General features: G+C 36.4%; 1 protein-coding gene across 3 annotated transcripts; it reads right to left on the reverse strand.

The window, feature by feature from the left end:
* Positions 1-8,606: 8,606 nt before the first annotated feature.
* Positions 8,607-46,436, reverse strand: NUP58 (nucleoporin 58). Of its 3 annotated transcripts, XM_003796710.3 has the most exons (16): positions 46,110-46,436; positions 40,384-40,523; positions 39,299-39,334; positions 36,880-37,029; positions 36,042-36,179; positions 33,946-34,056; positions 30,552-30,576; positions 28,589-28,654; positions 28,114-28,288; positions 24,890-24,969; positions 23,433-23,551; positions 22,948-23,030; positions 19,343-19,544; positions 13,962-14,060; positions 11,984-12,079; positions 8,607-10,736 (listed from the first exon to the last, which is right to left on the reverse strand). In XM_003796710.3, exons 1-16 carry the CDS (start codon positions 46,214-46,216, stop codon positions 10,567-10,569), a joined length of 1,797 nt encoding a protein of 598 aa, XP_003796758.1. In that variant the 5' UTR covers positions 46,217-46,436; the 3' UTR covers positions 8,607-10,566. The 3 variants fall into 3 exon arrangements, with proteins under 3 accessions (XP_003796758.1, XP_023373002.1, XP_003796759.1); XM_023517234.1 differs by lacking the exon at positions 13,962-14,060; XM_003796711.3 differs by lacking the exon at positions 39,299-39,334 and having other exon boundaries at positions 46,110-46,405.
* Positions 46,437-55,877: the final 9,441 nt, after the last annotated feature.

Genomic DNA, 55,877 nt, shown 5'->3' on the forward strand with positions numbered 1-55,877 from the left:
TTTTTTTTGAGACAGAGCCTCAAGCTGTCGCCCTGGGTAGAGTGCTGTGGCATCACAGCTCACAGCAACCTCCAACTCCTGGGCTCAAGGAATTCCCCTGCCTCCGCCTTCCTAGTAGCTGGGATTACAGGTGCCCGCCACAATGCCCGGCTATTTTGGGGTTGCAGCCATCATTATTGTTTGGTGGGCCCGGGCTGGATGCCAATCTGCCAGCTCAGGTGTATATGGCTGGCGCTTTAGCCGCTTGAGCCACAGACACAGAGTCAGCAATATCGCTCTTAACAGCCAAAAAGTAGAAACAATGCAGATATAGGTTCATCAGCTGATAAATGGATAAATGTGTTATATCCACACAATCAAGCATTATTCAGCAGTAGAAAGGAATGAATTCCTGACATATGTGTATACTACAAAGTGGAGGACCTTTGAAAGCAGTATGATAGGTGAAAGAAGCCCAGGCATGTTTCTATGAAATACCCAGAATGGACAAATACATAGAAGCAGAGAGATTACTGGCTCCCGGGGAGGTGGGGTGCTGGTGCGAGGCAGCAGGAAGTGACTGTTAACGTGTATGGGGCTTCTTGTTTGGGGTGACAAAAGTGTTCTAAATCTGGACTGTGATAATATTGTACAATTGTGTGAATACTCTATGAACCATTTAATTTTATATTTCAGATGAATTAATTATATACTATGTGAATTATCTTAATAAAGCTGTTTTTAAAAACTAGTAACTTGTAAAATTAGAATTAACAAATATTTAATTCACTATACTTGGTCAATTTTATTTTGTATTAATTTCTCCTACGCCATCTATGATTTTCCACACTCCCTTATGTAGATTGAATTAGGGGCCAACTTCCTAATTCCTTTAAACACTTCCAGGATCTCGTATATGAACCATTAGGCTGTCCTTAAACATCAAGGTCAAGTTTTCTTAATTCTAAACATCTTGATTTACTAACCACTAAGCCTTACAGAATTGTTCATAAGTAATAAGATTCACAAGAATCAAAAGTTCCTGGAAAAGTAAGTTTTTGTTGATTTCAATGACTGCTCAGAAATGGATTTTTCTTCCTACTTCATTGGTTTCTGTAACACTGGGTTTTCGAAATCCAGTTAAAACCTGTGATTTATTGCCTGAGGGAAAGAGAAAAAACAGTTTAGACTGTATTAGGACAACAGTTAATATTTATTGCATGCTTAGTTTACACCAGGTGCATATTTAAACACTTTACACACGCCAATTAATTTTCATCTTCACAATCCACCTATCAGATCAATTATCTCCATTTTACTAAAGAGGCACAAAGACGTTGAATAACTTGCGTAAGGTCACACAGCTAGCAAGTGGTGAAGCTGAGACTCTAACCTTAGCAGCCCACTTTCAAAGGCCTAGATGGAGAAAGATCAGCAGAGGCTCATGGAACACTTTCCCCATGGTATTAATTATTCAATTAGTAAATTCATGAAATCCAACTACAGTCAGCATTGAGGATACAAAAACAAACCAAAAACTAAAACAAGGGCTCCTGTCCTGGAATCACAGTTTAATATGGAAGACAGATACCCCAACAGTAAAAACTATAACTAGGTGAGCCTGTACCATAATGGCCAAAGTCCACTCAGAGTGAAGAGGTACAGACCAACTTTGCTCAGGGAGGGAAAGGATGAGGAAAGATGGCATTGAAAGGCTAACGCTTATTCCAGACAAAAGAAATAGCTGTGCAATGAAAGAGCATATTGTTCTGGAATGGCCTTGGTGTGCAAAAGTGTTGGAAGAGTCAGTAAAAGAATTATTATTATTATTTGGAAAAGAATTAGAGGCCAGACTATGAGACGCCTTGTAAGTTATGCTAAGGAATTTGGAATAAAGAGCACCAATGAGGGTGGGCTTGACATGATCCTATCTGCATTTTGAGAGAGAACCATTTAGGAACTCTGAGGATGAACAAGGATGGAGATAAGGAAAGCAGGAATACCAGGTAGGAGGCTGTGTGAAATGGTGCAGAGGGATGAGGCCCAATGGAAAGAAAGAACACCCAAACACCATGTTTAAAAGAAGAAGGGCTTTATTCCAGCCAGCGGAGTGATGGCAGAGTAGACTCCAAAATGGCCATGCTCTCTGATTGGCACAGTCTTCTACATTTTCTCACTAGTCAAAAATTCTGGCCCATGGGTACAGAATTGGTCAGTTTGAATTAAGCTGGAGAAGCGAGCTCAAGCTTTTACAGAAGTGGAAGCAATTGTTAGTTTCTAGGTCCCAGGAAGTTAAGTTACTATAAATCCCTAAGAATTGAGTCCCCACAGGGAGACCTTGCTGGTGTGTCCTTCGGGCCACTTTGAGAAGACCTCTGTTCTCTTAAACCTCACTTTTGCTCGGTATTCTCTCTCATAACAAGTGACATAAAAGAAAAAAAGAAGCAAATTAAGTATTTGTCATTTATTTCTCTTTTAGGCGTGTAAGCCATCTTTGGTCCTGGGACCATGGTTAGCTCCATCTAACCCAGGACTGTCCACAGAAATACAATGTGAGCCATACATCTACTTTGAATTTTATACTAACCACATTCAAACAAGTAAAAGAAACACATGAAACTAATTTTAAAAATATTTTCTTTAACTCAGTATTTCAACGCATCAGTATAAAAATATTAACAAAATGTTTCGTTACTAAGTTGAAATCCAGTGTGAATCTTGTAACTAAACCATTTTCATTTTGGATGCTAAATTTCCTTGAAACTAATTACTCAATTTGCATTTTGATTTCATAAAATCTACGACTGAAAGGGTAGACTCCTATACCTAAGTTATTCCAAACACATATAAATAAGACCCAGGATCTAGTTAGTTTTTAAATTTAAATGGTTGTAGTTAAAAGTTCAGTATATCAGTCACACTTGCCATATTTCAAGTTCTCAGTAGCCACACAAAGATAGTGCCTACCATTTTTGTTTGGAGACAAGAATCTCACTTTGTTGTCCTCAGTAGAGTGCTGTGTAGTCATAGCTCACAGCAACCTCAAACTCTTGGGCTGAAGAATTCTCTTGCCCAGGCTCCCTAGTAGCTAGGACTACAGGTGCCTGCCACAGCCCCCAGCTATTTTTAGAGATGAGGTCTTTGCTCTTGCTCAGGCTGGTCTTGAACCTTTGAGGTCAGGCAATCCACCTGCCTCAGCCTCCCAAGTGCTGGGATTAGAAGGATGAACCACTGCACCTGACCTGTGGCTACCATTATTGACTGTGCAAATATCACTGCCTCTCCACCATGCCAGAACAACTTGCCAAGTGCTGCTGGTTGGTTTCTTATCATCAGATGGCACAGGATTTATAAAGTAGAGCATCCCTAATTCTAAACCAACTGGAAATAAAACAAAATATAGGAGCAGAAGAAATTCTTCTTATACCAGAAAAATTAACCACACTATTGTTTATTCCAGGCTCAACCCATTATTAGTTTTGGCTAATTTATTTAAAAGAAAATCATCATTCTTTCAATCAATTCCTGTTTAGCTAATAGGGAAGATGTAAACAATGATTTGAAAAAAAAACTTTATTAATGCACTTATAAAAACACAAAAACAAGACCCATTGTCAACTTTAAGTCATAAATAGGGCCTTCTGTTTAAAGCTGTATTTGCAGTAGACTCTTAAAAAGAGGTCCCACTATAAAACACCAAAATGGTGAGTGTAATTTTCAAAACACAGAGCTGAGTTAGTAAAAAAGAAGGTGAGATCTTGGTAGCCAAAATGAAATAAGTGTGAGGAAGGTAGGGCACTGGCCTTGGTGGCTGTCAATAATCACAGCCTTGAATGGGACTGCCTCTGTTCAGGAGATGAGCCAAGGCCCAGCAGCTTGTGGCACACAGTTGTCCCTCTGGTAAATTCTCCCCTTTCTTTCCCAGTAGAGTTTAGCTGAGTCTGAGTGCCCGACACCTACCAAAAGACATGCCCAGCCCTACTTGCAGCTACCAGAGTAGGTTTTGGCCAATGTGATGTGAACAAAAGTGAAAAATGTAACTTCTGGAGCATACTCTTAAAAGGCGAGGGTTCTTCTCTTCCCTCTGTCCTCGTTCCCATGAGCTAGAATGCAACACAGGTTGAGAATCCCTAATTCGAAATGCTCCAAAGTCCAAAACTTGACCACTGACATGAAATCACAAGTGGAAAATTCCACATCTGATCTCATGTGCTAGGTCTTAGTCAATACACAGTTTCATGCACAAAAATCATTTAAAATATTGTATATAATTACCTTCAGGCTATGTGTGTGAGGTATATAAACAAACGAATTTCACACTGGGATTTGGGTCCCATCCCCAGGATGTGTTTATGCAAATATTCTAAAATCCCCAAAAGTCCAAACTCTGAAACACACTACAGATAAGAGACACGCAACCTGTATGTCACCAGGATTAAAAGAAACTTAACAGGAACCTTCTCCAGAGAGCGAAGTATTATTTGCTTTTTATTTTGAAACTCTTCTCCAATTTAAGATTATTTTTAATATGTGATTCTTTAAAATTGTAAATATAATTTCTGATATTTTACTCTCAGAAAAAGATAAAATTGTAAATACTTCACAAAATATAAATCATATTCATTGCTCAAAGCTACCTGTTTGATTCCCCTAAGCCAGTGGTTCTCAACCTTCCTAATGCCTCCTAATGCTGCTACCCTTTAATACAGTTCCTCATGTTGTGGTGACCCCCAACCATAAAATTATCTTCGTTGCTACTTCCTAACTATAATTTTGCTACTGTCATGAATCTTAATATAAATATCTGAGATGCAGGATGTATTTTCATTGTTACAAAGGGGTCACAACCCACAGGTTAAGAACCACTGCCCTAAGCTAATATTTTCTCATGCATTCACAAATTTTCCTTTTATCTTGAGTATATCACTTAATGAGAAAGCCCATTTTATATTGTAATTGCATACAGTAAAAGTTAAAAGCCTGGAATCCGATTTCTGGCCCATCCACCTACTAGTTGAGTGACTATTAAAAGATACTTAACTTCTGTAAAAAAGGAATAATTGTTCCCAGTTCATAGCATTGAGGGTTAAAGGAGTTAATACAAGGAAAGCTCATAAGAGTAGGTCTTTTTGTCTACTTAGAAGTCAGAGTTAGCTAACGTTATTGAACACAGACTATATCCTACCTATATTTGTATCCTCCCAAGTTGCCAGCAGCAGCTCACACACAAGAAATGCTTAAGGAACATTTGCCAAATTAAACTGATTTGCTACCAGGAGACTAAAAGAAAGGTGAGGAATGACAAGAATGGAGTTCTATGCAAGTTAAATTTGTAGCAGACTCTTCAGCACAGCAAACTTTGTGAGCCTAGTAGGTTTTTTATTTTTATTGACAAACAGAACAAATAGAAGAGAAAAAAAATGCATTAGATTCAATGAATGGAAAAAGGCAAAATACAATCTGGGCCACGACCAATTTCTTCAGTAATCCCCACTTTTCCCCATCTGTTGCTCTTTCTTGTTCTTGCTCATGTTCTTGGCTCTCTTAGGCTTTTCAAGGACCAGTTAAGTTTCCCTCTCTGTACCAGCAAGAGAAAGATCTTGTTTCACGTGGTCTGAGCATACAGTGCTTTGACGTTAGAGGAGAAATTCAAACCTTCCTGGAAAGCCTTTCTTGTTAAACTTCTCTTTGCCAGTTCCTAAGACTGAAATGGTTAAAACTGCTGTTACCTTTTCCATGGTGGGCAGGCCCTCCCACCCCCACTTGGTGGGAATACTGGCTTTTCTCCATAAGCCTCGTCATAGGGAAATGGTAGGAAAGGGGAAAATGGGCTGCACAAGTACAATCCTAACTTCTTCATAATCCCCTTAAACTCTAGACATTATTCTTCCTCTTTTTAAATCCCATAGCCCTTGGTACTTACCTCACCTGGCTGTGATCTATAGTCTTATTATATACTTGCAATTTCCTTCATATAAATTGTTTGACACATTATCTTCAGTTCCTTTGTAGGGCACTTTCATTTTCAGTGTGCTATTCCTGTATCATAGACAGGCACTTATGACATCATGCTTTGAATTAAACAGATCTGAGTCCAAACCCCAGCAGGATGACTTAGCCAGGGTCATGTTATCTAAGAAGCCTGTGTTGGTGTGTGCAGGACAGCTGGGCTTGTTCACAGTCAGAGGCGAGGGCATGTGATACAGGAAAGGGAATGTCAAAGCCCAATACCTTCTAATAGATCGTTCAAACCCGACTATTTCACAAAACAAACATCCCATTACAATACTTCTGAAGATACTATTCAAATTCCCACCTTACAAAAACTATTTGAGATTAGTAGGGGGCTTTAACTTGGGCTTACTATATTATCTAAAAGGACAGTTAATTTGCATTTATAATAATGCAAACAACAGGGTACGAACCTGTACTCAGAAATAAAATCAAGATGCTGTTAAGAAAAACAAGCAAACAAGAATCTAACAAATACCTTGCTAAAGGAATAACAGACCTAACAAATGCATATCCCATGCGGTACACATTAAGATGTCTAGTCTCCCCAGTACATAACATTAGTATGTTCCACTGGTGTAAAGCCACTAAAATCCAAATAGGTTTTTTAAAACTTGATAAAATTTGTACTAAAGTTCATCTTAAATACTAGAATAACCAGCCAGGCTCAGTGGCTCATGCCTGTAATCCTAACACTCTGAGAAGCTGAGGTAGGATTGCTTGAGTTTAGGAGTTCCAGACCAGCTTAAGCAAGAGTAAGCCTGTCTCCACTTTAAAAAAAAAAAAAGAAGGCGGCTGGGCGCAGTGGCTCATGCCTGTAATCCTTGCACTCTTGGAGGCCAAGGTGGGTGTATAGCCTGAACTAGAGCAAGACCCCATCTCTACTAAAGAAAAACTAGCTGGGCGTTGTGTTGGGTGCCTAAGTCCCAGCTTGGGACTGGGAGGCTGAGGCAAGATGATCACTTGGGCCCAAAAGTTTGAGGTTGCTGTGATCTGTGACACCATGGCACTCTAGCCTGGGAAACAGAGTAAGACTGTCTCAAAACCAAATAGCTAGAACAACCACACAAAACAAATTAAAAAAAGAAGATATGGCAGCTTCAGATATGGCAGATATCAGGTACCAAAATAAAACATCTTTCTACAATGATTAATTCAGTGGAGTATTGGTGCAAAAACAGTTAATGCTGTAAAGTATCATGGGTTATGATATCCAAGTGCTTTAAGTTAGAATATATTGTTAAAGGTAAGTTAAGTGACTTGCCCAAGATCACACAGGGTCAAGACAAGGTTCTAAACTCAGCTGATTTTACAGACATACCTCCTAGGAAAAATATTAATATACATTCTCTATAGAGCTCCTACAAAGTAAGGAAAAAACCCTAAATAACCTGGTATAAAGGTGGACAAAGGTATATCATGCAATTACTTTAGAATGCAAGCAGGCAATATGGTAAGCTTGACCTCACAAAGATTTACTATTAGGAATGTTAACAGCAAGGAAGGATTGCAGAGAATGCCAGGAAATGAGGATTCAGACACTGGTAGGAATGTATATTTGTATAGCATTTTGGGAAGGCAATCTTATATTAAAACACACAAATTTTATGACTTTTCAGCAATTCCTCTTACAGAATCAACCCCAAAGAAACTTTAAACAAAAGCACAAAAATGTACAAAGATGCTGCGACTTTTTCTGTCAAAGTGAAATAGTGAAAAGAATCTAAACATCCATCAATAGAGAATAGTTGGGGAACAGATCATAATACATCCATTCTATAAGACAGTAAGTAAGAAGTGAGTCTATATGGACTGACACAGAAAGATGGTGATGATATACCATAAGGGGAAAAACATCAAGGCACAGAACACAGACGTTTAAACTAATTTGTTAAAAAGGAAAAAAGATCTAGGAGAGAATAAGATGTCAGAGAATGAGAGAAAATGTAAAAGAAAAAGAGACATTAGAAAACATGCATTTATACACATACATTGAAAAAGCCGTTTCTTAAAAGGCTCTGCAAATACACACACCAAACCATTAGAGGTGATGTTGGGATTAGGAACCACGAGTTAAAAGGAACGTTTGCTTTTTACTTTTCTTCTATATAACAAAAAATGTTTAATGCTTTGTAAATTTGAGATGATAAATGCAAGTAACATAAATCAGATACGTTGGCTCTTGCCTGTAATCATAGCTATTCAGGACGCAGAGGTGGGAAGATCACTTGAGTTCGAGATCAGCCTGGGCAACCAAGTGAGACCTCCCCCATCTCTAAAAAACTGAACAAACAAAACTATCTGGGCACAGTGGTATGTGCCTAAGTCCCAACTACTTGGAAGGCTGAGTAGGAGACAGATCGTTTGAGCCCAGGAATTGAAGCCTGCAGTGGTGATGATTGTACCACTTAATCCAATCCAGGCAAAAGAGTGAGACCCCATCTCCTCAAAAAAGAAAAAATGACAATGAATTTACAATTTGTATTCAGTCTTTTGTTTCAAAAAAGAACAACACGTATAAATCAGTGAAAACACTAAAAACCAACCAAAGAAAATAAAAGAGCAATAAGAACATTATGTATAAAGAACTACTGACAACTATAAAGATTCAAAGCAAATGACACAATAAATTTTATTGTTTCTGTAATAATAGGCTCCGGACAAAGTGAAGACAATGGAGACAATGACAACACATTTAAACTTTTGTCACAAAAGTAATCCATTACAAATTTCCAGTGGTTCAACATATTAAAATGTAAAATATATAAAAAAAAAAACAAATATAAATATTCAGATTTTTGCAGCACAATGCAATGTCCTTTTTAAAAAAGTTTGTTATAATTACGTATGTAATTCTGACAGTAATTCAAAACACAGAATCATACCTTTTTCCTAACTTCCCCCACAATCTGGAGCTGAAGTATTAGAGAAATATGCAAAAGTAAAGACAAGTTTAGTGCTCAGAGACAAATAATGTTCCTATTTTAATGCATCAAGGCGCAAAAACTTCAATTCAAAGAAGCCAATCATTATATGCAGATAAATAAAACAGATTTGGTAATACTTTTATAATCAAACGCAAATAACATTACACTAAAAACATATGGGCGTGTGTATGTATGCAACATCTATTTTAGAAAAAAGGTGTCTTGGTGAAAATGATCCTGAAAATCTTCACTAATGCACATTATGTACAAAATCTTTTATATAAAAAATTAAACTATTTTCAATGAAAGTCCATGTTCACATCCCATTTGAAAACTGTACTTGAAAGATAAATAGTACTACCTAATGGTTTCTCTCTTAAGTCATACATAGCTAAGGCAGTTCTCTTTCCAAGGGTTTTCCTTTTGATCCACTCAGTGTCACTAATACTAATATAGACAAATATACAGATGCGACCTGACATGCCTATGCATTATTACCTGGAGCTCTGTTCACTGATACAACACGGGAGAGTTTATAGTTGCTACAAACAATATTTTTCTTTCTTAAAATATATTGTTTCTCTATTCCAAATTAAGCACTTACTTAAGACGTTGAGAGGCTGAGAAGCCACTCCATTTGGTGTCAATATCTAATAGCCCTAATAAGAAAGAATGCTGTATTGGAATAGCTAGAAAAGTTCTCACTCAAGTACATCCTTGACCTGCATAGAACCAATTTGGCTTAATAGCTCTTTGCCCCCAGGTGCAAAAATGCTCCTGAAGGTCCATCTCAGATAAGAAAAAACTTTCATAGAAGCAAATGAGGATATTATAGAGGATAATAAAAGTCATTAAAATTTGTTTGATTAGTAAAGCATTCCTCATTTCAAGTAGCTGTGAATGGTATGGTAGAAGCAAAAATGGAAAAGAATGGGGGCAATGTAATTTAGTTGGTCAAATATGTAAGCCAGTAACCATTTCAATAAGTCTTTAAGCAAACAACTGCAATAACCTGGTACCTGTAGCTCATCATTCTACAAGCATTGAGGATATGAAGCTTAAAAGGTGAAAAATTGAATACCCTTAGAAAAGGGGAACAGTCTGAGGCAAAAGTTGTAGGTCCGTAAATATATATTTTATATGTACACACAAGTGTGTGTGTTATTCTGTATATATTTACACACATATTCACAAGATGCCCTGCAGTGTAATTCAAAAGGCCTTTATCAAGGAACAAAATGATTCTAGTATAGGCCCTAGAGTTCACAACCAGCTGTATAAGAAACACATGTGCATATATTCACATAATGTAAACCTTATCAACAAAAACATTGATGTTAACACTAGGTCAGATAGAAGGTTTTAGGCTAATGGTTTCTTACCATTATCAATCAGCGATATAATCAGAACATTTCTTACAATGAGACCAATTTAACAACAACAACAAAAAACACAACTAAGTTTTAAATTCACAAGAAAAAAGATGTTCCGTATGGCAAAAATGAACAAAGTTCAAATTCCAGAGTAGGGAAAAATATCAAAACTTTAGAAATCTCCTGGGATGCAATTAATTACTGCATCATTAGAAAAATAGACTCATAGAATGAACGTGCTGCTATGGATTCTCGCAACATATCACCCCATATGTTTATCTTTTTCCTCTTTTGTTTCCAGCTGGAGGTTTCTTCAACTGAAGGAGTTGTCCTCCTGTTCCAAAACCTGCAGAGGCAGGATTGGACACCCCAAATGTCAAACCAGCTGATGCCGTGATGCCAGGATTGCTGAAGTTAAACCCAGATGTACTTGAGCTGCCAAAGCCTTATGTTTAGGGAAGAAAATATTTATATCAGAAGTTAAATCACAGAAACAAATATTAAAAAAATGGGGAAAAGTGGTAAATTTCTATCTGAAAGAAACATAATCTATAAGACTAGCAAATAGCTTGAGGCCTTATATTTCTAATATGAAATGTTACAAGAAAATAATTTATTTAACAACTACATGGCACCATGAAAGACATGTTTCAAAATGCAGGCCAAAAGAGAAATCTTAGCACAAATAAGTGAAATAAATCTACAGAAAACTTCAAGTTGCCAGAAATTTTTCTGTTAATTAAGTATGCCAAGGTGTCTTCCTCCTTCAGCCCCACCAGAAACATTTTATCAATATGTGTAAGAGACTTTCACAACATCTGGACCCCTCTCACAATCTCAAGTCCTCTAAGAAAGCCTCAACGTACAACGTCCAGGGCAATGTTTGCACCAACGAGCAATACTTAAACTGCTTTGATTTTATAAGAGTCCTTGCAAAACTGAGATCACGGACTACTACTGCCCCGTTAACTAATACAACATTTAGATTATAATCCTGAAACCAGTGAATTCTACTATCTTACTCTGCTAGAAGTGCTGATTTTCAATACTCTTAAGTGGAACTTCCTTTCACTTCCCCAGATTTAAACTCATCTTTCACAGTACTGTCATTATTTTAGACATACTACTTATCCCTAAGGATTACACATTAAAACAAGCCACTATTTATAGTGTTAATGCAAAAGTAGATGGAACTTGAAATTTCCTACAAGAGTGAAAAGATTATACCTATTTCAGAAATGAATAAGGAGTCAAATTAGTCATCACTTGAAAGATTCTTAAAATCAGAGGGACTTATAACTGAAGAACATCTCTGGAATAGAAATCATTCTCCTGATGAATAATGATAAAAATCTGGGTTAAACTTTCACAATGATAGGATCATTTTTGTAATAATGAAAAAAACTGTTTAACCATGAAGTCAGTCACAAGGAATCTAATGAATGTCTACTTAGTTAAGAAAGGATACAATGATTTTTTAAATCAGACTAAGAAGTCTTATCAGAAAATATTTTATAAGCCTGCCCTTTAATTTATAAGACAGATAAAGGTGAATGATTAGTTAGGCACACATGTTTCATTCAGGAGGTAGGAACTGATTCAGGAATCCTTTGGGTTATTGGAAATAACAGTATACTTTTAAATTATCTGCACCTTTAAATTTGCCTGAAATTCAGGTAGAAACACACAAACCTGCACTAAGACTTCCTGAGGGTTTATTTGTTGTTCCAAATCCAAATGTGGAGGCCCCTGTGGTGCTGCATCCAAAACCAGAGCTAGTTCCAAATCCTAGTGGAAGGGTAATAGAGAAATATACAATGGTACATAAAACACAGGTTAAAGGATACTGGCAAATAAAACTGAAAACTATCAAAGGTCTAATAAATATAGTGTTGAAAACCATGGCCCTTCTAACAAGGATACAAGTGAGTTTTTCTAGAACTAGAGTATAAATGTTTTAACACAATAAGTAAATGACACAAAGTCTATATTAACCAGTTTGATGAAAATATTTCAAATTGTATATGAAAACACTTCACTGTACCCCATGTTTGCATTATTTAAATAAAATTGCATTATTAAAATAATCATTTTATTAAATAATGCAAACATGGTATCATCAAATAAAAAAAAGCAAAAAAAAAAAAAAAAAGAAAGAAAACCATGGCCTTATTAAGAAAATCTATTTACTCTTTTGTATAAGACTTTTAGAATAATCAGATTAATTCTGAAAATAAAATATCTGTGTCTATTTAGATATTTATAATCCACCAATAATTTTTAAAAAACAGGGCCATAAAAAAATAAGATATTAGTATTTTCCTTCCCAAATGCGCTAGAAATTTTATTGACCATTCAAGAATGATCTTAGTCAAACACTTATAAAACATTTCTACTGTAGGAGTATTTTGCTTTATAAAAAACCAAAAACCAAAAAAATACCAAATTCATAAAGTAAGCATGACAAACACAACCATGTAAACACTAAGTACCACAAGGTAATCTTCCTCTGCTACTAACCAAGGCATTTTTGATTAAGAATCTGTATCACTGAAAAACTTTGCAAAGTACGTCATAGTCAACCTCTTTAAATCTACTCCATACTACTAGCCAGTGCGACAGTGAGAAGCCGGGGCTGGGAAGATCTTGTTTTCCTCTTAAGTATTTTCACAATTTAAAAAAAGAAATATTTTTCATTATACAAAGGTCATGAAGAGTAAGTACTTGAAGACTAATTTCCACCCTCCTAAAAGTGCTCTATAAATGAAGAAATGCTCAACTTCTTTTTAGGTTACTTTGCAATAGGTTATTTATCTATAATATTGAATTTAATAGTATCACTGCCTGTAACTCTTAAGAAATATGATAGCAAATTGGATTCTAGATCTTTGGAATTATGTTGTTTCCCATGATTCTGGAAATTGCTAAAATAGAACAGACTCTATATAAACAATACGTGTTAAATAAATAATAAAAACAGTTTATAGACATCCCACCTTACATTTTAGTGGAAATAAAGGAACTAATTTTTTATATTATAATGTGCTTGTCTAAATACAATCAGCTTTCAATTACAGATCCCAAAGATTGTGAATGGATTTGTTATTTAGCATAATGATTTTGCAAAGGACTTACCTTACTAGAATTACCTTGCGAAACTATTAAAATAAGCTTAATTGCTTATGTACACAAGTACATATATATATGCAAATATTCCCAAAGTGCCTAGAAATGGAGAGAAGTTGAGCTGTTTGATTTATAATAATTTCCCCACGTAAGAACTCTTTCAGAAAAAAGATGATTAGAATGTATGTCATCTAGAAGTAGTCTGAACTTCAAACTAATATGAAGACTACCAATTTTTACAATTTTAATTAAAAACAAATTTCCTAGCTAAGTAACTCTCAAGTTCCTATTTCAGTATATTGGTTGGAAAATATATATATCCCTAGCCCTTGATTTTAATACCTTCTTATATTTATTATTCACAAAATATGAATTGCTTCTATATCTAACACTAGAAAGCAATGGCTATGCTTAGAGAATCGTTTTTGCCAGATGGAGCCTTAACTTCCAAAACAGCAGCAGATCCTCGTAGAAACTTTTAACAGGCTAGTATCAAGTCAATTATATAATAGTTCAATGAAATATGAGAAAAGTTAAAGTGTACCTCCAAGGTTTGAAGAACCTAAGCCACTTGATTGCAAGCCAGTGCCAATACCTGAGCCGAATGGCGTTCCAAAACTAACTCCCAGAGATGGCTGTGGCCCTGGTATAAAAAAAAAAAATGGGGGGGAAAAAAACAAATTTGCCTTACTCTTTCAAGATTAAAGGTTTTTTAGATTATTTAAAAAATGAACAGTGATCACTTTTAACTAATTCCATTTCTTAAAACTTAATTTTCAGGATGTCTCTTCAGGCTAACTAAAAAAAATTTTTTTAAATTAACCTGTTCAGAACTAGACAATTCAGTTTACCACAACGAAAGATGAATATTAGTTTGATCTACTAAATAATTTGAAATCTTTAATGTATCACAAATTAAAGCTCTTATAGATTTACTTCTGGAACTATTTTAGATCTCTATTTTCTGATAAAACTAGTTGGTATAATCAATAAAGGTTTTTACCTTTCTTTAAAAAAAAGCTCCTTAGTGTTAGAGTCATGTCTCAATTGATCAAAAGAGACTGACACTAACATGGCAAAAATATCATGTTACTTAATAAGAGTAAGCACCGAAAAAACTAGGCATGATTTCTTATATGAAATATAAGTGATATAAATAATAAATAGATAAAAAACAAGACAATGTTTTATTTTATTAAATTTATTGTTCATTTTAAAGCAAATCAATTACACAGTAACATGACAATTCCAACTTGTTCACAAAAAGTGATAATTGAGTTCTATTCTTAAGCTCTGCTACATCACACCACTTATCACCTGATTAAATAAGATAGATAATGAACATTTACAAAGGCACCGCTGTGTACCTTGACAGATTCAATACAGTCAAGATTTCAATTCAGAAGTTTCTTTCTGACATATTGGAAAATGTACTCAGATGCAGAACGATTAGTTATCCTTTTCCCATTTGTTACTTTAAAGATTTTGGCTGAGTTTGTTTGGCAAGAATAGCATCAAACTTACTAGCCTCTCTTTTTAGCTACCTTTTTTTAACTAAGCAGAATACAAAAATCTAAAAATCTCTCATTTGATAAATAATTTATGAAAATTATTCAGTAAATTTCATAGTACAATCTTCAGTATTGTCTTTTTCAAGCACAGTGATAAGTGCATCTCAAAGTTGAGGGAACTGCCAAAGTAATGTATACATTAAAATTTAAACTTTTAAAGAAATCAGAGCCTTCAAGTTGTCCAATGAAGAATGAGGTTTATATATTCAAAAGGTAGTATGAAATTATAAAACATTTAAAGAAAAACAACCGAGGAACTACATTTTGCTACACTGGGACAGAAACTGGACTTTTCAAATAGCTTCTACCCAGAAAATAAAGAATAACAACTAATAGCAGCCAGAATTCTTACACTACTATTAAAAAAATAAATTCAAAAAGGATTTAAATTTTTACATCCAGTTTGAGATCAATTTGAGAATAAAATACCTGCCTGGAAGCTCTTTTGTAAAATGTTACTATAGGAAAAAGAAACTAAGCATACTACTTTCTGATTTCTAATAAAAATAATACGTAGAAAACACATGTCCAGTTTCTTTAACATTGAGAGACTTCAAAGTTTCACATGTTAATAGGAGGCACTGCTGGTGGAAGACCCTAAAGAAAAATGCACACCACAGCCCTCAGCCTTAAGAGTGACTCAAATAGCATTCTTTTTGTTGTGTGTGGGTCTCTTTTTAAGAGCAACAGAATACAGTTTCTCTAATCATCAGTATTCAGAATATAGGTAATCACGAACTCGTATCTAATGATGACAAGACTTTCATTGCACAACAGATACATGATATTTTGAGTTTTATACCTTCACACAAATTCTGAAGGCAACATCATTTATAAAACTAGTAGGCAAATGTATAACATTTTTTAATAGTAAAAACTCATGATAAATATCTCCCATGCCAAAGTATTAGCATATATTACACTCTGGCCACCATATATATTAGTTTCACTATTAGAAAGCAGAACTTAAATCTTTCAGGCAAAAGTTACGTAAACAATTCAAGAAGTTTGTCTGCTTTGAAATCTGAATAGTCATTCAATGAGAGGTTCTTAGTTCCATAAATAAAATCAAGTTAGTAGTTATATATACCATGATTGCCCAAAGTGATATCTTCATGTAGAATAACATTTTACAAAAGTTACCACATAGTATATTCACACACAACAAAATCAGGTTTAGCACTGTAAATTATATTTTCCAGAATAAATTCTACTTTCTTATGAGTAAAACTGCATTCACAGAAAAGGACTAAAGTGCTAAAATTTTTTATAATTTTCCATGATCACTCAAAATGCTTAATGTAATTAGTATGGTTATTCCTAAGTCATATTTTAAAGTAATAGCTTTTCTTTAAAAAAAAAAAAATCTTTCCCCCAGTTTGAAAAACTTTACTATTACTGATTTAATGGGGAATGTTCCTTTGGTTATTAAATACAACAAAATCACAAAACCACAACAAACTAAGATGAAATACTTAAAGTTTCCTATTTAACACTACAGCTTAAATCTCTGAATCTATGCTAAAAGCTAAAAAGTAGGAATTCCTAACAAAATGTCTTGGCTCTCCTTTAAAACAGCAGCTAACTCACATAAGAAAAATCTTATTATGTAAACATCAAGAACTTTAAAAGTGTCAAAACACAATAGCAAAACTCAATGCAGGTTCATTGCTTTAAAAAACTATCCTACATTAAAATTACACTGAAAAGCTTAATGTAAATGTCTTACTTTTTTTAGGAGGCTTGGGAAGTACTTGTAGACAAGTGTCTAGATCTACCAGTGTGTAACTAACTTATCCAGGTACTGATGTTCAATTCATACATCAACAGCCTGTTGGTTCTTTGTTAATTCTCTTTAGCCTTCAGAAAACATAACCATAAACCATACATGCCTAAGCCCAATTATGTATTTTTTTCATTAAAAAAGATCTGAAGGATCAGTAAGTCATTTAAGTCCATTCCTTCACCTCCAAGAAAGTTACCACAGAAATTGCCCTCGGAAGGTGACAGTCTAAAAACCTATCTGCCCTGTACCCATTATTAACATTAATGAAGTCAAGAACCAATGTGCAAATAAAAGCAAAATGTCTCTGATAAATCTTATAGAGATCAACAGTGATGTATAATAACAGCACCCAAACTCTATCTAGCTTTAACTCTAAACGGTCTAAACTTTGTTATTGGCACTTAAAAACCATTTCATAAAAGTCATAGGGCAAAAGGAATAACTCACTGGGCACAAAACATAATGCAACATATCAGGACACTTCTAAACAGGCTGTAACTCATAAAACCATCACATACATCTCTTAACAGAGCTCAATAATCTTGCAATCATGATGCCATGATTAAAATAACTAACATCCCGATTGGGAAGATAGAAAGAAATGGACCACAGAGCCTAGGAGACCTTTAGACAAAAGGGAAAAGGGAAGACTATGCAAAATGGTTAATCACTATTGCTTAGTTTCTCAGTTCTAAGAATTCATACGACTCAGACTGAAAATACTTTAAGACTATTCAGGTTGATAAATTACAATTCCTGCCATCTGATTAGAAAGCCCTTATGTGGACTTCAAAATTGCAGGGAACACAGAAAGTAATCAGTTTCCCTAATGCCTGACAAAAGTTGTAGACAAAATTAAAGCATATAAGTAAAAGGCTCCTCAAGATGATTACGCCAAATTAAGCTGATATTCTCTACCACCAGAGGGCAAAGACCACATCTATACTGTCTATCTTTGTATTCCCAACCCTAGCACATGGCAGGCACCCAGAGTTACTACTGGACCTACACCTATATTTATAGCATGAACACCTATGACTGTTTCAAGGTAAGTCTACATAGGAAAGTTTAAAAACAAAACAAAAAACCCTGACAGAATGCTTCAAGTTTAGGTATTTTCCATAAAATATATTCACTTACAACATTTTATTTAAGTGACTGTCAAGTTCTATTAGAATGGAAATCCACTACATGTAAAGAACACTTAATCAAACCTATAATTATGTAATCTACTTCAGGATTAATATTGGCCTAAAAAGTAAACTGGTGCTATGGTTGGTTTGATTATGGGATAGAATCTTTGAAGGAAGCAATCCCATAATGACTCTTTCCCTCCATAACTTCAGATTGCAGTCCTACACTCCAGCCAGCTAGAGCTACTAACTAGTGCTCATGCGAGCCACTATTCACATGGGTCCAGCCATGGAATATGAAGGATTTGGCATAAATCCATTGTCATCCCTTCACTAACAGCAAGTCCACTCGTCATCTCCAAATGTGAAGAACAATTTTTTAAACTGCCAATAGTGAAAACCAGAGAATGCTTCCCTAGTACAGGCAGCCTGAATGCAATCGAAATATATTTACTTTTTTTTTTTTTGTATTATAATTTACTGGATTACATGGAATTCAGACAGACACATGCTTTAAAGTAAAGATTACTCAAAAATTTATAGATAATTAAAGAAAAAGGGATCAATATCCATTAAGACTGTATTTTTCTATGTCAAGCTTCAAACATGACAGGGACCTCAGGAGAGTAAGACAAGTAATAACCTCCAAAGACATAGGACCAGACACTCAAGAACTAGACCACAGAAATGTTTTTCTGATTAGAAGCAAAACTGAACCAAAGACTAAAATGATCTGCTGTCCAGTATCTCACCAATTATTTTCATCTACTCAACTTCCCAGTTCCTCCTTAATATGCAATCCATATCTCAAAACACCTTTTTCCTGTTCTTGCTACTGTTCTGTTCACTTTGAAAAAGTTCAGATATAATAATTCTAGCATGTACCTTCTTCAAAGTTTGGTTTAGAGGGTCTGAATTAGGCTTCCAGGAAACATATTATAAACAAACTTACAGATTCTCAACACACTCTCAGTTAATAAAAACAAACTTCGTCCTGAATGTGGGTACTTTGTAATCACTTAAGTAGGAAGAAAATGAGAACGCACCATCCATCAGCATCATGAAAAATGCAACGTATGGATGGATTATCTCTGACTTTAAAACAAATGACACAATCACGATTTTAGAAGCTAATGTTATTTTTAAGTGTAATTCAGTAGTGAAACACGGTGTTCTAAAGGGCATTTATAGCAATACAGCAAGTAACATTAAATTCACAATTTTCCATGTCTAATTGATATATAATTATTGCTAAGACTACCCTGCATTTCTATCAGGTATGTTTATAATTGTGTCCATCACAATTTTTAGACTGTATTGGAACAGTTATTCATAGAAATTTCTTCAGTGCTCACACAAAAGGAAGACTTATGAAAATGCACATAAATGTTCTGCATTTGAACAGAAAGAAGCTATAACTTGAATGCATTCAGACCTGTAGCAGGCTGTTGCTGCTGTGTAAGTGTTGCAGCCATGGCAACGGCTGCCGCGTTTGGCATGGTGCTGAAAGGTGTGGGTCCAGTAGTAACTCTGGGTGCATTCTGCCACTTCTTAGCTTCCGCTCGCCTGGCTTCAAACACATCTACAGCATCTCCCAGGAACATTTTCCTATAGCCAAGGTACTGTTCTTTGAGCACCTAAAGAATAAAAAACATTAAAAAGCTAATTAATTCTGCATGGACATCAGCAACATATGAATGTAACCATGAAGTAAGTTTCCAAAGTAAGATCAAAGACACTGCCAAGATTATACATTTCACTAAAGAGTAAGCTGGAGTGCTAGTAATGCACATTGGTGTAGGAAGTGATGAGTATGAAAACTCGATCACTTTTTGAATAGTTTATTTCCTGTTTTTGTCACATATCTTCACAATACGTTGCCTAAAATATTCTTGTTTCATGAAGCCATTTAAAATGAGCCAGCTAAGCTTTCGAACAGGCAGAGAATTAAATAAATATTCTAGTTTTCATGAATTTATCCCCTCAAATGTCCAATCTTTTCATAGCCTTTAGATTAAAACAGTTTTAGAAAGCCAGCCCTATATATTACTTTTTTTTTAAAGGCATGGGTGACACATGCTAAAATTAGCTGGCCTATCTCAGCAGAGAGCACTTGGAGGATATAATCAGGGCTTCTACTTTATTGATATTGTTTAACTAGTGTACTATGAGAATGATTCATGTTGAGTTTACGAACCCAAACTGAAAAATTTTTTTAAATTATTTTATAACTCTAGAGCAGTGATTTTCAACTTGTGTGCTGTGAAAATTTGTAAAGATCATTAAATTATATTAGAAGGAAGTTCAGAGTACAGTTAAGTATATTCTTTTCTTTACTCTTTTTTTTTTTGATCAACATAAAGTTAGTGTGCCATGAAAGTTTGACTATGGGTTCAAGAATGCTTTGAGATAAAAAACATTGAAAAACACTTTGGTAGAGTAAGAAAAATTCCTAAGTTCACAAACTGGGCTGTTTTACTAAATGCAACATGTGCTTTGATTAAGGCCCATTAACAGGAAAGATTCTGTTTCACTTTAGACTGATTTAGTACTTTCATTAAAGATTTAGCCTAATTTAGGTAGGCTCTATAACTTGTTGAAGAGATGTAGAATTTCTGTATTTCTTACCTCTCTTAGCAGAAATTAATAAATATTAGGCTCTTTGATTACAACAGGTATAGCACTTAGAAATCTTATTGTTATAATATTTACAAGCTATCATCATCTTTGTGTGAATGTCAGTTTTTGATATTCCAGTTCCAAACTTTGCTACCTTTACAATGCACTAAAGTGAACTGAAAATTGAGGAAAATATAAAGTCAGAATCAGGGCATGTGATGGAAGAAAACAAACCTTATTACCAATGACCCCAAATCCACCCTTTCTTTTTCTGTGCAGTTCCATGTACATACCTATATAATATTTGGCATCAATATCTCATATGTTTAAGTTCTAACTCAGATAATGAGAAACAATGGCCCGTCCTAGAAGCCTGTAAAGGCTATTCATTAAAAAAATAAAAAATACCCCCAAACCCTAATGTCAGCCATGATTTGCATACATAGTGCCTAATCGCTAAAACTTCCAAATTTGTTAATGTCACTGAGGCCTGGCTTGATAAAGTAGTGTAAGCTTATTTACACAGATTATCTAATGAAAAACAAAAGGAACAAAAAAACACCTCTTGTGAGATTTCAATAAATAATGAAGAGTCTAGAACTTACAGGTAATTTGCTCACTAAAGTAAGCTGAAAATAAATGGCAGCACACCAAATCTGACTATAGAATATCTTTTAATTCTTGAGGATGTATTTAAAAAAAAGAGTAGGTCAAAATTTCATGTTAAGTTTATTCAATTTGACCTGGGGATGTTTTAAGTAAATCTCAGTCTCCTTGTTTTATGATCACGTTGCTAAAAGGGTATATTTTTCAAACCAGACAGGAGAAAGTGCCATTGAAAAAACATGTATATTTGGCTCAGCACCTGTAACTCAAGCGGCTAAGGCGCCAACCACATACACCACAGCTGGTGGGTTCAAATCCAGCCTGAGCCTGCCAAACAACAATGATAAGTACAAATAAAAAATCCGGGCGTTATGGTGGGCACCCGTAGTCCCAGCTATGTGGGAGGCTGAGGCAAGAAAATTACTTAAGCCCAGGACTTGGAGGTTGCTGTGAGCTGTGATGCTACAGCACTCTATCCAACACAACAGCTTGAGGCTCTATCTCAAAAAAAAAAAAAAGTCTTTATGAGAAAGATCCCCCTGGCAATTGCAGCAACACCAAAAATAAATGTGATCTGATGAAGCTGAAAAAAAAAAAGAAAGAAAGCAAGAAAGCAAAAACATGTATATTTACATATCTTTATCTGGGATTTACTTTAATATACTGGTGGGGGGCTTGGAGGGGTGGTGTAGGAAGCTTCCCTGTGTGGAGAATTGATAAACAAGCCCATCAGGATTTTCACAATGTGTAAATTAGGTGGTGGTATCTATGCACTTGTAACAGTATTCTACTTATCCATATATCAAGCTTTCATAATAAAAAATTTAACACAGGCTTCAAAGTGAAAATGTGAAATCTTTAACAGTTAAAAAAAATTAAATTACCACGTATTACAGACTAATAAAATTTTCAAAAAAATCTGATAAAAACTAATCCTTTAGAATAAAATTATCTTAAAGATTTGGTCTGGAGCTTTAAATTTACTAAAGCAAAAAGCCTAAAGTGTGCTATCATTTTAAAAATGGGTTATTTAAATTAACTTCCAAAAAAATTCTGTTACCATGTATCAGATTAAAACAAAAATACTGGTAATTCAGTTGAATTCTATACAGTTAATTATTTAGAGTTGAGTTTGGCTACTTTCAATTTTAAAGGGTTTCTCTGGACCATACATAGTCAAAAATTTAAGTACATTTGCTTGGTTAATTGAAAAAAAGTGCATTTACATTTAACATTTCACTTAAATAAATTTTGAAAACATTACATCAGGGTCAAAATATTCAGTGGCAGGTAAGTTTATTTATGTTATTTAATAAATACAAATATTTAGAAGGGAGAAATGCTATAAGCAAGTTTTTTATGTAGTGGACAGTAAACATCTAAAATACATATAATGCACAATCAAGGCAGTGCAAAATGATTTTGCTACTAAGAATGTATATCTTCTGTAGCACTATTTATAGTGGTAAAGAGAGGGACACAATCTACTAGGTCAAATGAATTATACAAACATACAATGAACTCTTTCTTAACTATTAAAAGTGATAATGTGTAAACATGTATTAACATGGGAAGTTATTCCTGCTATACTGCTGAAAAAAAGTTAAAATAATAGAATATGTAGGGTTCTGAATCTCTTTTAAAAGAATACATACCATGAATGGTTGTGTCTGGCTATGATTAGACTATAGTACTTCTTGTGTTTTCACTTATATGTAATCCTAGGTATTTCTGTACTAAGCATGAACACAGCTGTCCCCAAATAAGTATGTAGGTCTAGATATTCAGACAGATGAACTGGCAATGAAAACTTACCTTTACATTTTCATGAATAGACTGAAGTTGTGCAGCTAAAGCTACAAATGTTTGATAAATTTTCTGCATAGCCATTGACAAATCTATAAAAGAAAATTATATTATCACCCAAATATATATACTGCACAATTTTATTTTTCTATTATTTGAGTCTAATTTTTGGCATAGGGAATGTGTAGGAGAAAAGTGTTCCATCAATCTTCCATGGCTACAGAAGACACAGACTGAGCAGACTGAGAGGAAGATGTCTACATCACCGATCTGGGGAGGAAGAAGGTGCAAAGATTTCTGCCTTTGTTACCACAGTAACAATTCATAATAAAGCGTCTTATATTTACCAGGGATAAAAATCTGATCAAGGACTTTTAAGGAAATTTTCTTAAGGCAGCTACTAACAGTTATCTAGAATACCTATTATACAATCACAGTTTAATTTCTCTCCTACCAATAAAATATCAAAAAAATCACCACAATAAGCATGTTACCTTGTGGGGTTATATGTGAATTATTTGCTTGAGTGGCAAGATGATTTTCTAGTTCTTCAATCTGTTGTCTGTACTGCTGAAGCTGTACCTCAAATTGTTGAACCAAGATTCTGAAGTAGCTATAAAGAACATTTTAAAAGATCAAACTTTTAAAAATATTTTATTTTCAAAATACTAAATAAATATCCCCATTTTAGGGGCTTTGAATTTGTTTGAAGATATAATGTATCTTTTAAGTCACACAGATAATTCACTAAACCAAAAACCTAAATGTTGTAAATTTTCAAGGTATTACTCTAATCATGAGTGACAAATTAAAGGACATTTTATAAGATAATCGTAGTTTTTGAAAGTATCAAGATTACCCAAGACAAGAAAACACTGAATAAATGTCACAGATTGGAAGAAATTACGGAGAAATCACAAATAAATGCAATGTGAACCCCAGATAGGATCCTGGAGCAGAAAAAGTACATTAGTGGAAAAATTAGTTAAATTTCAGTAAGTTTCATATGTCTGTGAAAAATAATGAGGCATGTACAGTGCTAAGCACACTGCTTGGCAAACAGTAAGCACCTGGTAAATATTAGCTATTATCATCTTTATTAACATGGAAGGATTGTTTTTTTTTTTTTGAGACGGAGTCTCACTCTGTCACCCCACTTAAATGCCATGGCACCACAGCTCACAGCAACCTCAAACTCCTGGGCTCAAGAGATTCTTTTGCCTCAGCCTCTGGTAAAGTTGGGACCACAGGTGTCCACCACAACACCTGGTTAATTTTTCTGTGTTTAGTAAAGACAGGGTCTTGCTCTTGCTTAGGCTGGTCTCCAACTCCTCAGCTGAAGCAATCTACCTGCCTCAGCCTCCCAGAATGCTGGGATCACAGGCGGGAGCCACTGTGCCCTGTCACATGGAAGGATATTAAAATAGAGAAAAGATATAGATCTCATGTATGAAAACCAGATGAATGTATAAGCTGAATGATGTAATTACAGGTGGATTTTTTTCCTTTAACTACATTTTCTAATTTTTCTTCCTAAAGATAGATTACCTGTATAAATAAAAAGCTATGCAAATAAGTAAATGGGTTAAACTACATTTAGTACACACTGTTTAAGAATAGACTACCACAAAATTATTTTTAATTTAAAGGCCCTAATGGGTAAAAATTATGTTTCCACTACCTGCAAAGTTAATAAAATATAAATAACAGACTCTGTGAGTAACATTTACATTAAGTGTAACTGTGTTATAGTGGTGAAAAGCTCAGATCTTAGCTTTCACTTACCTTTCAATTACATGGAGATAATAACGGGGATAAATCCTCTTAGCATTATACGAGAAATTTAAAAACCCAGTCTTTCCATATAGTGAACTATAACATGTATATTATTACCATTCTGTTTTCTTAAACTGAGAAACATTTCTTAAAAAAGCAAAATCCAGTAACTTACTCCGCAGGAGCTGTATTTTCATGTTGAAGTCCAGGTGGTGTTTTCTGGGTTCTTAAAGCTATTTCAGCGTTCTTTAATTCCTAATATACCAGACATTTAAAAGAATAAGAAAAAAGCTAGTTAAGAGTTAGACTAAAAATACCAGCTATTTCTAAATTGAAGCTTCAAACAATGTCATTGTTGAGGGGTCATGCAATAAGGACGTATTAAGGATTAAGCTGTTCTTCAAGTTGCAAAAGATATTAAAAATTACATTTTCTCCTTTTTTAAAGAAATGGAGGTCTCACTACTGCTTAGGTTTGATTTGAACTCCTAGGCTCAAGAGACCCTCACTGCTTCAGTCTCCTACGTAGCAGGACTAACTGTGTGTACTGCCATGCCTGGGTCTCAAACTACATTTTTTTTTAAATTATTAAATCATAGTTGTGTACATTAATCCAATCATGGGGTACAATGTGCTGGTTTTATATACAATTTGAAATATTTTCATCAAACTGGTTAACACAGCCTTCACGGCATTTTCTTAGTTATTGTGCTAAGACATTTATAGTCTACATTTAGTAAATTTCACATGTACCCCTGTAAGGTAATAAAGTTTATGTATTTTTTTAAACTGTGGATTTCTGTAGGATTCACGAAGCAAATTTCATCCACAGTGAAAAGATTATGCTACTATTCAAAAGTCTTCAATATGTAAATGCAGAAAATACTTGTTTTTTGGTGACCAAGTCTTACTCTGTTGCCCTAGGCTAGAATGCAGTTAGCATCATTGTAGCTCACTATAACCTCAAAGGCCTGGCTCAAGCAATCCTGTCTCAGCCTCCGAGTAGCTGAGGTGTCAGGCACATCATAACACCTGGCTCTTTCTTCCTATTTTTAGTAGAGATGGGTCTTACTCTTGCTCAGGCTGGTCTCCAACTCTTAAGTCAAGAAATCTTCCCATCTTAGCTTCCCAAAGTGCTAGGATTGCAGGTGTGAGCCACCTCGCCTGACTGAAAAACACCATACGTATTTTTTAAACAGGCAAAGCCAAAAATACTACTTTTTTAAAAAGGCAAGTAGTAACACTGAGGCTGACATTGGCAACATTTAACATCAGGGTGGTTACTATGTACCAAGCTAAAGACCCTACTTACATTATTTTGATTACTTCTCTCTCAATGTTTTTCTTTTTATAGAAGAAATGGAGATAAAGAGACATTAAATAACTTGCCCAAATTCCATGCTACTGGAAACCTGAGAATTTAATCTAGGGGCAGCCTAGATTCTTTTAAAGTTTATACACTTAAGCACTCTACTTTACCTTCTGCTATTCCTTAATGTCATTTTTATCTTCTAACCAATGTTTTTCCAAGACTTATATTGTTTTACCCACTTATATTCCACATTCCAATAATTTCACTGCTTTTTCAATCTCTATTTCTTATTTTCAAAAGAGTATCTTAACTTTACATTCCCTGTAGCAACCTCTTTCTCTCATTAAACTGCTAGGCTAAGTCTTTCACTGTTTTTCTGCTACCTGTTCACCCTTAAACTCAAGCTTCCACCCTGCCCCACTCTAGTACAAATGCCCTGGAGAGGTCTGTGCCATCAGGCCTCTGAGCCTTTCCTACTTCTCTGAGACTGTCAGGCCCAGAGTCCTGTAGCACCAGACTGCTTACAGATCCTAAACATGTCTACTTCATGCCTCCCTTATCTTTGCTCATTAACCTTCCATTTTATCAGCCTGGCAAATGCCTACTATGTCTCAAGACTCAATGTAACTTAAAGACACATAAAGACCTTTAAAATTTATACTTAAATATTATCACTTAATCACTCTCGCAGGCCCACAGCAGAAAGGCATATCACATGAAGTTCATTAACAGACCAACATTAACTTTAGGAAAAGACTGCTAGACTGCCACAATGCAATCAAGTATATTTTACATTTATGATATACAAATCACAAGCAAACCACCTACTATCATCATTTCTCACTGGCATAGAAATGAATTACATGATATATATTGTACAATAAGAAGAAAAATCAAGGAGATGTGACAGATTATATTAGCCTCATTACTGTTTTTATTAACTAAGATCTAATCAAGACCAGTAAATCATTTTTTTTTTTTTTTGAGACAGAGCTTCAAGCTGTCCCCCTGGGTAGAGTGCCATGGCATTACAGCTCACAGCAACCTCCAACTCCCGGGCTCAAGCGAGTCTCCTGCCTCCGCCTCCCAAGTAGCTGGGACCACAGGCGCCCGCTACAACGCCCGGCTATTATTTGGTTGCAGCTGTCATTGTTGTTTGGCGGGTCCGGGCTGGGGATTCGAACCCGCCACCCTAGGTGTAGGTGGCTGGCGCCTTAGCCGGTTGAGCCATAGGCGCTGAGCCCATGGACCAGTAAATCATTAACCAAATGTAATAACTACATAGCATGATATAATTTTTACTTAGTAATTGAAAAATTTTTTAAAAAACCATTATTTCCTTACTAGCTATGTTTCCTCCTATATGATAGATCAATTTAGCCAGAAGACACTCTTATGAAACAGTTAAGAGCATAAAGTCTGGAATGGGACTATGAGGGTCTGAATTCAGAATCTTTAACTTATTAACAAAGCTCTCTGCCTGTGTTATTTTTACACAATGAGGATAACAATACCAACAACCACCTTATAGAGTTTTCAGGAAAACTAAATTGGTTTAATAGATTTTAACATACTTAATATATTGTCTGTTATATAATAAAAACTAGTAACTATTATTACTATATCAATTTAAAAGTATGTGAGCTATCTGGTTTTCTCATGTCTGTATTAAACTTTATAATTAAAAAAAGAAAACTCTTGGTTGGGCGTAGTAGCTCACGCCTATAATACTAGCACTCTAGGAGCCTGAGGCAGGAGATTACTTGAGGTCAGGGGTTTGAGAACTCAAGTCTCAATTCATTAACTTTCCATTACTTAGACCCCTGTCTCTAATAAAAATAGAAAAATTAGCTGGACATGGTAGCATGCGCCTATAGTCCCTATAGTTACTCAGGAGGCTTAGACTTGAGCCCAGGAGTTTGAAATTGGTTGTGAGCTAGGCTGGGGCCATGGCACATCAGCCTTGGTTAACAGGGTAAGATGCCATCTTAAAAACAAAAACAAAAAAACCCCCTATTTCTACTTTGGAAAACGAAATAAAATAAACTCTAACTCTCCTTACGTCAACATGGCTGTAAATCAATGTACCTGAGCAGTTTCTATTTTCAATTTGTCGATATTGAGAGTGTTTCTCTGTAATCCACTGGCAGCCAATGACAGAAGCTGTTTTAGAGCTTTAATATCTTCTTGTACTTTAAGCATTGCTTTTGATGACATTCTACTAATTTCTTCTTGGACTTGCTTTTGTTCCTTCACAAATTTCCTTTGAAAAAACAAAAAAAAAAAGAGTTTAAAAAAAATACATCTTTGGTTTCTTACAAAATAGTGTATTTATGATAGGCTGGTCAAAGTCCAAGTGTTTTAAGAAACAAAAACTGAAAATTAACACAGTTCACAACTTGTTTTTACAGAATGGCATTTACAGAATTTTAAGTTCTGTTGTTCTATGTTGTTTACAGTAAGCATTAAAATTTTAACTGGAATTAAAATGTTTAGGAGGAAAAGCTGTTCCCCTTCAAAATGTATTCTAGAATTTTTTTATCAAATCGTATCTGACACTTACTGGAGATTTTCAACATCCTGGTAGATGACAGGAGGTAGACTTTCATCCTTCAGTGCTTTACTATCCCTAAGAAAAATGCCACAAATACATTAAAGCCATTGAGATTTTTAAAAGTGGACAGCTAAGTTCTACTAGAGTATGTACAAAGATATTAAAAACTATAGCAAATGTTCTCCACTTACAGGTTCTTTGGATAATTTCAAAGTTCTTCATAAAATAACAATAAACTTTCTAACCTATAAATTTATTCTAACAATTCATTTAACATAGAGATTTCTTATCTAAGAAGATCCACAGCACCTATTATAAATATACTTAAAAGCATCAGATGAAATGTCTAAGGAAACAGAAAATATTACAGGCTAGGCCCGGTGGCTCACGCCTGTAATTCTAGCACTCTGGGAGGCTGAAGTGGGCAGATTACTTACGCTCAGCTGGTTTGAGACCAGCCTAAGCAAGAGTGAGACCCTATCTCAAAAAAAAAAAAAAAGCTGGGCATTGTGGTGGGCTCCTGTAGTTGCAGCTACTTGGAAGGCTAAGGCAAGAGAATCAGTTGAGCCCAAGAATTTGAGGTTGCTGGGAGTTATGATACTGTAGCACGCTACTGGGGAGCAATAAAGTGAGACTCTGTCTAAAAAAAAAAAGAAAATATTATAGACTGGGTGAGGTAGTGAACTAGGTTCCCTCTCACTCAACGATTCTATAGCTAACATTATTTTATTCAAGTAAAAAATATTAATCATTTAAAAAAGCCTATAAAACTCCTCATAATGAGATATAGATAGTCCTTGAGTTACAAATACCTGTTGACGTACAACTCGCATTTATGAACAGAGGCTATCATAGGTCATATGTAAATGTACATGTTCCAACTTATATACAAGTTCCACTTAAGAAAAACCTAGAGAGCCTATCTTGTTCATAACCCAGGGACTGCCTGTACTCAAATATGTTCTTATAAATTCAATCAGTTCTTCAATGTGCACTGTGATGACTAAGTAAGACCTAGGAAGAGCATAAAGGAATCACAAATATGTCATGAGGGCAGAGACAAGTGAAATTTAGCATGCTATACCATAATCATGATTTGTATTTCATAATCCTTGGCTGACTTCACTCTCTCATCCTCTTCATTTACTTAGTAGGATAAAATATACATAAGGTGTTTGTGAGGAGTGAATCTGCCCATGTATTTACAAATGCTTTATTTAATGTAATACAAATTCAACGAGAAAATGTAATTGGTCATAAAAATAATGATCCTGCCAGGCATGAAGGCTCATGCCTATAATCCCACTGCTTTGGGAGACAGAGGAAGGAGGATAGCTTGAGGCCAGGAGTTCAAGACTAACCTGAGCAACATAGTGAGACCTCATAACTACAAAAAAACAGAAAACAATTAGTAGTATGATGTGGTGGTATATACATGTAGTGCTGGAGTCTGAGCTTGCAGTGAGCTACCACGACGTCACTGCAGTCCAGGCTGGGTCCAGGCTTAAAAGGTCTTGCCTCAAAAAATAAAACAAACAAACAAAAAACTAGTAATAAAAAACAAAGATCATATAAAGACTACTTTCCCTCTTCACTGAAAAAATCAGGAAATAAAATGGTACTAACATTTATAGTAACATTTTAAAAAAATGCTTTAAATGTAAAGTTCTACGAGTTGTTCAGTATGTGTATTGAAGTTAAAATAAACACATTTATTTGTACCATTTCTGGAAATGTCATTTACCTTTCTAGAAAGAAATAGTTTTAAATTTTCTTAATGACTAAAAATTAAAGATTTGATCTTTTGTAATCTTTCCAGAGTATGTTTATTTTTTATAAATACTGGTTAAGAAGATAATTGTTCTTGATAATGTATACATAGTTGTATTTACTTCCAATCATACATACCATTTACCTACAATAAGTAAAATTCTTTAATTAAAATATCTTAAAAGTTAAACTGTAAACTTACTCTGGTCTTGTTCCTGTTTTGTCACCTAGAAAATTCAAGAAGGTTCATGTAAATGCAGGTAATTTAACAATGTATTCCAAAACAAATTTAATACAAATTTCAGCATAAATATAAAACTGTTAGCCATTTCTTAGCTTCCTCTTAAACATCATGTAATATTGTGACTTGTTATGAATTTAGAACACAGCATTATTATGGAGACATACACACACACAAGCAGACATGTGAAATAACTACCTTGTATCTACTTTCAAGGGCAAGAATACTCAATTCTCTACTATCATCCACAAAAAATCCTGTACAGACAGTTTATATTGGTTTTTTTGTTGTTGTTGTTGTTTGTTTTTTGGTGGGTTTTGGCAGGGGCTGGGTTTAAACCTGCCACCTCTGGCATATAGGGCCAGTGCCTTATTCCTTTGAGCCAGACAGTTTATACTGTTACCAACTGTTTAACTCCTGATACCTTCTCTTGACACTTCTTAAGGCTCTCTCAGTACAGAATACTGTATGTCAGATTACCTAAATTTGTCCAATCTAGCAATCCTTAAAACAACTGTCTCAATTTTCCTTCCCATCTGCCACAAATAAGAGCACCTCTGTACACCCTTTACAATAGTCATCATACTTTAAAAAAGAATCTTAGCTAGTCATACAGGTGAAAAGTACCACTTCATTATAATCTTAATTCATATTACAGTATTAGTGAAGAAAAACATTTTTTCCAAATGTTCATTAGACAAGGATATTTATCTTTTTTGAACTCATGTGATTTGCACATTTTTCTTGACATTATGTTTTTATTTCTCAGAATCATATATATTTCAATAATAAGCATATAATTCTTTACTCACATATATGTTTCACATGTCTATTTCTAAAGTTAGACTCACAATTATATACTGATTTCAGAGATATTAAAATTGAAAAAAATCAGCACCTAAAAATCAAGTATTTTACTTTTCATTTACATTTTACCTTTATACATGGGGTTTTCACTTTTTTACCTCTTTCATCCAACTCTAATATATTTTTCCATATTTTATATTTCAATGATTCTAAGATTTTTTTTCTTTCATAGGTTAATATCTCTGAAATTGGTACCCATCTTCTATATACACATAAGTCTTAGATTTGATGAGACATGGAAATAAAAATGGGGATTTGATTTTCGTTTTTTTAAATAATTCACCAACTTTAATTGACTAGTATACTATTCCTTGATGTTAATTTTTACTACATTTTATACATATTTGTATACATACATGGGGCCTTTTTCTACTACACACCCCTGATTCCATGGACCTCTCTCTGACTTAATCCACCCAGTTTTGACTCAGTAATGTATGTACATGGACCACCAAAAAGCCACCTAGCATGTCTCCTGCCTTCCTTCATGCTGTTTTTCCATACGGCTATCGGAATGCTTTTAATCTTAAAATTCAAGTCTCATCAAATCCCTTCAGTAGATTCCAACACTTTCACTATGATGACAAAACTCACCTGTGGTACACAATACCCTTCATAACCTCTGGAATCTGAACTTTCTGCTTTATGACTACATTGGCCTTCTATCAGTTCTTTAAAAGGGTCGAGGTCCTTCTCATCTCTAAGCCTTACTCTATGCTGTCTCCTCTTCACTGAATACTATTTCCTACCACTCTCCATCTGGCTAAATCCCACCAACACTGCAGGTCCCAAGCTAACGGATACAGGTATTGCTATTAGAAAAAAGAGAAATCTTTTAGATTAAAAAAAAAAAAGAAAGAATCCTCTGATACATACAGCATACAAAAGGGAACTGGGATACAATACATGTAATTGTGTGCATTTACTCCAGGCAGGCTCTTTACTCAGCTCTAGTCTGGGCACACTAAGAGAGCAAGACTATGTAGGCTCTAGAGAGGAGATTACCTCCTTACATTTCTCTCACTCCTCTGCCTCAGCCTGCTCTTTCACATGAAGCCTCAAAGCAATTAGAATGAACAGAGAAGTAGCCTCATACTTAAAAGTAGTTAGGGGTTACTAGGCTGTTCCATCTGAGTAAAAAAAATAAGCTGTTAAAACATTTGAGGATACTTTTCTAATAATAGAGTTACCATTAATACTAATACAAAGAAAACTAAGTAAAAACAAGAGATAGAACTCTGTTTAGAAATTAGTAAATTTTCTAAGAGAAATAAACCCAAATTATAAAAGTTCAAAAGTTACTTTTAAAATAGTGATTCACCCTAGTATCTCCTTAAAATAAAAACTGAGTCTAGTTTTTTAAAAACTTAGATATTTAGACATTGACTATTTTACACCTTCATGTATTTATCTCATTGCTCAGAGAAGTTCAACGAGATCTGTGTGCAAATACATTCTATTACATAGTGAATACTCAAGTGAAATATGCTCCCCTTCAGAAACAGGGGAGATAGTGCAAAATAAAAAAAGTCACCCATACAGAACTAAAACCAAAAACTTTTCAAAATGAATTTGAGTTGGCAAATTTTTAAAAGCAATATTCCATGTGGCAAGGGCACAGCAAGAACAGTATTTTCTGACTGGTTAGTGGGTAAATAGGTAAAATAGTATTTCAGACTGGTTAGGAGGTCAATAGGTAAAACCCTTCTGGAAAGTAATTTAACAATATATATACTAAGAGTCTCCAAAATGTCCTGCTATTTAGGCCACTGATCCACTTTCTAGGTATTTTCCCTAAAGAAAACCAAAAATACAAACAAAAATTTATAAGAAAAGTAAGCACCTAAACAGCATTTATTATATGTCTGGTTCTGCTAAGGTTTAACAAATAGTAATCCTCAAACCCCTTTACAGATAAGGAAAACTAAAGCACAGAGAAGATAAATAACTTGAATAAGATTCTTATATAAGGAGTTGAACCAGGATTTGAAACCAGGCAATTTACCTCCAGAGTAGATACTCTTAAAATAGTATATTACGTTGCCTTTTACAAAAAGATGCCCAGAACACGGATACTTCCCAGAATAAAGAGACTAGAAACAAACACCTACCAATAGGACAGTAGATGAATAAATTATGATATATCCATCCATGAAATTGCTATTAAGTAGCATTAAAATATTTTAGAATTACAAATACTTCTGATGTTACATAAAAAAGAAAATAATGTGTGATGAGCCCAATACTAAAATATATATTAAGATCTACACATTAAGATAACTACATAAGATACGGACATACAGAAATAAAATCTTAAATGCACAACTCACATAAAATTTGTGAAACATTAATAATGCAACAAACTTAAAAGTAAAAACTACATTACTGAATACATAATTAATAATCTTCCAGACCCAGGAATTTTGAAAAATCTAGAAGTTCCCTCAATAATACTGTTAGAACATAGACTTAGAAGAAAATTACTTACTCTTTTTATCTGATGAGCTACTAAAATCTATACCACCCAGGCCTTCATTGCCTGCAGCTGATGTAGCTGTCGTAGTTCCCAAAGTCAAGCCTAAAGCATTCTGTCCGAGTCCTATGGAGAAACAAAACATCATTTACAAAATTCTTTGCAAGACTTTGTAACAACTTCCCCTTACTGGCAAAAGCACCCAAATGCCTTTAAGTTGAATCAAGATTTTCTTCATACTTGATTTAAACAAATAACAAGAAACAAGTCTAAGGAGTAGGCTTTATACAAAGATAGATAATCCTGCTTGAATTCAATGGTGTATGTAGTTCAGATAATGTAATTTTTCATTCAACATATGTGGACACTAAATTTTTGTTATCTTCAAACCTTCTTTACAAAAGCAGTTTCAGTCGGTATATTTCCAGATGAATACATCTTATCTTCCAATCACACTTTGGAATTGCATACTTTTAAAATAATCTGGCTCGGCGCCTGTGGCTCAAGCGGCTAAGGCGCCAGCCACATACACCTAAGGTGGAGGGTTCGAATTCAGCCCAGACCTGCCAAACAACAATAATGGCTGGAACCAAAAAATAGCCGGGCGTTGTGGCAGGCGCCTATTTCCCAGCTACTTGGGAGGCTGAGGCAGGAGACTCACTTGAGCCCAGGAGTTGGAGGTTGCTGTGAGCAGTGAAGCCATAGCACTCTACCCAGGGTGACAGCTTGAGGCTCTGTCTCAAAAAAACAAAATCTAGTGTGAATTTGAGTATAAAACATACTAAGTATAATTTCTTCTTTTCATAAAACTTTTTTAAAAATTAGATTTCATTTATTTAAATTTTACCTCATTGATAGACGGGATTAAAAGGACTATAATCAGAATTCATTAATGTGTACTTGTGAGTCAAGTAGCAAATTTCAAAGATCTTATGTTGGTAAAACTGTTTCTGTAAGACCATGCATTTATTTCTAAGCTGACATGTTTATTCTTTTTAGGTAAGTTAATTTTTATTTTAAAAATAGAGGAAATAGCTTGGGACACCTAAAAACTGAATTTAAATTCTGGCAATGTGTGACAAAAGCAAAGCTAAATAAATGATTACTACTACAATAATTTTAAAAAATGGTACCTTTGTTTTAAGTAAACATAATCACTAAATGGGTATTATGTTAAAAGTCTAAGAAGAATTAAAGTATACTTTCTTGTATTTTATCATAAAGTATAAAAATTCAGTAGAGACAGAAAACCCTTTACCTATTATTTTTTCATTGTGCATTCATTCTTTTATCTTTATAAGAGATATTTTTTAATTTAATTTTTTTTGAGGCAGAGTCTCAGTCTTTTGCTCCAGGCTAGAGTACCCATGGTGTCATAGCTCACAGCAACCTCAAACTCCTGAGCTGAAGTGATCCTCTTGCCTCAGCCTCCTAGGTAGCTGGGATTACAGGTGCTCACCACAATGCCCAGCTAATTTTTCTATCTTTTTTAAACAGGGTCTCACTCTTGCTCAGGCTGGTTTTGAACTCCTGAGCTCAAGTGATCCACCCACATTGGCCTCCCAGAGTGCCAGGAATACAGGCATGAGCCACCGTGCCTGGCCTATGAGAGACGTTTAAATATTTATCATTGCTTCTTGGCCTTTTAGCTAAGATCAAGTGTAAATGTATGTCCTGCAAATAAATACATGTTAGTCATCTAGTGACTGAGGTATTAGAAGACATTTTGAGTATCTTTAAAATTAGACAATAAGGACAAAAGTAAGTATTTGAAAGATAAATGTGAATTTGAATGCAACAAATTTCTGTATGTTATCCTGACCAGCCCCTTTTTTCCATGTCCATTAATGCAGATTTTCGCCATAAAATTTAGTATCTGAATAGAGGACCTAGAAGAATTATAGCTTCTTTACAGAAGAGAAAACATCGAGTCATTCCTTCATGTCTCTCATACAACCAAGCAAGCATCAGATACATATTAGAGGCTCAGCAAAACTCAAAGTAAACAGCCATTCATTCGAGACAATGTCATGCTCTACTGTCCAGGCTGAAGTGCAGAGCTATCACTCACCAAATATCTACTATTCTGGAGAATAAATACTATCAATTACCTGTTGTTGCTGTGTTTGTACTCTGGAAAAGCGAACCTCCCAAACCAGCTAAGGCTCCCCCTAAAGAAAGGCCTGTAGATGCAGTTGTAGTTGTGGCTGTTGTTCCACTCAAATTATTTAAAGTAAATCCTGTGGATGCTATAAAAAATGGGATAGTAAGCTTTAAAAAGTAACAGTAGAACATCGCAAAAAATCAAACCATTTTTTAAAGAAACTGACTGGGTCTTTAGAAAAACAACTTGTTAAAGATAATATTATATATATGTAAGAATAAAGAGTAGCTTTGGTAATATAAATAAGGGCTTAGGGTAATATTAGCATGGTACCAGGTAACTAATTCTAGAAAGCAAGTTTTAACCCAGGCCACCCATTCTACCTTCAAAATCAAATGAATCTCAAGCCACCCAAGGTTTATAGGAAGTCAAACAAAGTAGATATTAACAGCTTTACATTTTACCTCTCTAACCCTCTCCCCGTTTTGCCCTATAAATAGCAAGATTTCTCAAGATAGCCTCTGCTGTTTTAATGCATAGCACTCACATTTTTTCTTTACAAATCAATTATTTTTTTTAAGAGAAAGAATTTCACTACAATACCCAAGCTACCTTCTAACTCCTGGGCCCAAGCAATTCCACCACCTGAGCAACCCAAGTAAATGGGACTACAAGTACACTACTATACTCTTAACTACTAATCAATCATTTAGTAGGTCATGACTGCTGAATGATTAAAGTGAAAATTCCCCAAACAAGGAATGTTTAAGAAAGGTGCATATCTATGTTCTCTAATCAAACAAAATTTAGCCATTAAATGCATCCTTTTTTCCATTCTGCCTCACCTGCTGGAGTTGACGTCAGGGCAGAGGAAAGAGTCAGACCACTAGCTGAGGTAGATGTAATAGGGAGAGCAAACGGGGTGGCAGACGCTGCAGGTTTATTGAATCCTAAACTGAAGCCTGTTGTAGCTGCAGATGTAGTGGCTGGTGTTCCTGTTTAAACAAATTATAAAAATCTATTTTATCTCAAATATATGTACACCATACTGGTTTCAATAAGGATCCCCAGAAGTCTGTGATCCTACTTTTGTCAATAGAAGGGTATATACATGTGAGGAAAAACATATAAAAGCTGGGACTAAATCATGATGAATACAGAAAAGATGGCTCTGTGGGTTAAGAAAAGCAAAAGAAAGCCCAATCAATTTAATGTCACAATCAATTCCAATTCTACCCCTAGATTTATCCCCAACTGCATTTATCTTTCTCCCTACCCTTTATATGCAACAAAAAAAATAGAAACTACCATTGTCTATTCCAGAGTCTCTATCAGCTTCCAGCTCACTATTCCTCTTCAGTCCTCTTCTATAAATTCCCCCATTCATATTCTGATACTCCATTCCTGCTTCCTTACTTCCCCAGTGATCTCACTCATGCCTTCCATGGTGCCTTTCCCAGATCTATTAGAGCAGAAGTTCTCAACTTGTAGATTGCGAGCTCTTTGGTGGGTTGAAAGACCCTTTCACAGGGGTCACCTAAGACTATCCTGCATATCAGATATTTACATTACGATTCATAGCAGTAGCAAAATTACAGTTATGAAGTAGCAACAAAAATAATTTTATGGTGGTGGGGGTCTCCACAACTTGAGGAACTATATTAAAGGGTCGCAGCATTGGAAGGTTGAGAACCACTGTATTAGAGAATTTACCAGATTATACGAGAACATTTATTAATAATATATGTTACTGGGCCTGTCTTGGGCCTGTCCCCTCACCCCACAGCAGACTGAATGCCCTGCTCCTGCACTTAGTAGTTCCTGAGATCATCAGTACCATCTCACCACCAGCACCATCAATAGGGAATGTTCAAAGCGTTATGTATACATAAGACCACACAGTTAGAGAGTAGTAACTGCAAATAATGAGAAATGTATAAATGACTTGTATTTTGCCATCTCTTTAAATCATGGAGAAGAAAAGAAGCCAGAATCTTTACTTCTGGATCTTCCTGATACAACTGGAAGTTCATGCAGAATCCAGTGTTTTAAAATCACATGTTGGTTCTACAATCTCACAAAACAAGAAGACTAAATTGCTTGCCTTTTGCAGACAATTCTGTCCAGAACTTTGGTAGTGAACGAATATATTGTTTTCTTTTCTTTTATTCGTTCCTTTTTTTTTTTTTTTTTTGAGACAGAGTCTTAAGCTGTCGCCCTGGGTACAGTGCTGTGGTGTCACAGCTCACAACCACCTCAAACTCTTGGGCTCAGGTGATTCTCTTGTCTCAACCTCCCAAAGTAGCTGGGACTACAGGCGCCCGCCACAACACCCGGCTATTTTTTTGTTGTTGCAGTTGTCTTTGTTGTTTTAGCTGGCCTGGGCCGGGTTTGAACCTGTGAGCTTCAGTGTATGTGGCTGGCACCCTTACCCACTGCGCTATTACTGGTGCCGCCTTATTTATTTATTTATTTATTTATTTTTTGGAGACAGAGTCTCACTCTGTCACCCTAGGTAGAACACCATGGCATCACAGCTCACAGCAACCTCAAACTCTTGGGCTTAAGTGATCTTTCTCAGTCTCCTCAAATAGCTGGGACTACAGGCACCTGCCACAATGCCTGGCTAAAATATGCTGTTTTCTGTTAATAACAAACAGGTAGGTAGCATCCAAGTACACACAGTCTGTCAATCTCTACTCTAAACTCAATTTAAGAGCTTCGCAACATCATTTCATTTCCTTTTGCATTATTTACTGCCATCCAGATTCAAAGCAGGCCGAAACTCTAGTTATTCATACTCCCTTCAGTATACCTCTACAGAAACTACTATGTTTTTGAGCTGGAAGGAAAGCCAAAACCCTCACTTTATAGATAACTAAAAGCTCTCAGACATTAACTCCAGACTAGTTAAAGGTATAGAGCTTAATTCTGAGAGTCTGGCTTATTGTCTACTGCTTTTTCCACTGAACAGAGTTACATAACTGAAAAAGCAACATGAAAAATAAATTTCCACAGTAAAAATCATCTCTGTATTTAAAATATTTTTCTAAATTAAAAAAGTACCATATGAAGTAACTCTTTTCTTTAGTAAGGAACACAGGGTCTTTGACAAGTCAATATCCATGGTAGGTGTTCATTTCTTTACATACTTTCTTCTATACCTCAGCTCTGTGAGATATTAAAAAGGAATAGAAAGATTACTCAATTAATTTAAATTGTTAGAAAACTACAGATCTGGGGTCTTTCCTCAAAAATTCTTACCCAGAGTTAATCCTGTAGTTATAGTTGTTGCTATTCCTGGGGATAAAAAGAGAAATAAAAATTTAATTACTGACGAGGATGGCATCCTTCTGGATTACCTGCCATAAAGGAGCCCTCACAGAGTAAAATCACTTCTAGTAAGACCAATACATATCATGGTATCTGCCACCATTAACCATAATACGAGTAGTTTTCCTCTAGCACTGGTTTTCATATTAGAGGCTACATATAATGATTTGTCAGGGAATAAGATTTACAAAAGGCAAATAATTGCTTATAGCAAAATTAAGCAAGGTGAAAAAAGGTTACTCTCAGCAAAACACTGGACATCTGTCTCCAGCTCATTGGCTGGCCTGTTCACATGTTCTCCTGAAGTTCTTTCATATTCTAGACGTGGTTATGAGTGTTTCACTCAAAGCTGGAAGGCCAATGCAAAAGGTGGTAACAAAGACCAAGAAGCTCTGAGGGTAGAGAATAAAAGGTAAATAAGGAAGCAACCGTTCTATATGGAAATGGTCAGCTCTAGTGAAACATCATTTTTTAGCTGTAAGTATTAAAAACAAAAGTAGTCTATTATTGGAATGTCTATGAGAAACCCTCAAATCTTTTAATTCTTGTCCTTTTTCCACTTAAACAATTGTTTTAACAATCCAAAAATTTAAAACATCTCTTAGGAATATAAATCATGCTACAGCAAAAGGAGATGCTGACTATCCCATATATATTATGTTCCAAATTAGTAAAACTGGCTTAAATGACAATCTTCACTAGGTGAAACACTGTATTATACAATCTAATACAAAAATGTAAATTACCATAACTCATTGTATTGCAGGAAGTATCTTCAATTTATTGAAAGAAAGATTCAATACGTGTGTTTATTTTCCTTCCTTACACTAGAGAAGACCATAGTGAATGTTTGAGCCTATCACTGGCCCTTAATTCCTGATTCCCATATTTCTTTCCATTTTAATATTTACCATTTTTTAAGGTATACTACCAACAATGATGCTTGTAAAGGGAGATGTAGACAGAATCTGAAGAACAATTATCCCAATCCCTGAAAATGTGATGATCCTCCTCACCTGTATTTGTTCCTCCTAGGGTGAACCCAGTGGCAGGTTTAGCTCCAAAGAGCCCAGTTCCAAAACCACCAGAAGCAGATGTAGTTGCTGGAGTCGCAGTACTTCCAAGAGTTCCAAAATTGAGCCCCACAGAAGGGTTGCTTGTTTATAAAACAAAACACACATACACACAAAATAAAGTCTAGTAGAGCCAATTTAACTCTTCAGGGTAATTTTCTTTCATGTAACACATCTAATTATGTTGCCATAGTACCCAAAAGGAACTAACAAATTTACCATTAACCAAGCAAATTCAAATATTTCTCTTTTCTCTTTAAAAAAGAATCCACAAGTAAGATTAATCATAAAAAAAAAATAATATCAGGCTTCAAGAAAAGCATAGCCTATAGCAATTAGGATTTTGATCTCAAAGTAATCAAAAGCATAGGTCACACATATTCTGGTTTCACCAGGTTTTGTTTGAAACCTAGCTTATCTTAAAACAGTCATAGAAAAGTTACTCTACATTGGCTTCCCCACCTCTCTAGGGCTGTGTTTACCATATTCCCTGGGGGTGGGATGTCATGCAGTTAGGTATCTTGCTACAAAAAAAAAAAGGAAACTAGAACACTTGGGAGGTGGGGGCATATCCTGGCAAAAGTTAAACACACGCAAAACTACCAAAACTACCTTGTCTCGAGATTATGTGTTCATTAGCAAAAACTCTATTCAGAGAGCTTTTGAAAATTTTAAAAAAGAAAAGCTGATAAAAACAAGTAAATGTGAACAAAGTTCACAGCTTTTTTACTATTCTTATCAAGTCCCAGAGGCTCGAATTTGCTACCTATAAGTGGGAAATAAGTTTAAAAATCTGGGCAATTTCGCATTTCAAATATTATTTATGGGTAGGACTGGCAGGGTACTGTGGCACACATGAATAATCCCAGCACTGTGAGAAGCCAAGATGGGAGGCTCTCTTAAGGCCAGGAACTTAAGACCAGCTGGACAACATAGGAAGACCATGTCTTTATTTATAAATAAAAAATAAAAAAGCCAAGTATAGGACACATGTCTGTAGTTCCAGCTACTTGGAAAGGTGGGTGAGAAGACTGCTTGAGCCCAAAATTCGAAGCTGCAGTGTTTTAGGATTGTGCTGCTATGCTGCAGCAGGCTGGGTAAGAGAATGAGACTCTGCCTCTAAAAGAAAGAAAAATTACCTAGGAAAGTTAAGAGAGATTTTAACAACATGACTAGCATAATGAGAAATGCCATTGTCCTACATATTTATCTGTATTACTTCTCTCTCTGCCATTCCATAAAGACATAGTCACCAAGAAAGAACTCAACATCATTTTTAAAATCTTACAAGTCCTGGGACGTTTCCATTTAAGGAAAAGGCAGTAGTGTTGTTGCAGCTGGGTTCCAGTACCAGCTCCCCCATGTTCTGGTACTTGGGTCACATTTAAATGCCTTTAAAAGCCCCTGTTTCCTCATTTGCAAAATGAGAAAAACAGTTCCCACTTAGTAGAGTTTTATAATAAAGGTTAAAAATTATGCAGAGCAAATTAACTTCAATAAATGTTGTTACTATTGTTATGATTAGAAATACTTATTCAATTAAACATTAGGTACAAGGTATTATGCCAAGAATAGCAAGGGGGTAGAAAGACGACTAAGACAGCCCCTACTTAAGGAACATGTTGTTCACCAGGGAAATAAAATAACACAAGTAACTGTAATCCAAGCCAGAATAGTTCTTCAAGTTACTTTAGTCCATGTCCATCACTTTCATAATCAGTCCAAGGAGCCACTCACAGTATTTTGCACACATTGGGGGCCTAGGAAAAGGGAAGTATTCTAATTCAAGCAATGGAAATGTACACTTTCAATAAATTTACCACTACTGGCCAGGCATGGTGCTCACAACTATAAATCCTAGCATTCTGGGAGGCTGAGGCAGGGGATGGCTTAAGCTCCAGAATTTGAGACCAGCCTGAGGAAAAGGGAGACCCTGTCTCTACTAAAAATAGAAAAATTAGCTAGGTGTTGTGGCAGGCACTTATAATTACAGCTACTAGAGAGGCTAAGATGAAAAGATTTATTGAGCCCAGAAGTTCAATGTTTCAGTGAGCTATGATCAGGTCACTGCACTATAGTATGGGCAACAGAACTAGACCTTGTCACTAACAAACAAAAAACCCCAAACAATAAAAAACATGACTGCTAGCACTCTGGTAGGCCAAGGAAGATCAATCACTTGAGCTCAGGAGTTCAAGACCTGTCTGAGCAAGAGTGAGACCTGTCTTCACTAAAACTAGAAAAATTAGCCAGGTATGGTGGCTCACACCTATAATCCCAACACTTTGAGAGGCTGAGGTGGGAACGTCACGTGAGGCTAAGAGTTGGAGACCTCTTCTCTACAAAAAACAAAACAAGACAATCCCCCAAAGCCGTAGTCTCAGCTACTTGGGAGGCTGAGGTGAGAAGATGCCTGAGCCCAGGAATTCGAGGCTGCAATGAGCTATGATCACATCATTGCACTCCAGCCTAAGCTGTAACAGAGTAAGACCCTGTTATCATTAAAATAATACAAAATGTTGTTATAACTCAAACTGAGATACCACATTAAAAGAATAAAATTAAAAAACAAAACAAAAACTGAGAGCTAAAAGGAATAGAGTACAGTTTGTAATGGCTATGTCCAGATGACACAGACAGTACAATCAGTACTTTGGGACCACTGTGTGTAAAACATGGAATACAGTACGTGTCTTGGAGATATTTAAACAAATAGAAAGTGTTTCTCGTCATGGGAAACAGGGTGCAGCCAGAAAGATGGCCACACCTCACCTGTCATGCCATGCATTTACCGGGAACCCAGTGCTAAACTATTCTGCTAAACTATCCGTAGATGAGCTGCATATGAACAAGGGTTTCATAGCAGCAGGGCAGCTCCCTCACTGCGATCTATTGAAGGCCTTTGACACAGGGTTTGTAAAAAAGAAAAAAAGCTAAAAGAAAAAGATAACGTTAGCAAATTTTGAAGACATCTAATTAGGAAAATGGTTATTAAGTGCTCCTTATTCCCAAACAAGTGATCTCTTTTCTTATTGCTATTCTAGAAAGCTACAAAAAATGAACAGCGATTGTGATTTCAGGCAATGAATTAAAATATTCAAAATTTCTGACAACATAAGGTAACCAAAGACATTATCAATGAGTGTTACATCGCTAAAGTTGAAAATATTACCAAAGAAATACATCAGAATGAAATCTTCCTACTCCACCCTAGAAGCTCAAGAGAAATTTTTCTGTGATAGAAAATTTACTTTAAGAAAAACAAAAACTACCACACTACCTCCAGTGTTATCTGCCAAGGACTTAATAGGATGAGTTGTAGTAAGACAGCTGGCTCAAATGAGGTCAGAAATGTTATTTTAACTTTCCCAGCTTACCTTAATGTGGACTTGGGAGCTAACATAACAGCTAATACTTACCTAGCACTTAGCAAGTGCCAGATGCTAAATACTTTACATACTTCATCTCATTCAATAACCCTGAGGAAAACATATGATTATACCCCTTTTCCAGACATCGGAGCTGAGGCTTGGAGAGAAAGTCCTCTAAAATGATTTACCACACCACCAGTCTGGGACTTCCCAATCAGCTCTCTAATGGACTGTCTCAGTTTTCATTAATTGATCCAAGCCTTACTAAAGCTTGGGTAAATATTTTCAGTTTATTACGAATAACTTATTTACTACTCAGTCATTCAACAAGCATTTATTAAAGCCCGATTTCTATGCCAGACAGTCTCCCAGGGACTGAGGATGGAGTGGTTAAGGCTCAGACTCAGCCCTCAGAAAGCTTCCAGTCAGTGAGAGACACAAATATTAATCATTTGTTCATTCAACAAATACATACAGTTCCAGGTACGTCTATGGGAAAAACAGTATGAAAAGGTCTCTACCACCATAGAGCTTACATGCTAGTGCTGAGATCAGACAAGGAACAGGTAAACAATATAGTGAACCAATTATAACTGAGATCAGTACTCTAAGCAGAGTTCTATGAGAATGGAAATCTCCCCTAGACTGACAGGTCAGAAAAAGCCTCTAGGTTAAGAAACCATTTGAGTTCCAAAAAATCTAGACCATTACAGGAGCACAAAATTAATTTACCAAGTCACAGCAGCATTTTTCTTCTAAAAATGAACTGAACTGAACAGAAAACATGAAGTTAAAGTATCTTTCTCTGAAACTTTGTTTCATTTATTTGTGTACATGTACTGGATGGTAATGTAAATGTTTTGTTTTTATGTATAGTGGGTCTAGATCACTGAAAGAAAAAGTTAGGTTCAAGATGAGTTTGGAGAGGTTCCAGATTATTCTGAGCCTTGTAGATTATGAAAAGTTGAAGTTTTGTTTGTTTCTTTTTTTATACTTCATTCTATGGATAGTGGAAAATAACTGAAGGAGATTCCACCCAACTAACCTAAGAAGCTGATGTGAACAATTTTCATCTAACACAAGAAGATGGTTAAAAACCTAGCAGGAATAAGAAATATTTTCATAAGAATGTAAGAGTCAGAAGGGCAGGACTCTTACTTATCTCAGTGCCTAAAACACAGCCTGACACATAGGAATTTGTCCAATAAACATTTGTTCTTTGAATGATGACAGCCTGGATCAGGGTGGTGGCGCTGGAAATGAAAACAAATGCAAACTACTTAAGTAAAACTATCAGAACTTGCTAAGGACTGTAGAGTAAAAGAAAAAGGGAGTGAGGAGGTAAACTCCCGAATTTCTGACTTGAGTGTTGTTTGTGGCTCATCTCTCCCTTTTTGAAATACAGGTAACGCTGAAGGTATTTTGGCCTTTCTAATTTACAAACACATCCCTTAATCTTCAGGAGACAGATTTGTCAACAGTGTGCACACTTTCTGATTCTATGAACTCCTCCATTTTCATCTTTAAGAGAGTAAGTTCTCTCATTAAAATGTCTCATCATTTCAACTTCTCGTTCTGAAACTTTGCTAGTTATATTTTTGTCGCAACCTGAACTAGTGGGGTGCACAAAATGAAGATGCTACCTACTTAAGTAAAAGCCAATGTTGAGCCATTACAACACACCGTTCTTACCCATGACGTACTGGTCTGTATATACTGCACAAAACTGTCACCAGTAAACACTGTAAAACATATTTTTAAAAAACAGAGTCCCATGTAGCAAAAAGCTTTTTGAAAAGCTCGTTTAAAATATCTACGAAGTCGTCATAGTGCCGTAATATCCAAAGCTGTAAATAATGCAGTGAAATCTCAGTTGTGAGGAATAAACTTTCAACTGCTCTTCTTAAAACTTTCTAAAAATTGTCCCTTTCTAAAAACCCCACAATAAGCTATGATTTCATTCATTTATTCAACGTTCGTTCAATGCCCACGACTAACACATCACATCGCTAACCCTCTAAAGCTCCAGGCCCTCTTCGCACCGTCGAGACCCCACTTGCCTGCATGATACACGGAGCTTGTGCCGACCGCACAGCACAGAGACCATCCCGTTCTCCACCCTTCCAGCCCCTGGCAGGGTCCGGGAACGGCGGCGAGCGGGAGGCCTACACTCTGCCGCTCCGTAAGTGCTTCCCTACAGGCCCCCGGAAAGGCGGCCAGTGGGAAAGCAGAGGACGAGGGCACCAGGGAGCTCTGCAGGGGAACGCCAGGCCCGGGCAGGCTAGAGAGTGCAGTTACCTAGATGCTCCAGTCCCGAAGGAGAAACCGCCGCCTGTGCCGGTCCCACCGGCAGCCACAGTGGAGGAACCCAGGGTCCCAGACCCGAAGGAGAACCCCGCGGACATAGCTGCTGGGACTACACGCTGTCAGCAAGTTGAAAGGGGTCTGGGACGTTCCTCTCGCCTCAAAGCCGAGGCGGGCCGGGCAGCATCGTACTCGCCCAGTCCAGAGCCGGCGGACACTTCAAACCCTAGCCGCCGGAAGGAAAGGCCGGAGGGGGCGGAGCAACCACGCAAAAGCACGCTCGGCGCTCGAACGCCAGCGAGCCGGCCGCGCAGGGAACCCTGGGAGGGGGTTGGGGTCCGCTAGCTGCGCAGGGAACACTGGGAGAAGGTGGTGGGGTCGGCGCATTCCCAGTTCTCTTAAAGGGGTAGGCTCCTGGAATTTTAAAAAAATCCATGACAAAACCAGTTTTCTCTTTTTTAGTTCTTTTATCTTAGCATCTGTGCTGACGTAATTTGTACTTCATGGCTGATGAATCTCATTGTTTCGATCCCGCCTCCTGACAAAAATGATGCGCAAAATCCAGAGTTGGGGAGGGATCTCAAGAGTGTCTCCGAGGCTCCTCCACCCCAATACAGAAAAGGAGGAGGCTTCTGGCTTTCGTTGGTTACCGACCCGTCCTTTGGACGTTTCAGAAACCAGTGGTTAATGAGTCGCTCAGCAGTCGCACGCACGATGTGAGCCCCACCTCTGCACGCCCGGCCCGGCGGCTGGAACCTGCTTGACGTGGTCCTTGCAGGCCCCAAGCACCTCCTCGAGGGGGCTCAGAAGTGTATCTAGGCGGCGTGGGTTGGGTGGCCGGCCCTCCTCGCCGTGCCCACCGAATAGAATTGGCTAAGCCCTCTGAGTCTCCTAGCACGCAGCCATCAATTAGTGTCAGCGAATCTTAGTGGGTAGGAGGAATGTGAGAGCACCTGTGCGGCGCTCCAGCACCTGGTGCTCATACCAGTGGAACTGCAGAGTGGAAAGGATGGGAAAAGTGCAGAAGCATGTACAATATAAGGCGAAATGTAAGGGGTCTAGGAGTAACAAAAGTGCGGATTTAAAGAATAGATCCCACCAGGCGGAAAAATCAGGAAAGGCTTTATAGCGGTGGTGCATTACAGGGCTGCCTTCATAATGTGGGTCTTCATTTTTCCATCGTGGATTATTACATTACTCCCCCAAATGGTCTTTTTCAATAAAATCCATCCCATAAGCAATCCCTAGATTTGTTTTCTTAAAATAATTATACCCATGTCACTTCCAGTGGTGCCTTAGTCTAGCACTGAATGGCCTCCATACGACCAATCTTTCTAATCTCTCACCTCACAGCTTCCCATAATTCAACATTTTGTCCGGCTGACCTTAAGCATTGCCACTGCTGTGGACTGAAGTATGCCCCCCTCCCCCAAATCCGCCTGCCCTCTCCTCCCCCAACGTATATAACTTTGGAGATGGGGACTTTGGGAAGTATTTCACTTTAGATGAGGGGTTATGAGCGTGGGTCCTGTGGTAGCATTAGTACACTTAATAAGAAGAGACAACAGAGAATTTGTTCTCTCTCCACCACATGAAGACAGTGAGAAGGGTCCCCTGAAGACCAGGGAAAAAGTTCTTTGGCATCTACATCTTGGATTTCCCACCCATTTTAAATGCTATAGAAGTCACAATAGCACCTAATGTGGACATTGTGAGGGTGTATAACACGCCCCCTGGGTGAGGGGCTCTTCTACAAATGGAACTTTACCCTAAAAATTGTACTTTCATATTAATTTGAAAGAATAAAAAAATACTCAAAAAAAAAGGCACAATGGGTATGACAAAACAGAAGGATGACAAAAATAAAAGATTATTGCGGGTTTTAAAGATTCAGTGGTCTAAAGAATGCTAGACTGTCCACGTAAGATCTAGGGTATTTCCTTTTTACTGGACAAAAAAAAAAAAAGATGGATCCAGATTTTAGTGAGATGATAGAGAGATGCTCCCTACTATGTTCTGGTTCCCTACTGCATTCTTTCCTAAACTGTTGAAGAATACCAACATAAAATTAGCAAGAGCAAAATCCCTGGTACTTAATAAGTATTTGTTAATTAACAAGGTAAGTGAGATTAGCAGGAAGGAAAGAGAATGTAAAAATATAGTACAGATTAATGTTAAGATGCCCATAACACAGGTAAAACTGGCTGTGAGGGATATGGGGTTTCTCTCTCTGTAATAATTCTGTAAATCTATAACTGTTTTAATGTAAAGTGTTTATAAAAGAAAGAAAGGAATTCTGATTCAGATGGACTTTGGGGTTTGAGGGGACCCATTTGAATTCATGAGGAAGCTACTCTTTTTTTTTTTTAAAGATATAGAATTTATTAACACATACATGAGGGAGAATGACAGCGTGATTACCCCACACCCAGTGGGATGGAGAAGTGTAGAGGAGGCTTAGCTGGCACATGCGGTCTTGTTATATAGACAAGACCCTCAGAGAGAATAGATGGTAAATGTCTCTCTTTTGGGGGGCCAGGTTTGAACCCACCACCTTCAGTATATGGGCTCAATACCCTACTCCTTGAGCCACAGGTGCCACCCGAAACTACTCTTTTTTTAGACAGAAGCTCACTATGTCGCCGTCAGTAGAGATGACGGCTCACAGCTCACAGCAATCTCAAACTCTTGGGCTTAAGTGATTCTCTTGCCTCAGCCTCCCAAGTAGCTGGGACTACAGGTGCTCGCCACAACACCCAGCTATTTTTTGTTGCAGTTGTCATTGTTGTTTAGCTAGCCCAGGCCGGGTTCGAACCTGCCAGCCTTGGTGCATGTGGCTGGCGCTGTAACTACTGTGCTATAGGCTCTGAGCCAAGGAAATCACTCTTTTGGCTTTATTTTATAGTTTTTATATAGCATTTCTGCTTTGTATCTAGCAGGGTAGTTTAAGTTATGCTACAGTAACAAATCCCCAAATTCCTCAGGAAGCAGTGCTGCAGAGATCAAACTGGAGTATTTGATGGGCAGTATTACAGTCTACCACATGTCTCTAAACAGATGGAGTATAAGCCTGGACCTCAAAGACCCCATCTCATTTCATATACTTTTTGCAAATTGTCCTATTAGTGAAAAGTTTTGTTTTCTACAGAAACAAAACTCCAAAGAAAGCAGCTTTCAGTAAGTCCAGTTGTTCAGTTAGTCGATTCAAAATGTGATAACACAGCAATAATCTGAGTGTCACGCCTACTTAAAATAAGCCTAAAGCCTATCTGCCAACCAGGCACAACGTTGCAGCACTAGAATCTCCCTTATCTAACCTAGTGAGAGTAACAAATCTTACTCCAAAGGATCTTCCAAATATTCCTCTATTTGCCATGTGAAACCTAAGCCTGTCAGTTCTGTGTGAATTACTGTTTTCTAAGGATGAAGCAAGTGTTTCAGATTCTAAATTCTATGGCAAGCCACTTTGTTTTGTATTGCTTCTTACATTGTGCAAATTCTCTCAATTCTTTCTTTTTTTTTTAGCAGTTTTTGGCAAGGGCCAGTTTTGAACCTACCACCTCTAGTATATGGGGCTGGCGCTCTCCTCCTTGAGCCACAGGTGCTGCCCCATTGTGAGAATTCTTTTAAGAAACTCCAGCTTATGCTGATTTTCTGGCTGGATGATATCGTTAATATCATAATTGAACTGAAATTATTCAAATGACAATAGTACTCTGGAAAAATTCTAATTTGTGTTTAAATTAAAATATCAAAATAAATTTACTTTGGTGGTGTGTTCAGATCAGGATAACCCTTTGAGAAGCTGAGAGGTTAGATAACATAGAAAGGAAGTGAGAATCTGAAGTCTATTGAAAGGGACTAATAACTCGGGTTTTAATTCTCTGGAATATCTGAATGAGAGGTTATTGTTGGTAAGTTACGTGTAACCAGGTGTCTTCCATCACTGACGTTTCGATTCTCTGTCTTGAAAATTATTCTCCAAGGATTTTAAAGATCTAAATAGTGTCCTTCCGCTTTAAGTAGCCTATTAAATTATTAAATGATTTAACAGCAACAACCAAATGTATATAGACAGATCAATACTGCAAGGTATATGGTGACTTTCAAAACAAGGTAAATGAATGATCATTGTAAAATTCTCCCAATTTTTCCATAGGTTTGAAATTTTTCAGAATAAGAAGTAAAAAAAAAAAAGCTTAGAGCTCAGACAAAAGTTTCTAGTCATGGGGCAGAGTACTAATTGTTTATTATCTAATGAAGTTTTCACTCATTACCCAAGAAATGAGAAAAACAAATGAAATGTAGGGAGTTTTCCCATAAAGTTAAATTTTTTTTTTTTTTTTTTGAGACAGAGTCTCCCTCTGTTACCCTGGGTAGACTGCTGTGGTATCCTAGCTCACAGCAACCGCAAACTCTTGGGCTCAAGTGATCCTCTTGCCTCAGCTCTCAAGTAGCTGGAATTGCAGGCACTGGCCACAACACCCAACTATTTCCAGAGACCAGGTCTCACTCTTGCTCAGGCTGGTCTTGAGCTCCTCAGCTCGAGCAACCCACCCACCTTGGCCTCCCAGGTGCTAGGATTACAAGCATGAATCACCATGCCCAGCCCAACTTAATGTATTTAATTCAAAGTTTAGTCATTTATTAAACAGCTTTCCTGTTTGTGAATGGGAATGGACTTTTATGATTTGGTAGTATTAGTGGATAAGGATAAAACTAGGCAATGTCAACAAAAGTAAATGACAGGGGCTACAATCCCAATTTTGTTCAAAATGGCACACTAACCACACAAATAACTACATATCCCAGCTTCCTGTACAGTCCAAGGTGGATGGGAGACACGAGATGAAACTTCCAAGATGACTCGTTTGGTGGAGAACAGATGGCTGGCACCTATTCTCTTTGACTTTCTCTTCCTTCTTTCTGCCAGCTATATGGAACTTAGACACAGCAGTGGGATCTCCAATAGCCATCTTTGACCATGAGTGACTTTAAAAATGGAAGTCATATGCTAGTGAGGGTGAAGCAGAAACATAGCATGAGGTTAGGGCCCTGACAGTGTGCCGTACAGCCACAATACCAGCCCTATACTGTCTACCTCCAGATTTCTTTTAAAGGAGAGAAAAATAAACTTCTATGTTGTTTAGGCCATTAGATTTGGTTTCTGTTCTTCATAGCTAAATTGAGTATGTATCTTTAGTAGGAATCCACCCTAAAAGATGAATTTTACATGTGTTACTGTGGAAATCTAGAAAATATCTAAGATTAACCAAGATCTAGAATATAACAATAAAATCAGCAATAGCAACCTATTCTCTAGTTATCTTGAAACATGCTAACAGAAAGGCAATCATCAGCCTCTAGTCTTAAAAGTATGGGAGCCAAAGAGGAGGAATTTACCTTCATTTACTGCTCTCACCCTTCAAGAGAACAAGTCATTGCGCCTGATGAGTATATACATTCTGACCACTAGACAGATATTCATTTCCATGAAGAAGAAGTATGTTCATGTCTTTTCTATTACATGGATAAAATTTCCAATTTCCTTCAATCCTGCCCAATTTCTTTCTTTTCTTTCTCTGATCAGTCTCCCCATAACCTAATCAGGCCTCCTTTGGTTGCAAAGAATAAAAATCTTCTCAAGTGTATAAATATGTGGGGTAGAGAGGAGAAGATGGTAAGTGTACAGATACAGAAAAATGCCAAGGAAATCTAGAAAAAGAGGCATAGCCGCACCTTAAGTATATCAGAAACCAAGAACCAGTTCTTAAGAAATGAACTAGAGAGAATTGTCCCTGTTTCAGAGAACTGAGACTTTCTGGAAGTCCCAGAAGTTGGGGGCAGGATTAACGAGTTGACTGAGCAGCCCGAGAGAGAAAGAGGAGGCATTCAGGCATCTGCTGAACAAATACCAGTGAAGCCAGATTATGAAAGAATGAGCCATGTAAGACCTGCTCCCCACAGAGCAAGAACAGCAAGCAAGCAAGCCAAGGAGAAGTGGGCCAAAATTGTCAAAACAGATTCCCCAGCCTGTCCCATGTCCATCCCCAACATTATCAAGCCTGGGGGGATAGGGAAATGGAGAAGCTTTGAATATGAGGGAAAGGAGCGAGGGGAAAAGAAAAACCAAAAAAGGAAAGAAGGAAGGAGAAAGAAAAGCAAAAGGGAAGAAACAGGGGTAATCACAGAAATAATACAAGAGCATTTCTGACACTTGAAGAACAATACATTTTCAGATTAGTGAGCTCAAAACACTGGATGGAAAAATAAATTAAAAAGTTAAGGTTCATTATAGTGAACTTTCAAAGAGATCAAACAGTTTCCTGAGAAAGTAGAGTGGATACTTAAAGGAAATCAAAATACCACTGGATTTCTGAACAGCTTCACTGGAAGTTAGAATATATCTCTGAAAGCTTTCAAAATCCTATTGATAATTATTCCCAGCCCCAGAATTCTAAACCCAGACAAACTATCCATCAAGGATTTGTGTTCCATTCACTTTTTCTCAGGAAGTCAACAGAGAATATACTCCACCAAAATAAAATGGAGCAAAAGTTAAGTACATCGTGAAGGAGAAACACAGCAGCTAAGAACTCAACACAAGCGAGTAACGAAGGCATTTCTCAAATCCATGGTGAAGGGAGTCCCAACATAATGTTCACTCAGTAGGCCTAGAGGACAGAGGTCCAGACCAAAATGAGAAGGAGAAAAGACTCTTGGAGATATCGAGAGACCTCTAAAGAGATATCACAAAGAAACAATGGAACAGAATGATCATCTGTCAGCTTTAATCATGAGAAATATTCAGTCTCACGCAGGAGTATTTAACTCCAGAGTCAAAGAAGGCCAAGTGAGTAATTTAAAGAAGCAACCAATTCAGTAAAAAAAAAAAGACAAAAAGGAAATATAAGTAGAAAGTTTTATTTGTATTAATAATTAATAGTATTTATGTAAGAATAATAATGGAAAAATTAAATGTGGATTTCATTTTTTTCAATGTTTTAAAATTCTGTTTAGGAGGATGACAAGAGTGGGAAATATGGGTCTGGGAAAAGTTAAATTCTGACATTCAGTGAAGGAAGTGAAAGGAAATAAACTAAAACTGAAACAAAAAACAAAAAACCCAGAAAATAGTACCATAACCATGTGTTGCTTAGATCCACGTAAGTAAAGACAGAAGAAAAAAATCAAAGTCAAATGATGCTTTCATTTGAAGTAGGAGTAGGGGTGGAGCAGAAGATGACCATATTTTGTCACCAGCCTTACATTACAGTACAGTTCAACTTTTAAAACTTTTTGTTCACCTGGGAGCCTGTAGCTCAAGTGGCTAAGGCACCAGCCACGTACACCTAAGGTGGCGGGTTCAAATCCAGCCTGGGCCCACCAAAACAACAATGACAGATGCAACCAAAAAATAGCCGGGTGTTGTGGTGGGCGCCTGTGGTCCCAGCTACTTGGGAGGCTGAGGCAGGAGATTCGCTTGAGCCCAGGAGTTGGAGGTTGCTGTGAGTTGTGATGCCAGAGCACTCTACCCAGGGGGATAGCTTGAGGCTCTGTCTCAAAAAAAAAAAAACAAAACTTTTTGTTCTACTGTTGGCATTTGTTTTTAGTTTTTGATTATTACAAATAGGACTGCTGTATTGTTATACATAAATCCTGTTACATGTATGTGTGAATTTCTCCAGGGTACACATTTGCAAGTGGGCGGATAGTTCATATGCCTTGTGCTTGGTCAGCTATATTAGATAATAAACTGTTTCCCAAAGGCATTGTAACAATTTACATTCCCACCAGCAATATTTGAGAATCCATGTTGTTACATAGCCTCACCGATACCTATTATTGTCAGAAATTTTCATTTTCCTCACTCATAATCAATTAAGTACCTTTTTTTTTTTTTTTGAGACATTCTGTTGCCCAAGCTGGGGTGCCCTAGTGTCAGCCTAGCTCAAAGCAACCTCGAACTTCTGAGTTCAAGCAATCCTCCTGCTTCAGCCTCCCTAGTAGCTGGAACTACAGGCACCCACCAGAATGCCTGGCTAATTTTTCTATTTTTAGTAGAAACTGGGTCTTGCTCTTACTCAGGCTGGTCTTGAACTGAGCGCGAACAATCCACCCACCTCAGCCTCCCAGAGTGCTAGGATGACAGGTGTGAGCCACTGTGCCAGGCTCAATTTAAGTACTTTAAAAAATATTTATTGGATTTTTGAATATCCTCTTTTGTGAAGTTTTTTACCTTCTCACATTGTATTCTTTTTAAAGGATAGAAATTTGTGATTTAGATATAATTCAATTTACTGTCTATAATGTTTTTCTATGCTGCTTTAAATATTCTTCTTTACAATAACGTGATGAAGATATTCACACATATACTCCCCAAATTGTATTATGCTGCTTTTCACATTTGAGTCTTTCATCAACATGAAAATGCAGGTATGGGGTAAGGATCAGATTTTTTTTCTTTCTTTCTGCATATAGATACCACATTGACTCTGCCCCATTTATTGAAAAGAGTGTTTCTCCTCACCAATCTGCAATACCATATTTTTCATAAATCAAATATTGTTCTGCATGTGGTTCCATTTCTACATTCTCAATTCTATTCTAGGAGCTTATCGGCCTATCCTCCCAACACACTACCTGGATTACTGTAGATTTATAACGAGTCTTGATATCCCTGTAAGCAACTCGTGCCTTCTTGTCCTTCCTCAAGATAATTCTTTTCATTTTTGTGTATATTAGAATGTAGAATCGGTAGAATGAGCTCATCACGCACACATACACTGACAACTGCTATCACTACAATAGATATATGCACCACGTCTGTTAGAATATTGATTGGGAATATATTAAATTTAGTTAAATTTAGAAATTAGTTTGGGAAGAATTGAAAAATTTTAAAGAGTTTTCCAATCCACAAGTATAGCAAATATCTCTGTTGATTTAGATCTTCTTCAGTGTGTATGTGAGATCTATGTACTTTTGTAGCATGCTAAATAAATATCTCACACATATTTTGTTAAATTTATTGTGATTTAATGCCTTTTTATTCTGTGGCAAATACATGTTTTAAAAAATCCATTTCTCTCTTCTACTGTAATAATTTGGAACAATTTATATTATGTTTCTATTATTTTAGCAATTAGCCTAGAAATTAAAACATATAAAAATAATTTTGTAAAGGTTAAAATTAAATAACACTCCTATTCTCTTTTGGGACAATACAGGATTCTAAGATACTTTATCTTGGATACTTTATTCTCAGATACTTTATCCAATGTCTACAAACACCACCTGGATTACTGTAGATTTATAATGAGTCTTGATATCCCTGTAAGCAAATCTTCACTTCTTTACATTAAGAAAAACTTGACTCCTTTTTTTATCTTAGATCTTCCATCTGTAATCATTTCCTTATCCTGAAGAATTCTTGTATGATAGAATTTGCTTTAATATGGATCATGGCAAACTCTGCCTTTGGAATTTGTTTGAAAATAAACATTTTGGGTGGCACCTGTGGCTCAAGGAGTAGGGCGCCGGCCCCATATGCCGGAGGTGGTGGGTTCAAACCCAGCCCCATACAAAAACCACACACACACACACACACACAATACAATTAAAAGGCTCGGTGCCTGTGGCTCAAATGGCTAAGGCGCCAGCCATATACATCTAAGGTGGCGGATTCGAATCCAGCCTGGGCTCGCCAAACAACAATGACGGCTGCAACCAAAAAATAGCCAGGTGTTGTGGCGGGCGCCT

The sequence above is a fragment of the Otolemur garnettii genome, unplaced genomic scaffold (genome assembly GCF_000181295.1).
Source record: "Otolemur garnettii isolate 467f Iridium unplaced genomic scaffold, OtoGar3 scaffold00106, whole genome shotgun sequence".
Taxonomy (NCBI): Eukaryota; Metazoa; Chordata; class Mammalia; order Primates; family Galagidae; genus Otolemur; species Otolemur garnettii.

Coding starts and splice junctions, on each gene's coding strand:
- NUP58 (XM_003796710.3), bottom strand. CDS start 46,216: ATGTCCGCGGGGTTCTCCTTCGGGTCTGGGACCCTGGGTTCCTCCACT. Junction 39,335..40,383: donor CCTAGGAGGAACAAATACAG/GTGAGGAGGATC, acceptor TTTTATCCCCAG/GAATAGCAACAACTATAACT. Junction 12,080..13,961: donor AGGTTCTTCAAACCTTGGAG/GTACACTTTAAC, acceptor CCCTTCCACTAG/GATTTGGAACTAGCTCTGGT.